The sequence below is a fragment of the Oncorhynchus clarkii genome, chromosome 17, assembly GCF_045791955.1.
Source record: "Oncorhynchus clarkii lewisi isolate Uvic-CL-2024 chromosome 17, UVic_Ocla_1.0, whole genome shotgun sequence".
Lineage (NCBI taxonomy): Eukaryota > Metazoa > Chordata > Actinopteri > Salmoniformes > Salmonidae > Oncorhynchus > Oncorhynchus clarkii.
The window spans coordinates 18008072-18079626 of record NC_092163.1 but is presented as its reverse complement, the minus strand read 5'-3'; the positions used below and the strand labels follow the sequence as shown (position 1 = coordinate 18079626).

General features: G+C 43.1%; 4 protein-coding genes across 5 annotated transcripts; all 4 read right to left on the bottom strand.

The window, feature by feature from the left end:
* Nucleotides 1-3944: 3944 nt before the first annotated feature.
* LOC139370419 (keratin, type I cytoskeletal 13-like) lies at nucleotides 3945-7701 on the bottom strand. The gene is made up of 7 exons (XM_071109885.1): nucleotides 7078-7701; nucleotides 6465-6547; nucleotides 5993-6149; nucleotides 5605-5766; nucleotides 5340-5465; nucleotides 4809-5029; nucleotides 3945-4626 (listed from the first exon to the last, which is right to left on the bottom strand). The coding sequence occupies exons 1-7, from the start codon at nucleotides 7651-7653 to the stop codon at nucleotides 4413-4415; spliced, it is 1539 nt and encodes a 512-aa protein (XP_070965986.1). The 5' UTR covers nucleotides 7654-7701; the 3' UTR covers nucleotides 3945-4412.
* A 4828-nt stretch (nucleotides 7702-12529) lies between these two features.
* Nucleotides 12530-18343, bottom strand: LOC139370418 (keratin, type I cytoskeletal 13-like). The gene is made up of 7 exons (XM_071109884.1): nucleotides 17696-18343; nucleotides 17051-17133; nucleotides 16572-16728; nucleotides 16178-16339; nucleotides 15916-16041; nucleotides 13420-13640; nucleotides 12530-13189 (listed from the first exon to the last, which is right to left on the bottom strand). The coding sequence occupies exons 1-7, from the start codon at nucleotides 18299-18301 to the stop codon at nucleotides 12979-12981; spliced, it is 1566 nt and encodes a 521-aa protein (XP_070965985.1). The 5' UTR covers nucleotides 18302-18343; the 3' UTR covers nucleotides 12530-12978.
* Nucleotides 18344-21533: 3190 nt separating this feature from the next.
* On the bottom strand, nucleotides 21534-25385 carry LOC139370416 (keratin, type I cytoskeletal 13-like). Its single transcript, XM_071109882.1, has 7 exons — nucleotides 24769-25385; nucleotides 24160-24242; nucleotides 23679-23835; nucleotides 23282-23443; nucleotides 23017-23142; nucleotides 22472-22692; nucleotides 21534-22176 (listed from the first exon to the last, which is right to left on the bottom strand). The coding sequence occupies exons 1-7, from the start codon at nucleotides 25327-25329 to the stop codon at nucleotides 21978-21980; spliced, it is 1509 nt and encodes a 502-aa protein (XP_070965983.1). The 5' UTR covers nucleotides 25330-25385; the 3' UTR covers nucleotides 21534-21977.
* Nucleotides 25386-58708: 33323 nt separating this feature from the next.
* LOC139370412 (keratin, type I cytoskeletal 19-like) lies at nucleotides 58709-70602 on the bottom strand. Of its 2 annotated transcripts, none has more exons than XM_071109877.1 (9): nucleotides 69662-70602; nucleotides 65739-65867; nucleotides 65250-65332; nucleotides 64864-65020; nucleotides 64348-64509; nucleotides 64076-64201; nucleotides 63548-63768; nucleotides 62792-62880; nucleotides 58709-62745 (listed from the first exon to the last, which is right to left on the bottom strand). In XM_071109877.1, exons 1-9 carry the CDS (start codon nucleotides 69881-69883, stop codon nucleotides 62684-62686), a joined length of 1251 nt encoding a protein of 416 aa, XP_070965978.1. In that variant the 5' UTR covers nucleotides 69884-70602; the 3' UTR covers nucleotides 58709-62683. The 2 variants fall into 2 exon arrangements, with proteins under 2 accessions (XP_070965978.1, XP_070965977.1); XM_071109876.1 differs by having other exon boundaries at nucleotides 58709-62713; nucleotides 69662-70596.
* Between the last annotated feature and the right edge of the window lie 953 nt (nucleotides 70603-71555).

Here is a 71555-nt window from a genome sequence, read left to right as displayed (position 1 = left end):
CAACAAAAGCAACACCGAGCTGTGCATGAGCACACCCGCCATTTCAGAGCCCTGGGTGATCTCGCTAATCAGGTAAACACTCAGTATTCCAGGGCATGTTCTCAGTGCTTGCGCAGAACAGCCATTTACAACCGCTCCTTCTCTCAGTCTCTAATCCCCACGTCTCAAGCTGACCCCCATCATTCCTGTAGGACTCACATCTGTTCATGAATTGTTTTGAAAGGCTGGTTATGGCACACATCAACTCCATCATTCCAAACACCAGACCCACTCCAATTTGCATACCGCCCCAACAGATCGACACGTACTCAATTTCACTCCACACTGCTCTCACCCACCCAGAGAAGAGGAATACCCATGTGAGAATGCTGTTCATTGACACCTCCCTCTCCAACTGGATCCTGAATTTCCCGATAGGCCGACCCAAGGTGGTGAGGGTAGGCAACACAACCACCGCCACACTGACCATCAACATGGAGGCCCCAAAAGGGTGTGTGCTTAGTCCCTTCTTGTTCTCCCTGTTCACCCACGACTGCTGGGCCAAGCACGACCCCAACACCATCAAGTTTGCTGACGACACGACGGTGGTAGGGCTGATCACCGGTGACTATGAGACCGCTTACAGGGAGGAGGTCAGTGATCTGACAGTGTGGTGCCAGTACAAAAACCTATCCCTCAACATCAGTAAGACCAATGAGCTGATCGTGGACAACATTAAAGAGGGGGGATGAGCACTCCCCCATCCACATCGAAGGGGATGTAGTGGAGTGGGTCAAGAGTTTCAAGTTCCTCGGTTTCCAAATCACTAAGGACTTAAAATAGCCCACACACACAGTCGTGAAGAAGGCGTGACAGAGCGTATTCCTCCTCAGGAGGTTGAAAAGATTTGGCATTGGCCCTCAAGTCCTCAAAAAGTTATACAGCTGCACCATTGAGAGCGTCATGACTGGCTGCATCACTGCTTGGTATGGCAACTGCACCAGCCTCGATCGCATGTTGCTACAGAGGGTGGGGTGGACAGCCCAGTACATCCCTGGGGCCAAGCTCCCTACAATCCATGACTTCTATATCAGGCGGTGTGAAAGGAAGGCCCAGCCACCCAAGCCATAAACTGTTCTCACGGCAAGTGGTACCAGTACGTGACACCAATGGGCTCCTGAACATCTTCTTTCCCCAGCCATAAAATGGCTAAATAGCTCATCTCAGTTACCCAGAAACTTATCGTAAAGTTTGCCATTTCCTGTTTTACTTTTGGAGGGAATGCCGTTAACAATTATGATTACCTTTGTGCAATGGAAGGAAGCAAAGTTTCCTCATTCGCCACATGGAAACTCTCGGCTAAAGTCCTCCCTTTAACTAATTTCACCAGTATTTATCATGACTTTGTGGCTGTGGAATCTAGTGGAAACCGCTTATCATCTTAGGCTTAAAAAGCACTGTACCAGTTTACGCACTGCCTTCGCCCCAATTCTGATTCATCCAAATAATCAATGATGAAAACGGAAAACCAGGAACCACTGCCGCTCGTAATCACATTATTCTATGTGAGCCTTGACAGATTCTCGCCGTTTCATCTGTCCACGAACATCTGTCGACGAGATATTACTAAATAGCTAACCAAATCACGACACGGTCTATCTGTACTGACCCTTTTTATGGATTTCTTTATTTTTGCACTTACTTTATGCACACTCACAGGACTCTACACACTTACATTGATACTCCAACAAACACACACACACACACACACACACAGTCTTGCACAGCTAACCGTGTGGGGACATACAATTCAGTGCCCACAATCTGCTAACCATGTGTGTGTGACAAATAAAATGTGATTTGATTTGACACACACACACACACACACACACACACACACATTCATGCTGACTCTACACACATGCACACATACTCACACACAATCATCATATACGCTGCTGCTACTCTGTTGATCAGACACAAGTGAAGAATGTTCATGTTTGACAGGAATGAACATGCAGAAACCCCCCTAGGAGAAAATATATGAAGCATGAACTATGTAAAGTGACCTCTGCATGTCCTCTCCCCTTCAAAAAGATGACAGACCGCACAATCTAGTGGGCCATGATTATGTCCTAGCTAAATTCCCAAATCTGTCCCTCCAACCGTGATGACCATCTAATCATCCCAAGCTTTCTAATCAACTTTTTCACCCCCTCACCTCTCCCCTGCAGCTATTCCCAGGTTGTTGGTATAAATAAGAATGAGTTCTCTTCTCAGTCACCTGGTAGAATAAGGGTTAAATAAAGCAATGGTGTACACCCACCTCTAAATTTGGATTGCAGCTTGTTCCTACTGTGTAATCACCCATAAAGGGTGGCAGGTAGGCTAGCTGTTAGAGAGGGGAGCCAGCAACCGGGTTGCAAGATTGAATCCCGGGTCTGATGGGAAAAATCAGTCGGGAAGTGAGCTGGCAACCGGAGGGTTACTGGTATCAAGTCTTAGACGTCATTGCCTGCTGTTGTGCCCTTGAGCAAGGCACTTAACCCCCCACAACAAAAGCTCCCCGTGCATCTAGTGTGGCAGCACCCCACACCTCTCCAGAAAATCTGTATGTATGTGTGGGTCGGGTAAAAAGAGGAAGTCATTTCGGATTGGACCTTGTGTGCAATTGACCAATATAAAGTTCTTAATCTTAATCTTAAAAACAATATAAACTGAAAGCAGATGAACAAGATTTTGCAAAGTAAAGGAATACTTTTATCATTATTCCCCCTACTAAAATGTACTTTACACTGACATTCAGCCAGTGGCATGAAGTGTTCAGTTTTAGTATGATTTTGGTTTGATTCTTTATATAAATAGAGCATGCAATAGCTTGTTTGTGTGTAAACACTACCGCTTCATTTTAGCCTCAACCTTTTATAATTCATGACTTATTATCTGGTTGTTTGTGGATGTCACACGGAGCAGAGCACAGCAGTGCAACATAGAGCCGCTGTCACTCACCAGATTCACCTGTAACTCAACCCCTGTCCATTGGCATTACGTAACTGGTTCTTCCAGACATACAATGTAGAAACAAACAGACCCCCTTTGCCTGAACAAATATGTAATGAAGAAGACATTCTATAGCAATATTCTCTAGAACACAATCAAGTGATATTATGGCTTTTATAAGCAATGCTAAATCAGAAATGTGCAGTCAGTCTGTCAGTCCGCATTGACATGTTTACACATAGAAGGAGCCAGGGCAAAGCAATCAGTTTAGATAAAAGCAATTCATCTGAATGCATGAATTACTATATTGGATAAAGGCAGAATGCATTTAGTTGTGCAACTGACTAGGTTTCTCCCTTTCCCTTACATGTGGTTTGCATCTTGACTGATGGCTGTGCACCACCGTGAGTAGAGCACTACTTTTCAAGCCTTGTACGAGTTTCTCAAGTCTCCCACAGTCATATCTGTCAACACTAACCCACTCCTCTGTGTGGTTTCACTTGTTTCAGAGATATGAATGCTTTATAATAGACTGACTATATGAATCTGTGAGTATGGATGTCATAGCAGATACATTTTGTGCTCTCACTTCATATGACTTGATTTCAATTTTTACATCTTTCCACAAACACTCTTCATACAGTATATAACTCTGAATCTAATGCTTGAATAACTGAGAGTTTGATTGATAGAGATAGAATGATATAATTTTGCATTCAAACTTGCATTCAAATTTCTACTATCAGCATTTCTAAAAAACTATTGGCAAGTATTAAATTCGGTACGAGTAAATGTCATAAATATATTATAAGTATAATAAGTATAAGATCATACTGACACATATACTTTCTCAAGACCATAGAATTGGCCTCACGTGCACAAGATGACATCCTATATGATAGTCAGATGTACAGGAGCATGCCAGATCTGATACATCAAGTTGAAAGACACAGAAGACAGAATGATGGTGTCAGCAAGTCAGAGCATCTTTATTGTATTCACAATGGGGTCTGTTGTTGGTGTCCCATCCAGATGTAGTAGAATATGTTGTTCTGGAGGTGTTAACCATAGAAATAGAATGACCAGAATTTTTTTTATTTTTTATTAAATCCCCATTCAAGTCATTGTTCCATGATGGGTGTCTGAGGGGCTTTAGCCATTCTAGAAAGTATAGGAGGACGTTATGCACTTCTTAAACTAGAGTAAACCAGAGCTGGCCTAAACAAATAACACTGATAACAAGGATAGGGATTTTTTATCTGACAAATACTTTTTATAAGTTGTAACGCTGTATTTTAGGTTGCATGAATAAAGGACTGGGGAAACGCAATATTCCACGTTCTGGCCTCACATTTCCTACAACCATTCTAGTAATTATATTTCTATGTGGTTAACTCATTGCTTGCTGCAGTGCTCGCTGTGTGTGTGGGACCTTAAGAGGTGTGTTTGGTTTCACTTGAGGAGACAACCTTGCCATCCACCATTTCCTCTGTGACAATCACCACCTTGCGTGTGGTGGAGGTGGATGAGCTGGGGCCGGAGCTGGAGGAGCTGAGGCCGGAGCTGGAGGAGTTGAGGCCGGAGCTAGACGAGCTGATGTGGGAGCCGGAGGAGCTGAGGCCAGATTTCGAGGAGCTGTGAACAAGGCTGTTAGGAAGGGAAACCAATGGTTAGCATAGTTAGCATCTATGATCATAATATATAATAAAGGTCACACAGCTGTAGATTCATGTCAAAAGTAACCATGGCTCAAACTAAGGTCAACTTCAAATGAACATTGTTTTTAAAATCAAATGTTGAGGGACACATCCAATCCCATTCTGCCTTACCCGCTAGCCTCTCCGTCCAGCAGCCTCCTGTACTCAGCGATCTCCATCTCCAGGCGTGTCTTGATGTCCAGCAGCATCTTGTACTCCTGGCCCTGGCGTTCCATGTCGCTGCGGAGAGACACTAGCTGCTCCTCCAGGCTGGTCACTTGGTTCTGGAGGCGTCCCAGCTGCATGGAGTAACGGCCCTCCGTCTCCGCCAGCGTGTTCTCCAGGGAGCCTTTCTATTGGCCGGGAGAGATAGAGATGATGGGTCAAAAACTGTGGGAGTAGGTTTGGAATTTGGAATGTTTACTGTCATACTGAAAAAGTTAGCTCTAGTAATTGAATGTGTAGTCAGGTAGATGTTAGCTATAGTAATGGAGTGGTGCCTGGCTACAACAACTTGAGGGATAGTGTTAGAGTGAAAGTGAGATACTTGAGGGATGGTAAAGAATGATGAAAGAGTTAAATGTTGATTATTCATAAAAGTTGCAGAAAGTTGTGTACGTAATGTCCCCTAAACTGTGGTCTGTGTAAATAATTACAGCTCACCATGCTGAGCTGTGACTGCAGTTCAATCTCCAGGCCCTGCAGTGTGCGACGGATCTCCGAAATCTCTGACTTGGAGGTCTGGAGAACCTCTGTGCTGGACGCCACCTCCTTGTTCAACGTCTCTGTCTGTAAAACACAATAAGTGGTCAATCATCACAGAAACAAACAAACATTTCAGCTCATGATAGAATGTCACAATGTTACCAACTAGAAGTAAAGGAACATCTACACCATGAACATAGTTTAGGGGTTCTAAAGGTTCTACCTTGGTCTGGAACCAGGCCTCCAGGTCACGCTGGTTCTTGGCACTACCGGCCTCGTATTGCTCACGAATCTCAGCCATAACTCTGGACAGGTCCTCCTGTGGTGCTGCGTCCACCTCCACGTTGATCTGTCCAGTCATCTGTGTCCTCATGGCCAGCAGCTCCTGTGGAGAAACACATAGTGGTGAGTATAAAGGATTAAGAAGTGCCTAACCTCTGCCTGATGGTAACAACTTGACCTGCCCTGTCTTCATTATATATTTGAACACCATTGCTTGATACAGATGTGCTTGAAAATCAGCTAGTGAAGACACCATAGCAGGTTGACATGGTCAATAGATGTAATACATTAAGGGACTGTATGGATATGTCCCATTAGCCCACACCCACCTCCTCATGGTTCTTCTTGAGATAGATGAGCTCCTCCTTCAGTCCCTCGATCTGCATCTCCAGGTCAGATCTGGCCATGGTCATCTCGTCCAGCATCCTCTTCAGCCCGGCGATGTCCGCCTCCACTGACTGACGCATGGCCAGCTCGTTCTCATACCTGAGAGATGGAGAGAGCTTAGGTCAAAGAACTGCCTGAATGTGTTGCTCTGTGAGAATAGCAGGGGAGTTATAGATTCTAGTATTCCATTAAGTTTGGGGAAAATAACAGAAAGTAACACCAGGCTTCTGATATGTCTGTTGGGAGGGTGTGGTTATGGTGGAGGTGAATGTCATTTGGTTTCTATTTTTGTAGATTCAATACAAAATGTAATAAAAAACAGTGAGTGTTTTTACAGATTTGGGATTATTCCATGTGGTTAATGTAATGCACCAGCAGTGTACAGTATCTGTGGATGGTGTTGGATGTACTTACTTCGTTCTGAAGTCGTCTGCAGCGAGCTTTGCGTTGTCGATGTTCAGATAGATGCTTCCGTTCAAGCAGGTGGCATCCTGGATCTGAGAGGTGGAGGATTTCAAAACATTTCAATATGGGGCATGCATGGAATTTCACACTAATACAGTACACACAAACTGTTAAATCACACTGTAATCACTCAGTTCTGAGTTTCAGCTGCACTGTCAATTATAGCTCACAGAAGCATTACAGGGAACCTGTTATCTTTGTGAACATTGTAAAGCATGACACAAAGAAACTAATTGCACCTTTTGCAATCGCCTTGAGGCTCTTAAGAGAGAGGAAGGATTGGCTTCAATTATCCGCTTTATCTTCAATGCTTCAGCTGCAAATATGCATACTGTCTTGTCATTTATCTTCGGTGCAATATCTTCGTTTAATCAATTATTATATCATTTTGCATTTTCCAATGTTCATGTATCACTCTCAGTAACTTGTTGGAAAAACAAGCCGATGTCGCCTGTACTCTCTAGCAAAGTATAACATTGTCACTATGCAGACATTATCATGTTCTGACATGCCGTGATGTCATTATTGAGTGCTCTTGCCATCTAGGAAACACGTCACGTACCTTGTCCTGCAGGTCGGCGATAGTAGCGTAGAAGCCAGAGTAGTCGCGAGCACTGGGGGATGTCTTGCTCTCCATGAACTGACGGATCTTCAGCTCCAGCTCGGCGTTGGCCGCCTCTAGCATGCGCACCTTCTCCAAGTAGGTGGACAGGCGGTCGTTCAGGTTCTGCATTGTGGCCTTCTCGTTGGCCGACACATTAATGTCGGCTCCACCGCCACCACCACCACCCCCTCCCATGCCGAAACCAAAGCCGCCGCCGCCGCCGCCGCCGCCGCCGCCACCACCCCCTCCCATTCTGAAACCATAACCGCCACCGCCACCACCACCACCTCCACCGCCGGAACCGAACGAGGAGCTAGAGATGCGCACCCCAGAGCCTCCTGCACCTCCATACACACTGCCGGCCCTCATGGCAGTGACTCGGCCTCCTCCACCTCCACCACCACCACCCATCGAGGAGAAGCGGGAGGAGCCCATACCCATTCCACCTCCACCTCCAGACCTCATGGACATGGTGCCACCTCCGCCTCCACCGCCGCTGCTGCTGTAGGACATGCTAGATCTGGAGAAGGACATGGCTGCTGAGAGTGAGTCTGCCTGCCTGGGATGAGGAGAGAGAATGTGGTGCACGGCCCAGCCACAGTTCCCTTTTTATGCTGCACAGGGCAGAAGGAGGGAGGGTGGGAGGAGGACATGGGCGGGAGAGGCAGAAGGGAGGAATAGAGAAAGGAGGAGTACAGGGAGGATTTACCACATATAGGGCAGGGGATCCTCCCCCACACTTTGACATGCTAGGATGCAGAAGGAGATGGAAGAGGATAGTTATGCACTGTGTGGATATGCAAATATTGAAAATATACTATTGTTGTACAACTCCACTCTCCCCATCTCACTCTATATATGGCGTCTGCCTGCACAAACAAATAAAAGTGCACACGTATAAATAGCTGGAGTTCCTCTCCCGTTTATAGCGTCTGGTTGAAAGCATAAACAAGCCTGCTTCGATTAGGTCAATCAATCAGTCAACACACACAGTATAACTTTGACATGTTGTGACAGGTGAACTTTGCCACGTTTTCTGAGCATATTTTTTAAAACACTGAATGGCTATTTACCTCTACCTGTTATGTACCAAGACAGGGACTGGGGAATTTGTCAGGACCAAAATAGACATGAAAGGAGCAAAGCCCAGGTTGAACTTTTTATTTCACAACGGGAGAATTACACATATTTTAATGCCAAGGACACGCCAGGATGGCTTTCCAAGAGGTGTTGAGTTATCCTGAGTGGTCCAGCCTCAGTTCAAAAACAATGGATAAATGTTGCCCTAAGACTTGTCTAAAGATTGTAAAAACAAAAATATACCTCCTCACCTTACTTTGCCTTTTAATTATTCATAACTCATTTCCTGGTTGTATGTGGCTGTATTTACAACCCAGGCACAGAGAGCTGAGCCGAGCACATAGAGCCCCTGACAGTCACTAGATTCACCCAGAACTCAACCGCTGTCCATTGGAATTCTGTAACTGGTTCTTCCGGACACACAATGTCCCCAACGTAGGAACAAACAGACCTCCTTCGCATGAACAAATACAGTTGAAGTCGGAGGTTTACATACACTTAGGTTGGAGTCATTAAAACTTGTTTTTCAACCACTGCACAAATTTCTTGTTAAGAAACTATAGTTTCTATAAAAACTATCGTTTTTTGTTAAGAAACTCTACTTTTTGCATGACACAAGTAATTTTTACAACAATTGTTTACAGACAGATTATTTCACCTATAATTCACTGTATCACAATTCCAGTGGGTCAGAAGATTACATACACTAAATTGACTGTGCCTTTAAACAGCTTGAAAAAGTCCAGAAAATGAGTTTGGTTTTAGAAGCTTCTGACAGGCTAATTGACATAATTTGAGTCAACTGGAGCCATACCTGTGGATGTATATCAAGGCCTACCTTGAAACTCAGTGCCTCTTTGCTTGACATCATGGAAAAATCTAAAGAAATCAGCCAAGACTTCAGAAAATAGACCTCCACAAGTCTGGTTCATCCTTGGGAGCAATTTCCAAATGCCGGAAGGTACCACTTTCATCTGTACAAACAATAGTACGCAAGTATAAACACCATGGGACTAGGCAGCCGTCATACCGCTCAGGAAGGAGATGCATTCTGTCTCCTAGAGATGAACGTACCTTGGTGCGAAAAGTGCAAATCAATCCCAGAACAACATCAAAGGACCTTGTGAAGATGCTGGAGGAAACATGTACAAAGTATCTATTTCCACAGTGAAACGAATCCTATATCGACATAACCTGAAAGGCCGCTCAGCAAGGAAGAAGCCACTGCTCCAAAACCACCATAAAAAAGCCAGACTACGGTTTGCAACTGCACATGGGGACAAAGATCATACATTTTGGAGAAATGTCTTCTGGTTTGATGAAACAAAAATGTAACTGTTTGGCCATAAGGACCATCTTTATGTTTGGAGGAAAAAGGGAGAGGCTTGCAAGCCAAAGAACACCATCCCAACCATGACGCACGGGGGTGGCAGCATCATGTTGTGGGGGTGCTTTGCTGCAGGAGGGACTGCTGCACTTCACAAAATAGATGGCATCATGAGGCATGAATATGATGTGAATATATTGAAGCAACATTTCAAGACATCAGTCAGGAAGTTAAAGCTTGGTCGCAAATGGGTCTTCCAAACTGACAATGACCCCAAGCATACTTCCAAAGTTGTGGCAAGGACAACAAAGTCAAGGTATTGGAGTGGCCATCACAACGCCCTGAACCCAAATCCTATAGAAAATGTGTGGGCAGAACTGAAAAAGCGTGTGCGAGCAAGGAGGCCTACAAACCTGACTCAGTTCTGTCAGGAGGAATGGGCCAAAATTCACCCAACTTATTGTGGGAAGCTTGTGGAAGGCTACCCGAAATGTTTGACCCAAGTAAAACAATTTAAAGGCAATGCTACCAAATACTAATTGAGTGTATGTAAACTTCTGACCCACTGGGAACGTGATGAAAGAAATAAAGGCTGAAATATATAATTCTCTCTACTATTATTCTGACATTTCACATTCTTAAAATAAAGTGGTGATCCTAACTGACCTAAGACAGGGAATGTTTACTAGGATTAAATGTCAGGATTTGTGGAAAACTGAGTTTAAATGTATTTGGCTAAGGTGTATGCAAACTTCCGACTTCAACTGTATATCTAGAAGAAGACATCCTGAAGCAGTAATTTCTAGACCACAATCTAGTTGAAATGGATTCAAATCCAAAGTGTATCATTTGTGTCTTATTACAATTGTGAAATTATGGTATTTTCTGAGCAATGGTAAGAAGGGTGCTGTCAGTCAGTTTACATTGGCGTGTTCACACAAACAAGGGGCTAGGCGAATGCATTCCATTTTTGATTAAATAAATTGATCTGAATTAATAAATCACTATATCATCTATCATACACTACATGGAAAAAAGTATGTGGCTATTTCAGCCACACCCATTGCTGACAGGTGCATAAAATTGAGCACACAGCTATGCAATCTCCATAAACAAACATTGGAAGTAGAACGGCCTTAATGAAGAGCTCAGTGACTTGCAACGTGGCACCGTCATAGGATGCCTCCTTTCCCTGCTATTGCTGCCCCAGTCAACTGTAAGTGTTGTTATTGTGAAGTCGAAACCTCTAGGAGCAACAACGGCTCAGCCGTGAAGTGGTAGGCCACTCAAGTTCACAGAACCGGACCGCCGAGTGCTGAAGCACGTAAAAATAGTCTGTCCTCTGTTGCAACATTCACTACTAAGTTCCAAACTACCTCTGGAAGCAAGGCCAGCACAAAAACAGTTTGTCGGAAGCATTATGAAATAGGTTTCCACGGCCGAGCAGCAGCGCAATAGCCTAACCACCATGCGCAATGCCAAGCATCTGATAGAGTGGTGTAAAGCTCATCGCCATTGGACTACGGAGCAGTGGAAAAGTGTTCTCTGGAGTGATGAATCACGCTTCACCAACAGGCAGTCCGAGGGACGAATCTGGGTTTGGAAGATGCCAGGAAAACGCTACCGGCATGTTGGTGGTCTGAGGCTGGTTTTCATGGTTTGGGATATGCCCCTTAGTTCCAGCGAAGGGATATCTTAATGCCTCATCATACAATGACATTCTATTGAACATCTTTGGGACGATTTGGAACGCCAGCTGCGGGCCTAATCACCCAATATCAGTGCCCAACCTCACTAATGCTCTTGTGGCTGAATGGAACAAAGGACCTGTAGCAATGTTCCAACATCTAGTGAAAAGCCTTCCCAGAATAGTGTAGGCTATTATAGTTGCATAGGGGGACCAGCTCCATATTAATACCCATGATTTTGAAATGATGTGTTCGACGAGCAGGTGTCCACGTACTTTTGGCCATGTAGTGTTTATGTGGTCTGCATCTTGACTTACACCACTTTGAGTAGAGCACTCAACTTTTCAAGAGTTTCCCAATTCTCCCACAGTCATATCTGTCAATGCGAACTGTACCATCATCTAACTCCAATGACTACTGATGTTGTGTAACTGTGGAGGCTCCTCAGAGGAATAGGAGGACCACCCTACTCAGTGATTTTCAGAAAAATACAAAAAAATAAAAACATTCAAAAGAGATACTTAAAAAATAACTATGCTACATATACTCACATCACCAAATACCTGATTACCTAAACACACTTTTGCAATGAAGGTCTACCGAAGTCTAAACAGGACCCTCTATGGTAGCACCCTGGTGTAGCCGGAGGACAGCTATTTTCCATCCTCCTCTGGCTACATTGACTTCAATATAAAAAATAAGGGAGGCTTGTGCACCAGACCTACTTCCATAAACCTACGTGGTAGTTCTGATGGAGACCACCTAGAACCTCGATGTGAATGTGGATGAGATCAAGTAATAATTTGTCAACAGAACCATCAATAAAGATTATGTGGTTGAATGAGAATGGGCTGTGTGGTTTCACATGTTATAGAGATATTCATTCTTTATCATAGACTGACAATATTAATCTTTGAGAATGGATGTAATAGATGATACATTCTGTCATCTAATTTCAAATGAATTGTTTTCAAATCTAAATCTTTCCACCAAAACATGGTGTCCAGCACTAGAGTTGACTCCACAAACACTCTCTACACATTGTATATCTCTGAATCTAAGAACTCGTCATTTATCTTAAAGAGATAGAATTATATAATGTTGCTGACAACTTTCAACATTTCTAAGATCACCATCAGATCAATGTACAAGTGAATGTCATAAAAATATTCGAGATCATACTGAAACATTTGCTTTCTCAAGACCATAGAATTGGCCTTGTGCAAAAGATGACAACTTATATGATAGTCAGATGTATAGGAGAATGCCAGATCAGATACATCAAGTTGAAAGACACAGAAAACAGAATGATGGTGTCAGCAAGTCAGAGCATCTTTATTGTCTTCACAATGGGGTCTGTTGTTGGTGTCCCATCCAGATGTAGTAGAATATGTTGTTCTGGAGGTGTTAACCATAGAAATAGAATTACCAGAAAATAATTCCCCATTCAAGTCAATGTTCCATGATGGGTGTCTGAGGGGCTTTAGCCATTCTAGAAAGTATTGGAGGATGTTATGCACATCTTAAACTAGAGTTAATCAGAACTGGCCTAAAGAAATTACACAGATAACGAAAATAGAGATTTTTCATCTGACGAAGACTTTGTATAAATTGAAACGTTGTATTTTAGGTTGCATGAACAAAGCAATGTGGAGCAGTAATATTCCACGTACTGGCCTCTCATTTCCTATACCCATTCTAGTAATTATATTTCTATGAGGTTAACCCATTGCTTGCTGCAGTGCTTGCTGTGTGTGTGGGACCTTAAGAAGCGTGTTTGGTTTCACTTGAGGAGACAACCTTGCCGTCCACTATTTCCGCTTCGGTGATCACCACATTGCCTTTGGTGGAGGAGCTGAGGACGGAGCCAGAGGAGCTGAGGCCGGAGTTGAGGCCGGAGTTGAGGCCGGAGCTAGAAGAGCTGATGTGGGAGCTGGAAGAGCTGTGGCCAGATTTCGAGGAGCTGAGGCCGAGGCTGTGAGGAAGGGAAACCCATGGTTAGCATAGTTAGCATCTATGATCATAATAAGTATCTATTAAAGGTCACATAGCAGTAAATTCACATCAAAAGTAACAATGGCTCACATTAAGGTGAACTTCAAATTAACATTGCTTCTAAAGTGAAATGTTGAAGGAGACATTCAATCATTTTCACTTGTTTCAAGGACCCTTGTTTCAAGGACCCGTCTTCCCATTCTGCCTTACCCGCTAGCCTCTCCGTCCAGCAGCCTCCTGTACTCAGCAATCTCCATCTCCAGGCGTGTCTTGATGTCCAGCAGCATCTTGTACTCCTGGCCCTGGCGTTCCATGTCGCTGTGGAGAGACACTAGCTGCTCCTCCAGACTGGTCACTTGGTTCTGGAGGCGACCCAGCTGCATGGAGTAACGGCCCTCCGTCTCCGCCAGCGTGTTCTCCAGGGAGCCTTTCTATTGGCCGGGAGAGACAGAGATCAAAAACTGTGGGAGTAAGTTTGGAATTTGGAATGTTTACTGTCATACTGAAAAGGTTAGCTTGAGTAATTGAATGTGAAGGCAGGTAGAGGTTAGCTATAGTAACGGACAAAACAAATATGCTTGTTCTAGGTCCCAAGAAACAAAGAGATGTTCTGTTAAATCTGACAATTAATCTTGATGGTTGTATAGTCGCCTCAAATAAAACTGTGAAGGACTTCGGCGTTACTCTGGACCCTGATCTCTCTTTTGACGAACATATCAAGACTGTTTTAAGGACAGCTTGTTCCATCTACGTAACATTGCAAAAATCTGAAACTTTCTGTCCAAAAATTATGCAGAAAAATTAATCCACGCTTTTGTCACTTCTAGGTTAGACTACTGCAATGCTCTACTTTCCGGGCTACCTGGATAAAGCACCAAATAAACTTCAGTTAGTGCTAAACACGGCTGCTAGAATCTTGACTAAAACCAAAAAATGTGATCATATTACTCCAGTGCTAGCCTCTCTACACTGGCTTCCTGTTAAGGCAAGGGCTGATTTCAAGGTTTCACTGCTAACCTACAAAGCATTACATGGGCTTGCTCCTACCCATCTTTCCGATTTGGTCCTGCCGTACATACCTACACATACACTATTGTCACAAGACGCAGGCCTCCTCATTGTCCCTAGAATTTCTAAGCAAACAGCTGGAGGCAGGGCTTTCTCCTATAGAGCTCCATTTTTATGGAATGGTCTGCCTACCCATGTGAGAGACGCAGACTCGGTCTCAACCTTTAAGTCTTTATTGAGAATCATCTCTTCAGTAGGTCCTATGATTGAGTGTATTCTGGCCCAGAAGGTGAACGGAAAGTCACTGGAGCAACGAACCGCCCTTGCTGTCTCTGCCTTGCCGGTACCCCTCTCTTCACTGGGATTCTCCACCTCTAACCCTGTTACGGGGGCTGAGTCACAAGCTTACTGATGCTCTTCCATGCCGTCCCTAGGAGGAGTGCGTCACTTGAGTGGGTTGAGTCACTGATGTGAGCTTCCTGTCTGGGTTGGCGCTCCCCCTTGGGTTGTGCCGTGGCGGAGATCTTTGTGGGCTATACTCGGGCCTTGTCTCAGGATGGTAAGTTGGTGGTTGAAGATATCCCTCTAGTTATGTGAGGGACTGTGCTTTGGCAAAGTGGGTGGGGTTATATCCTGCCTGTTTGGCCCTCGACCCCTCCTGTATCAGCCTCCAGTATTTATGCTGCAGTAGTTTATGTGTCGAGGGGCTAGGGTCAGTCTGTTATATCTGGAGTATTCATCCTGTCTTATCCGGTGTCCTGTGTGAATTTAAGAATGCTATCTCTAATTCTCTCTCTCTTTCTTTCTTTCTTTCTTTCTTTCTTTCTTTCTTTCTTTCTTTTTTTCTTTCTTTCTTTCTTTCTTTCTTTCTTTCTTTCTTTCTGTCTTTCTTTCTTTCATTCTTTCACTCTCTCTCTCTCTCTCTCTCTCTCTCTCTCTTGGGACCTGAGCCCTAGTACCATGCCTCAGGACTACCTGGCCTGATGACTCCTCGCTGTCCCCAGTCCACCTGGCTGTGCTGCTGCTCCAGTTTCAACTGTTCTGCCTGCGGCTATGGGACCCTGACCTGTTCACCGGAAGTGCTACCTGTCCCAGACCTGCTGTTTTCAACTTTCTAGAGACAGCAGGAGTGGTAGCGATACTCTGAATGTGATCGGCTATGAAAAGCCAACTGACATTTACTCCTGAGGTGTTGACCTGTTGCGCCCTCGACAACCACCGTGATTATTATTATTTGACCCTGTTGGTCATCTATGAACATTTGAACATCTTGGCCATGTTCTGTTATAATCTCCACCCGGCACAGCCAGAAAAGGACTGGCCACCGCTCACAGCCTGGTTCCTCTCTAGGTTTCTTCCTAGGTTCTGGCCTTTCTAGGGAGTTTTTCCTAGCCACCGTGCTTCTACACCTGCATTGCTTGCTGTTTGGAGTTTTAGGCTGGATTTCTGTACGGCACTTTGAGATATCAGCTCATGTAAGAAGAGCTTTATAAATAAAAATGATTTGATTTGATTTGGTGCCTGGCTATTACAACTTGAGGGATAGTGTTAGAGTCCAGGTGAAAGTGAGATACTTGAGGGATGGTAGAGAATGATGGAAGAGTCAAATGTTGATTATTGCAGAAAGTTGCAGAAAGTTGTGTACGTAATGTGCCCTAAACTGTGGTCCTTGGTCAGATGTTTGTAATTACGGCTCACCATGGTGTGCTGTGACTGCAGTTCGGCTTCCAGGCCCTGCAGTGTACGACGGATGTCCGAAATCTCTGACTTGGAGGTCTGGAGAACCTCTGTGCTGGACGCCACCTCCTGGTTCAACGTCTCTGTCTGTAAAACACAATAAGTGGTCAATCATCACAGAAACAAACCAACATTTCAGCTCATGATAGAATGTGACAACGTTACCAACTAGAAAAGGAACATCTACACCATGAACATAGTTTAAGGGTTCTAGAGGTTCTACCTTGGTCTGGAACCAGGCCTCCAGGTCACGCTGGTTCTTGGCACTACCGGCCTCGTACTGCTCACGGATCTCAGCCATAACTCTGGACAGGTCCTCCTGTGGTGCTGCGTCCACCTCCACGTTGATCTGTCCAGTCATCTGAGTCCTCATGGCCAGCAGCTCCTTTGGAGAAAAACATAGAGTTTAAAGGACTAAGAAGTGACTAACCTCTGCCTGATGGTAACAACTTGACCTGCCCTCTGTCTTCATTATACATTTGAACACCATTGCTTGATACAGATGTGCTTGAAAGCCAGCAATGGTGTTCTAGTGAAGACCCATAGCAGGTTGACATGGTCAATAGATATAATACATTAAGGGACCCTATGGATATGCCCCATCAGCCCACACCCACCTCATCGTGGTTCTTCTTGAGATAGATGAGCTCCTCCTTCAGTCCCTCGATCTGCATCTCCAGGTCAGATCTGGCCATGGCCATCTCATCCAGCATCCTCTTCATCCCGGCGATGTCCGCCTCCACTGACTGACGCATGGCCAGCTCGTTCTCATACCTGAGAGATGGAGAGAGCTTAGGTCAAAGAACTGCCTGAATGTGTTCCTCTGTGAGAATAGCAGGGGGGTTATAGATTCTATTATTCCATTAAGTTTGGGGAAAATAACAGAAAGTAACACCAGGCTTCCTATATGTCTGTTGGGAGGGTGTGGTTATGGTGGAGGTGAAGGGTAATGTCATTTGGTTTCCTTTTTATAGATTCAACACAAAATGTAATAAAAAACAGTATGCGAGTTTTTACAGATTTGGGGTTATTCCAAGTGGTTAATGTAATGTACCAGCAGTGTACTGTATCTGTGGATGGTGTTGGATGTACTTACTTGTTTCTGAAGTCGTCTGCAGCGAGCTTTGCGTTGTCGATGTTCAGATAGATGCTTCCGTTCAAGCAGGTGGCAGCCTGGATCTGAGAGGTGGAGGACGGCAAAAACATTTCAGGATGGGGTATGCATGGAATTTGACACGAATGCAGTACACACAAACAGTGATCCCACACTGTAAGCATTGGGTTCTGAGTTTCAGCTGCACTGTAAATGATAGACCATAGAAGCATTTACAGGGAACCTGTTGTCGTTATGATCATTGTATAGCATGACATGACACAAAGAAACATTTTGCAACGTTTGCAATCGCCTCGGGGCTATTAAGAGAGAGGAAGGATTGGCTTCAATGATCTGCTTTATTTTCAATTCTTCAGCTGCAAATATGCATACTGTCTTTGCATCTATCTTTGGTGCAAATTCTTGGTTGAATCACTTATAACAAATGTATATAATTTAGCATTTTCTAAAAGTCATATTAATTTCACTATTAGTAAGTTGTTGGAAAAACAATCTGATGAAGTGTACACCATGTACCTGTACTCTCTAACAAAGAATAACATTGTCACAATGCAGAAATTATCATGTTTTGACATGCTGTGATGTCATCATTGAGTGCTCTTGCCGTCTAGGAGACATGTCACATACCTTGTCCTGAAGGTCGGCGATAGTAGCGTAGAAGCCAGAGTAGTCGCGAGCACTGGGGGACGTCTTGATCTCAAGGAACTGACGGATCTTAAGCTCCAGCTCTCCGTTGGCCGCCTCCAACAAGCGCACCTTCTCCAAGTAGGTGGACAGGCGGTCGTTCAGGTTCTGCATTGTGGCCTTCTCATTGGCCGACACATTAATGTCGGCTCCACCGCCGCCACCACCACCCCCACCCATGCCGAAACCATAACTTCCACCGCCGCCGCCAACCCCTCCCATGCCGCCACCACCCCCTCCCATGCCGAAACCATAACCGCAACTGCCGCCGCCACCCCCTCCCATTCCGAAACCATAACCACCACCTCCGCCACCGGAACCGAACGAGGAGCTAGAGATGCGCACCCCAGAGCCTCCTGCACCTCCATACACACTGCCGGCCCTCATGGCAGTGACTCGGCCTCCTCCACCTCCACCACCACCCATCGAGGAGAAGCGGGAGGAGCCCATACCCATTCCACCTCCACCTCCAGACCTCATGTACATGGTGCCACCTCCGCCTCCACCGCCGCTGCTGCTGTAGGACATGCTAGATCTGGAGAAGGACATGGCTGCTGAGAGTGAGTCTGCCTGCCTGGGATGAGGAGAGAGAATGTGGTGCACGGCCCAGCCACGGTTCCCTTTTTATGCTGCACAGGGCGGAATGAGGGAGGGAGGTTGGGAGTAGGACATCGGTGGGAGATGAAGAAGGGAGGAATAGAGAAGGGAGGAATACAGGGAGATATTACCTCATGTAGAGCCGGGCAGGGCAGGGCAGGGCTCTTCCACCCACTTTGACAACCTGTTGGCAAACGTCAGGATGCAGAAGGAGATGGTGTGCCAAAGACACACCAGAATGGCTTTCCAAGAGGTGTTGAGTATTCCATGGTGGTCCAGTCTCAGTCCAAAAACAATGGTTAAATGTTGCCATAAATCAGAAGGGTGCAGTCAGTCAGTCAGTTTATATTGGCGTGTTCACACAAACAAGGTGCCAGGCCAGTGCAATTAATTTAGATAAAAGCAATTAATCTGAACGCATTAATCACTATATCATCTATCAGACAGTACATGGCCAAAAGTATGTGGACACCTCTTCAAATTTGTAGATTTGGCCATTTTAGCCAAACCTGTTGCTGACAAGTGTATAAAATCGAGCACACAGCTATATAATCTCCATACACAAACATTGGCAGTAGAATGGCTTTAATGAAGAGCTCAGTGACTTTCAATGTTACCGTCATAGGATGCCACCATTCCAACAGGTCAGTTTGTCAAATTTCTGCCCTGCTAGTGCTGCCCCAGTCAACTGTAAGTGATGTTATTGTGAAGTTGAAACCTCTAGGACCAACAATGGCTCAGCTGCGAAGTGGTAGGCCACACAAGTGGGGACCGCTGAGTGCTGAAGCACGTAAAAATAGTCTGTCCTCGGTGACAACCCTCACTACCGAGTTCCAAACTGCCTCTGGAGGCAAGGTCAGCACAAAAACAGTTAGTCTGGAGCATTAAGAAATAGGTTTCCATGGCCGAGCTGCCGCACAAAAGCCTAAGATCACCATGTGCAATGTCAAGCTTCAGCTGGAGTGGTGTAAAGCTCACCTCCATTGGACTCTGGAAAATGTGGAAACGTGTTCTCTGGAGTGATGAATCACGCTTCACCATTTGGCAGTCCGACGGACGAATCTGGTTTTGAAAGATGCCAGGAGAAACACTACTGGCCCTAATGCATAGTGCCAACTCTAATGTTTGGTGGAGGAGGAATAATGTTCTGGGGCTGGTGTTCATTGTTCGGGATAGGCCCCTTAGTTCCAGTGAAGGGAAATCTTAACGCTACAGCATACAATGACATTCTATCGAAGGACTTTGGGATCCCATCGAACACCTTTGGGATGAATTGGAAAGCTGACTGCGAACCAGGCCCATCACCCAACATCAGTGCCCGACCACACTAATGCTCTTGTGGCTGAATGGAAGCAAGTACCCCCAGCAATTTTCCAACATCTAGTGGGAAGCCTTCTAAGAAGAGTGGATGCTGTTATAGAAGCAAAGGGAGGACCAACTCCATATTAATGCCCATGATTTTGGAAATAGGTTTTTGAAGAGCAGGTGTCTACATACTTTTGGCCATGTATTTTGGGGTGGCAGGTATGGTTAGAGCGTTGAGCCAGAAACCGTAAAGGTTGCTGGATTGAATCCCCGAGCTGACAAGGTATAAAATCTGTCGTTCTTCCCCTGAACAAGGCAGTTAACCCACTGTTCCCCAGAAGGCCATCAATGTAAACAAGAATTCGTTCTTAACTGACTTGCCTAGTTAAATAAAGGTTACATTTCAAAATAAAAAATGTAGTGTTTATTTGTTCTGCATCTTGATTTATGGCTGTGCACCACTGTGAGTAGAGCCCTCTACTTTTCAAGCCTTTTATGAGTTTCCCAATTCTCCCACAGTCATATCTGGCAAAACTAACTGTACCATCCTCTAACTCCAATGCCTACTGTGTTGTGTAACAGGGGAGGCTCTTCAGAGGAGGAATATGAGGACCACCCTACTCAGTGATATCTGAAAAATAATATTTTCAAATTATAAAGTTATGCTTTTTAGATAAAACCATACGAAATATACTCACATCACCAAATACCTGATTACCTAAAATACACTTTCACAATGAAGGTCTACAGAAGTCTCTGCATGACCCTCTATTGTAGCACCCTGGTGTAGCCGGAGGACAGCTATTTTCCATCCTCCTCTGGCTACATTGACTTCAATATAAAAAATAGGAGGCTTGTGCACCAGACCTACTTCCATAAACCTACATGGTAGTTCTGATCACAGCCTCCAGTATTTATGCTGCAGTAGTTTATGTGTCGGGGGGCTGGGGTCAGTTTGTTATATCTGGAGTACTTCTCCTGTCCTATTCGGTGTCCTGTGTGAATCTAAGTGTGCGTTCTCTAATTCTCTCCTTCTCTCTTTCTTTCACTCTCTCGGAGGACCTGAGCCCTAGGACCATGCCCCAGGACTACCTGACATGATGACTCCTTGCTGTCCCCAGTCCACCTGGCCGTGCTGCTGCTCCAGTTTCAACTGACCTGAGCCCTAGGACCATGCCCCAGGACTACCTGACATGATGACTCCTTGCTGTCCCCAGTCCTTGCTGCTCCAGTTTCAACTGTTCTGCCCTATTATTATTCGACCATGCTGGTCATTTATGATTTGATTTGATTTGATTCTGATGGAGACCACCCAGAACCTCGATGTGAATGTGGATGAGATCAAGTAATAATTTGTCAACAGAACCATCAATAAAATTATGTGGTTGAATGAGAATGGGCTGTGTGGTTTCACTTGTTATAGAGATATTCATTCTTTATCATAGACTAATAATATGAATTTTTGAGAATGGATGTACTAGATGATACATTCTGTCATCTAATATCAAATGAATTGTTTTCAAATCTAAATCTTTCCACCAAAACATGGTTTCCAGCTCTACAGTTGACTCCACAAACACTCTCTATACAGTATATATAACTCTGAATCTAAGAACTCCGAATTTCTCTTAATAGAGATAGAATGATATAATTTTGCTGACAACTTTCAACATTTCTACAATCAATATTTAAATGTGTTTTCCTAGAATAAAACTCAGACCCATTGAATGTCATAAATATATTCAAGATCATACTGACACTTTCTCAAGACCATAGAATTGGCCTCATGTGCAAAAGATGACAACCTATATGATAGTCAGATGTATAGGAGAATGCCAGATCAGATACATCAAGTTGAAAGACACAGAAAACAGATTGATGGTGTCAGCAAGTCAGAGCATCTTTATTGTATTCACAATGGGGTCTGTTGTTGGTGTCCCATCCAGATGTAGTAGAATATGTTGTTCTGGAGGTGTTAACCATAGAAATAGAATTACCAGAAAATAAATCCCCATTCAAGTCAATGTTCCATGATGGGTATTTGATGGGCTTTTGCCATTCTAGAAATAATAGGAGGATGGAATTCACATCTTAAACTAGAGTTAACCAGAGCTTCCCTTAACAAATAAGACAGATAACGAAAATAGGGATTTTCATCTGACAAAGACTTTGTATAAGTTGTATTTTAGGTTACATGAACAAAACACTGTGGAGCAGTAATATTCCATGTGCTGGCCTCTCATTTCCTATACCCATTCTAGTAATTATATTTCTATGGGGTTAACCTGTTGCTTGCTGCAGTGCTCGCTGTGTATGTGGGACCTTAAGAGGTATGTTTGGTTTCACTTGTGGAGACAACCTTGCCGTCCACCAATTCCTCTGTGACGATCACCACTTTGCGTGTGGTGGAGGTGGATGAGCTGGGGACGGAGCTGGAGGAACTGACAGCAGAGCTGACGCCGGAGCTAGAGGAGCTGACGTGAGAGCTGGAGGAGCCGTGGCCGGATTTCGAGGAGCTGAGGCTGTGAGGAAGGGAAACTCATGATTAGCATAATTAGCATCTATGATCATAATGAGTATATAATAAAAGGTCACATAGCAGTAGATTCATGTCAAAAGTAACCATGGCTCATAGTAAGGTCAACTTCAAATTAACATTGATTTTAAAATCAAATGTTAAAGGAGACATAAATTCATTTTCAAGTGTTTCAAGGTCCCCTGTCACCCCTCTTCCCATCCCACAAAGATGTAGCACTCTCCTCCCCCATCCCTATCTGTCTCCTTGGCCCCCCTCTGTCCAATCGCTTCCTGCCTTACCCGCTAGCCTCTCCATCCAGCAGCCTCCTGTACTCAGCGATCTCCATCTCCAGGCGTGTCTTGATGTCCAGCAGCATCTTGTACTCCTGGCCCTGGCGTTCCATGTCGCTGCGGAGAGACATTAGCTGCTCCTCCAGGCTGGTCACTTGGCTCTGGAGGCGTCCCAGCTGCATGGAGTAACGGCCCTCCGTCTCCGCCAGCGTGTTCTCCAGGGAGCCTTTCTATTGGCCGGGAGAGATAGAGATGATGGGTCAAAAACTGTGGGAGTAGGTTTGGAATTTGGAATGTTTACTGTCATACTGAAAAAGTTAGCTCTAGTAATTGAATGTGAAGGCAGGTAGATGTTAGCTATAGTAATGGAGTGGTGCCTGGCTACAACAACTTGAGGGATAGTGTTAGAGTCCAGGTGAAAGTGAGATACTTGAGGGATGGTAGAGAATGATGGAAGAGTCAAATGTTGATTATTGCGGAAAGTTGCAGAAAGTTGTGTAAGTAATGTGCCCTAAACTGTGGTCCTTGGTCAGATGTTTGTAATTACGGCTCACCATGCTGAGCTGTGACTGCAGTTCAATCTCCAGGCCCTGCAGTGTGCGACGGATCTCCGAAATCTCTGACTTGGAGGTCTGGAGAACCTCTGTGCTGGACGCCACCTCCTTGTTCAACGTCTCTGTCTATAAAACACAATAAGTGGTCAATCATCACAGAAACAAACCAACATTTCAGCTCATGATAGAATGTGACAACGTTACCAACTAGAAGTAAAGGAACATCTACACCATGAACATAGTTTAGGGGTTCTAGAGGTTCTACCTTGGTCTGGAACCAGGCCTCCAGGTCGCGCTGGTTCTTGGCACTAACGGCCTCGTACTGCTCACGAATCTCAGCCATGACTCTGGACAGGTCCTCCTGTGGTGCTGCGTCCACCTCCACGTTGATCTGTCCAGTCATCTGAGTCCTCATGGCCAGCAGCTCCTTTGTAGAAAAACATAGGAGTGAGTTTAAAAAATTAAAAAGTGCCTAACCTCTGCCTGATGGTAACAACTTGACCTGCCCTGTCTTCATTATACATTTGAACACCATTGCTTGATACAGATGTGCTTGAAAGCCAGCAATGGTGTTCTAGTGAAGACCCATAGGATGGTGACATGGTCAATAGATGTAATACATTAAGGGACTGTATGGATATGTCCCATCAGCCCACACCCACCTCCTCATGGTTCTTCTTGAGATAGATGAGCTCCTCCTTCAGTCCCTCGATCTGCATCTCCAGGTCAGATCTGGCCATGGTCATCTCATCCAGCATCCTCTTCAGCCCGGCGATGTCTGCCTCCACTGACTGACGCATGGCCAGCTCGTTCTCATACCTGAGAGATGGAGAGAACCTAGGTCAAAGAACTGCCTGAATGTGTTCCTCTGTGAGAATAGCAGGGGGGATATAGATTCTATTATTCCATTAAGTTTGGGGAAAATAACAGAAAGTAACACCAGGCTTCTGATATGTCTGTTGGGAGGTTGTGTTTATGGTGGAAGTGAAGGGTAATGTCATTTGGTTTCTATTTTTTATAGATTCAACACAAAATGTAATAAAAAACAGTATGAGTGTTTTTACAGATTTCGGGTTATTCCATGTGGTTAATGTAATGTACCAGCAGTGTACTGTATCTGTGGATGGTGTTGGATGTACTTACTTGTTTCTGAAGTCATCTGCAGCGAGCTTTGCATTGTCGATGCTGAGATAGATGCCTCCGTTTACGCGAGTGGCAGCCTGGATCTGAGAGGTGGAGGATGGCAAAAAAAATCAGGATGGGGTATGCATGGAATTTGACACGAATGCAGTACACACAAACAGTGATCCCACATTGTAATCATTGAATTCTGAGTTTCAGTTGCACTGTAAATAATAGCTCATAATTGCATTACAGGGAAGCAGTCGTCTTTATGATCATTGTAAACCATGGAAACAAATTGTGCCTTCTGCAATCGCCTAGGGGCTCTTAAGAGAGAGGAAGGAAGAGCTTCAATGATCGGCTTCATTTTCAATGCTTCAGCTGCAAGTATGGATACTGTCTTTGCATCTATCTTTGGTGCCTTGGTTGAATCAATTATAACAAATGTATATAATTGAGCATTTTCCAATGTTCATATATCACTCTCAGTAACTTGTTGGAAAAACAAGCCGATGTCGCCTGTACTCTCTAGCAAAGTATAACATTGTCACTATGCAGACATTATCATGTTCTGACATGCCGTGATGTCATTATTGAGTGCTCTTGCCATCTAGGAAACACGTCACGTACCTTGTCCTGCAGGTCGGCGATAGTAGCGTAGAAGCCAGAGTAGTCGCGAGCACTGGGGGATGTCTTGCTCTCCATGAACTGACGGATCTTCAACTCCAGCTCGGCGTTGGCCGCCTCTAGCATGCGCACCTTCTCCAAGTAGGTGGACAGGCGGTCGTTCAGGTTCTGCATTGTGGCCTTCTCGTTGGCCGACACATTAATGTCGGCTCCTCCGCCACCACCACCACCCCCTCCCATGCCGAAACCAAAGCCGCCACCACCGCCGCCGCCACCACCCCCTCCCATTCCGAAACCATAACCGCCACCACCACCTCCGCCGCCGGAACCGAACGAGGAGCTAGAGATGCGCACCCCAGAGCCTCCTGCTCCTCCATACACACTGCCAGCCCTCATGGCAGTGACGCGGCCTCCTCCTCCTCCTCCACCACCACCACCCATCGAGGAGAAGCGGGAGGAGCCCATACCCATTCCACCTCCACCTCCAGACCTCATGGACATGGTGCCACCTCCGCCTCCACCACCGCTGCTGCTGTAGGACATGCTAGATCTGGAGAAGGACATGGCTGCTGAGAGCGAGTCTGCCTGCCTGGGATGAGGAGAGGGAATGTGGTGCACGGCCCAGCCACTGTTCCCTTTTTATGCTGCACAGGGCGGAAGGGTGGAGGGAGAGTGGGAGGTGGACATGGGTGGGAGAGGCAGAAGGGAGGAATACAGGTAGTCATTACCTCATGTGGGACACAGCAGGGCTCCTCCCCCCACTATTAACACGCTAGGACGCAGAAGGAGATGGAAGAGGATCGATAGATATGTACTGTATGTGTGGATACGCAAAAATGGAAAATATAATATTGTGGCGTAACTCCACTCTCCCCATCTCACTCTATATATGGCCACTCTATATATGGCTTCACAGTGCTTGCAGGAACTCACACAGACATGTAAATGTGCACACACCCATCAAGAGTTGGAATTCCTCTCCCGTAAAAGTGTCTGGTTGAAAGCATGGACACGCCAGCTTCCATTAGCCCCAGGTAGGTCAATCAGTCAGTCAACACACACAGTATAACTTTGACATGCTGTGACAGGTGAGATTTGCCATATTTCCTGAGCATATTGATTGACACACCTAATGCATATTTACCTGCACATGTTATCTTACCAAGAAACAAGTTGCAGAGATGCATGCAGTTAATTGAAACTTTACGGTACAATTGGATCTTTCGCGTGACACCCACACAACATTCTCCCCAAACAGACCTGTCTTTTACTCACACACTGATATCTCGCAAGAAAATCTCATTTTATTTTCCTTCAACGCAACAGTCCATTGTTCCCTAATAGGTTTTGGTGATATTATGCACATACTCAGTTTACCATTGTATTAAGTTTCACTCAACTTCATGCATTTTCCATCAACAGTAGGAGTCTGCAGGACCGACAAAAGTACCACTATATAGCACCCATGGGATGAGTCATTACTCCAGGCATCTTACCCCAGGAAAAGAAACCTCAGATGGGATTAAAGTACTGGGTCCAGATTCACAAAACACTAGAAGCTTCTTAAGAAAAAAAAAGTTTATAAGATAGTTCGTAAGTACAATTCCTCAACAATATCTTAATAATGAATTGTTTTCTTACAAACTTTTGTTTCTAGTTGACAATTTCAACTAGCTATCTAGCTAGCAATGGCAATGGCAATCCTGTTAGCATATTTCTTACTGAGATTACTGTTCTAAAACATGTTCATTGTGCACTAGCGACTCCTGTGGTGGGCTGGGCACAGTGTATGTCGACCAGGTCGCCAGGTGTACAGTGTTTTCTCCGATACATTGGTGCGGCTGGCTTCCGGGTTGGATGGGCGTTGTGTCAAGAAGCAGTGTGGCTTGGTTGGGTTGTGTTTCGGAGGACACGTGGCTCTCGACCTTCGCCTCTCCCGACTCCGTAGGGAGTTGCAGCGATGAGACAAGACTGTAACTACTACTAATTGGGATACCATGAAATTGGGGAGAAAAGGGGGTAAAAATACATTTAAAAAACACGTTCAATTGTGTTTTCCGCTCACTGCCCTGAGTTTCTTGGAATTAACAACATTTACAATAACTTTATGTTCAAGAATCTTGCTTAAGGAGAAACATAAGAAATAGCGCAGGAACATTTCCAATAACATTTGAGGAATAGCAACTTTGCTTAACTTTCTTCTGAAGTCAGTTAAGAAGACATTTCTTTGTAAAAAAAGGTTTTGTGAATGTGGGCCCTGTTCTTTTCCCTTAACACCTTGGCAGGGTACTTGACATCTGCAGCGTGCAAGAACAAGCTATTGCTTGTTTGCATATTTCCATACAACCAGAAAATTCCATCCCGGTAACAATTTGAGTCTCACATGTTGTACCTGGAAAAGTTGATTTACATTTGTTCAAGCCAATGCAAGTTATGTTAATGATTTGCAGTAGAATGCAATATTGTGACATTGGTGAAGATGCTTAAAAGCACTATAGCTAGCTAGCTCTCAGTCAACATGGTCTTATTAGAAGATGTCAAAATCAAAAAGTGACATTTAAACACTGTAGTTACAGTGCCTATTGAAAGTCTACACACCCCTTGCACAGTCTTCACATGTTGCTGCTTTAAAATGTACTCTAAATATGTGTTCAATTATATATTATATACACAACCTAATCGTCATTTTAAAAGTGAAGGAAAAATTGCAATTGTCCAGCTGAAAAATAAAACTATCCCAGAGTTAGGTTTTCAGAAGACTGAGGCAGGTTTTTTTTTTTTAAAGCCTGGGCTTTGCTCTTTTCATATTTATTTTGATCCTGACGTCACAACGCAGGTTGAAACCCTGTGTGTTTTCAAGCTTTGTGACGGCAAAATCATCTTATGGGTATGCCTGTCACCGGCAGGGACTGGGGAGTTTGTCAATATCAACTTTAATATGAACGGTGCAATGCACTGCTAAAAAGGTGTATTTTTCAGCCAAAGATCCTTAAGAATGGCTTTCCAAGAGGTGTTGAGTGTTCCTGAGTGCTCCAGTCTCAAGTCCAAAAACAATGGATAAACGTTGGCCTAAGAGCCGTCTCGAGTTTTTAGAATTGTATTATTCACAGCTGTAATGGCTGCCAAATGTGCTTCGACCCAGTATTAACTCTGGGGTGTGAAGACGCAAAATATTCTATACATTTTCTTTCACTTGTGGAGTAGGTTACAGTATGTAGATTGGTAGGAATTAAATCCAATTGGATCACTTTTGGATGTGATTTTAAGACAGCAAAATGTGCAGATTGCGCACGGGGTGTGTAGACTTTCTCTAGGCTCTGTATGTCATGTACTAGTTACGTGGCAGTTGCGGCGAGATGTATCAGTCCAAGTTTCTGATATGTAAGTTATAAGTGAATGAATGAGTGAGAAACGAATTAGCTGAGGTCATCTGCCTGGTTCTCCTGCTCACACTCTCACTCATATGAGTGATTTCCTCTCATCTTCACAAAACTTCAGCCTTTTCTCAACGTACTCCACGGATTACCAGTGTGTCTGTAACGCAACTCAGGGTTTAGACATAGAAAGTCATTGAGCCTAATTCTGCTACTGACCAATGAGAAAGGGGGACGGCTAAATAGCATAGCCATGTCCCACTGTCATCCCTCTAGTCCCCACTTTCTTTGTACACACATGTTTCTAAGAGTGTGCGAGAGAGTGAGAGAGAGAGTGAGAGCGAGTGTGCAAGAGAGTGAGAGAGAGTGAGAAACGTTTTGTTCCTGTGTGCCCTGCAGCTTTCCTCTTCAAAGGAGAGAGCCACACCCAGATAAAACCACAGGAGTGTCTTTCTCATGCCCTGACAATGACGGTAATGTATGATTTTCAGCATTTATCAATTTGATTTATGTCTGTCCCTCCTCTGCAATTATCAAAGAATGTGCAGGTTTCACAGGAATGAACATGCAGTAACCCCATGGAGAAAACGTATGACCTATGTAAAGTGACCTCTGCCTGTCTTCTCCCCTCCAAAAACCACAGATTCTAGTGTACTAAGATTGTGTCCTAGCTAAATTCCCAATCTGGACCTCCTACGGTCATAATGGCCATCTAATCATCCCAGCTTTCCAGTCTACTCTTTCACCCCCTCACCTCTCCACTGCAGCCATTTCCAGGTTGTTGCTATAAATAACAATGTGTTCTCTTCTCAGTCAATTCGCCTGGTAGAATATGTGTTAAATAGAACAGTGGTGTACACCCAACTCGCAGGATGAGCCTACTGTGCAATCACCCGTAAAACAATATAAACTTAAACTGACAGAGAAGACAAACATCATTTCACAAGCCTTTTGAAAGTAAAACAATAGCTTTATCATTCTTCTTCCCACTAGAACGTACTTTACACTGAGTTTGAGCTAGTGACATGCAGTCTATGGTTTTAGTAACATTTTTGTTGTATTCTTTATATAAATATAGCACACAATATTTTGTTTGCGTGTTAACTAAAATATACCTCCTCACCTTAGCCTCGCCCTTTTACCGTTCATAATATTTCCTGATTGTTTGTAGCTGTATGCAACCTAGTCACACGGAACTGATCCAAACAAACAACAAACAACATAGAGCCGCTGTCCGTCACTAGATTCACCTGAAACTCCACCCATGTCCATCGGCATTCCGTAACTGATTCTTTAGATACACAAAGTCCTCATTGTAGAGACAAACATCCCCTTTGCATGAACACATACAGTACCAGTCAAAAGTTTGGACACCTACTCATTCAAGGGGTTTTCTTTATTTGTACTATTTTCTACATTGTAGAATAATAGTGATGACATTAAAACTATGAAATAACACATATGGAATCATATAGTAAACAAAAAAGTATTAAACAAATCAAAATATTTGTTATATTTCAGATTCTTTAAAGTAGCCACCAAAGTAACCAAGCTGCTGACAGTTTTGCACTTTATTGGCATTCTCTCAACCAGCTTCATGAGGTAGTCACCTGGAATGCATTTCAATTTGCAGGTGTGCCTTGTTAAAAGTTCATTTGTGGAATTTTTTTCCTTCTTAACACATTTGGGCCAATCAGTTGTGTTGTGACAAGGTATGGGTTGGTATACAGAAGATAGCGCTATTTGGTAAAAGACCAAGTCCATATTATGGCAAGAACAGCTCAACTAAGCAAAGAGAAACGACAGTCCATCATTACTTTAAGAAATGAAGGTCAGTCAATGTGGAAAATTTCAAGAACTTTGAAAGTCACAAAAACAATCAAGCGCTATGATAAAACTGGCTCTCATGAGGACTTCCACGGGAAAGGAAGACCCAGAGTTACCTCTGGGGCATATGATAAGAACATTAGAGTTACCAGCCTCAGGTTGCAGCCCAAATAAATGCTACAGAGTTCAAATAACAGACATATCTCAACATCAACAGTTCAGAGGAATCAGGCCTTCATGGTCAAATTGCTGCAAAGAAACCACTTCTAAAGTACACCAATAATAAGAAGAGACTTGCTTGGGACAAGAAACACGAGCAATGGACATTAGCCCGGTGGAAATCTGTCCTTTGGTCTGATGAGTCCAAATGTGATTTTAGGGGATCAAAAAAACTGATAAATAATGTGTTGTGTCATTTTGGAGTCATTGTATTGTAAATAAGAATAGAACATGCTTCTAAACACTACTACATTTTAATGTGGATGCTACCATGATTACAGATAAACCTGAATGAATCGTGAATAATGAAGTGTTAATGAGGTGCTAACATTTATGACAGCAAATTGAATTTCACAAAAACAAAAAAATTTTGTCTTTTGAGCTTCTAGTCAGGAAATCTATGCAGCCAACTCAATCACTTTTTATAGCTTCTGGCCAGTATACAGCGTTCCTCACTGAGTTCCGGAACCTTGTAGTCATGGCAGATAATATTCAAATTTTGGGGGATTTCAATATTCACATGGAAAAGTCCACAGACCCACTCCAAAAAGCATTCGGAGCCATCATCGACTGGGTTTTGTCCAACGTGTCTCCTGACCTACGTATTGCCACAGTCATACCCTGGATCTAGTTTTGTCCCGTGGAATAAATATTGTGTGTGTTTTTCCTCATAATCCTGGACTATCGGACCACCATTGCAATCGCATCAAATAATCTGCTCAGACCTCAACCAAGGATTATCAGAAGGCGAGCAATAAATCCTCGGACAACCCAAAGATTCCTAGATGCCCTTCCAGACTCCCTCCACCTACCCAAGGATGCTGGACTACAAAAAACAATTAACCACCTAACTGAGGATCTTAATTTAACCTTGCGTAATACCCTAAAACTAAAATTCCTTTGTCACAAGAAATGCACATTACAGACAACTCTTTGAATCTGCATATTTCTCCAAAACGCAGTTGTCCTGAGTCTGCACAAAACTGCCAGGACCTAGGATCAATGGAGACACTCAAGTGTTTTAATCCTGTATCTCTCAACACGTTCACGAAAATAGTCATGGCCTCTAAAACATCCAGCTGCCTACTGGACCCTATTCCAACTAAACTACTGAAATTCCCTACGCTGGAAGCCATTGTTTCAGACATAAGGAAGTGGATTGCGGCAAATGTTTTACTTTTGCAGAAAAGCTAATCCATGCTTTTGTCACTTCTAGATTAAACTGCTACAATGATCTACTCTCCGGCTACCCGGATAAAGCACTAAATAAACTTCAGTAAGTGCTAAATATAGCTGCTGGAATCTTGACTAGAACCAAAGAATGGGATCATATTATTCCAGTGTTAGCGTCTTTACACTGTCTTCCTTTTAAGGCTAGGGCTGATTTCAAGGTTTTACTGCTAACCTACAAAGTGTTACATGGACTTGCGCCTACCTATCTCTCCAATTTGGTCCTGCCGTACATACCTATACGTACGCTACGGTCACAATACGCAGGCCTCCTTATTGTCTCTAGAATTTCTAACCAAACAGCAGGAGGCAGGGCATTCTTCTATAGAGCTACATTTTGATGGAATGGTCTGCCTACCCATGTGAGAGATGCAGACCATGTCTTGACATTTAAGTCTTTACTGAAGACTCATCTCTTTAGTAGGTCCTATGATTGAGTGTAGTTGAACGGCAAGGCACTGAACGGCAAGGCACTGAAATGACGAACCACCCTTGCTGTTTCTGCCTGGCCGGCTCCCCTGTCTCCACTCGGATTCTCTGCCTCTGACCCTATTACAGGGGCTGAGTCACTGGCTTACAAGTACTCTTCCATGCCGTCGCTAGGACGGGTGCGTCACGTCGTGACAGGCTTCTTTGCGCTACAGTATATTCGACTTGAATGGGTTGAGTCACTGACTTGATCTTCCTGCCCAGTCTTGCCCTCCTTCGGGCTTGTGCAGTGGAGGAGCTCTTCGAGGGCTATACTCAGACTTGTATTAGGCTAGTAAGTTGGTGGTATGTTGATATCCCTTTAGTGGTGTTGGGGCTGTGCTTCGGCAAAGTGGGTGGGGTAATATCTTGCCTGGTTGGCCCTATCTGGGGGTATCGTCGGATGGGGCCACAGTGTTCTCTGACCCCCCTTTCTCAGCCTCCAAAATCAATGCTGCAATAGTCTAAGTACTGGGGGGGCTACAGTCAGTCTGTCCTATTTGGTGAAATTATCCTGTCTTATCTGGTGTCCTTTGTGAACTTCAATATGTTCCCTCTAATTCTCTCTCTCCCTCCCCTCCTGGAGGACCTGAGCCTTAGGACCATGCCTCAGGACTACCTGGCCTGATGACTCTTGGCTGTCCCCAGTCCAGCTGGTTGTGCTGCTGCTTCTACCTGTGGCAGAACAGTTGGAACCCTGAACTGTTCACCAGATGTACTGCCTTGTCCCGGACCTGCTGCCTTCGAGTCTCCCTCCCTTGCTCTCCCCCTCCCTCCCTCTATACCGCACCTGCTGTCTCGACCTATGCTCGGTTATGAAAAGCTTGTGTCATTTTGGAGTCATTGTATTGTAAATAAGAAATGAACATGCTTCTAAACACTACTACATTTTAATGTGGATGCTACCATGATTACAGATAAACCTGAATGAATCGTGAATAATGAAGTATTAATGAGGTGCTAACATTTATGACAGCAAATTGAATTTCACAAAAACACATTTTTTTTGTCTTTTGAGCTTCTAGTCAGGAAATCTATGCAGCCAACTCAATCACTTTTTATAGCTTCTGGCCAGTATACAGCGTTCCTCACTGAGTTCCGGAACCTTGTAGTCATGGCAGATAATATTCACATTTTGGGGGATTTCAATATTCACATGGAAAAGTCCACAGACCCACTCCAAAAAGCATTCGGAGCCATCATCGACTGGGTTTTGTCCAACGTGTCTCCTGACCTACGTATTGCCACAGTCATACCCTGGATCTAGTTTTGTCCCGTGGAATAAATATTGTGTGTGTTTTTCCTCATAATCCTGGACTATCGGACCACCATTGCAATCGCATCAAATAATCTGCTCAGACCTCAACCAAGGATTATCAGAAGGCGAGCAATAAATCCTCGGACAACCCAAAGATTCCTAGATGCCCTTCCAGACTCCCTCCACCTACCCAAGGATGCTGGACTACAAAAAACAATTAACCACCTAACTGAGGATCTTAATTTAACCTTGCGTAATACCCTAAAACTAAAATTCCTTTGTCACAAGAAATGCACATTACAGACAACTCTTTGAATCTGCATATTTCTCCAAAACGCAGTTGTCCTGAGTCTGCACAAAACTGCCAGGACCTAGGATCAATGGAGACACTCAAGTGTTTTAATCCTGTATCTCTCAACACGTTCACGAAAATAGTCATGGCCTCTAAAACATCCAGCTGCCTACTGGACCCTATTCCAACTAAACTACTGAAATTCCCTACGCCGGAAGCCATTGTTTCAGACATAAGGAAGTGGATTGCGGCAAATGTTTTACTTTTAAACTCGGACAAAACAGAGATACTAGTTCTAGGTCCCAAGAAACAAAGGGATCTGCTGTTTGATCTGACAATTAATATTGATGGTTGTACAGTCGTCTCAAATAAAACTAAACAACCTCGGCATTATTCTGGACACTGACCTCTCTTTGGACAAACAATAATATTTCTAAGGCAGCGTTGTTCCGTCTTCGTAACATTGCTAAAATCGGAACGGTTTTGTCCCAAAATTATGCAGAAAAGCTAATCCATGCTTTTGTCACTTCTAGATTAAACTGCTACAATGATCTACTCTCCGGCTACCCGGATAAAGCACTAAATAAACTTCAGTAAGTGCTAAATATAGCTGCTGGAATCTTGACTAGAACCAAAGAATGGGATCATATTATTCCAGTGTTAGCGTCTTTACGCTGTCTTCCTTTTAAGGCTAGGGCTGATTTCAAGGTTTTACTGCTAACCTACAAAGTGTTACATGGACTTGCGCCTACCTATCTCTCCAATTTGGTCCTGCCGTACATACCTATACGTACGCTACGGTCACAATACGCAGGCCTCCTTATTGTCTCTAGAATTTCTAACCAAACAGCAGGAGGCAGGGCATTCTTCTATAGAGCTCCATTTTGATGGAATGGTCTGCCTACCCATGTAAGAGATGCAGACCATGTCTTGACATTTAAGTCTTTACTGAAGACTCATCTCTTTAGTAGGTCCTATGATTGAGTGTAGTTGAACGGCAAGGCACTGAACGGCAAGGCACTGAAATGACGAACCACCCTTGCTGTTTCTGCCTGTCCGGCTCCCCTGTCTCCACTCGGATTCTCTGCCTCTGACCCTATTACAGGGGCTGAGTCACTGGCTTACAAGTACTCTTCCATGCCGTCGCTAGGACGGGTGCGTCACGTCGTGACAGGCTTCTTTGCGCTACAGTATATTCGACTTGAATGGGTTGAGTCACTGACTTGATCTTCCTGCCCAGTCTTGCCCTCCTTCGGGCTTGTGCAGTGGAGGAGCTCTTCGAGGGCTATACTCAGACTTGTATTAGGCTAGTAAGTTGGTGGTCTGTTGATATCCCTTTAGTGGTGTTGGGGCTGTGCTTCGGCAAAGTGGGTGGGGTAATATCTTGCCTGGTTGGCCCTATCTGAGGGTATCGTCGGATGGGGCCACAGTGTCCTCTGACCCCCCTTTCTCAGCCTCCAAAATCAATGCTGCAATAGTCTAAGTACTGGGGGGGCTACAGTCAGTCTGTCCTATTTGGTGAAATTCTCCTGTCTTATCTGGTGTCCTTTGTGAACTTCAATATGTTCCCTCTAATTCTCTCTCTCCCTCCACTCCTGGAGGACCTGAGCCCTAGGACCATGCCTCAGGACTACCTGGCCTGATGACTCTTGGCTGTCCCCAGTCCAGCTGGTCGTGCTGCTGCTTCTTTCTACCTATGGCAGAACAGTTGGAACCCTGACCTGTTCACCGGATGTACTACCTTGTCCCGGACCTGCTGCCTTCGAGTCTCCCTCCCTTGCTCTCCCCCTCCCTCCCTCTATACCGCACCTGCTGTCTCGACCTATGCTCGGCTATGAAAAGCCAACTGACATTTACTCCTGAGGTGCTGACCTGTCGAACCCTCTACAACCCCTGTGATTGTTATCTGACCCTTTGAACGTCATCTATGAACATTTGAACATCTTTAAGAACGATCTGGCCTAAATGGCCATGTACTCTTTATAATCTGCACCCGGCACAGCCAGACGAGGACTGGTAACCCCTCAGAGCCTGGCTCCTCTCTAGGTTTAATTCCTGGGTTCCAGCCTTTCTAGGGAGTTTTTCCTTTTTTATTGTATTTAACGTTTATTTAACTAGGCAAGTCAAATTTTTATTTACCATGGCTGCCTACAAATTTCCTAGCCACCTTGCTTCTACATCTCCATTGATTGCTGTTTAGGGTTTTAGGCTGGGTTTCTGTATAAGCACTTTGTGACATCTGCTGATGTAAAACGGGCTATATGAATACATTTGCTTGCTTGCTTGATTGATTGATGAGTGAGAGAGTTACAGACAAACAAATATCATATCCCCAAGACATGCTAACCTCTCACCATTACAAAAAACAGGAAAGATTAGCATTTATTTTTGGTGGGGGGGATATGATATTTGTGTGTCTAACTTTCTCACTCATCATTATACGATTCATTTACATGCATAATCATGGTGGCATCCACATTAATGTAGAAACATATTATACTCTTATTTACAATAAAAGTGACTCCAAAATGACACAATACATTATTTACCAATAATTTATATTGGACACAAAATAATCTGAAACATAAAACAAAACGTAAATGCATCCAACACATTTGTAGAGTCACAAGCTCTAAATGGTTCATCCGATATGGATGAAAATACCATCAAATTAAAGCTGACCGTCTGTACTTTAACTTCCTAGTCATTGTTTGATTTCAAATCCAAACCTTTGGAGTATATAGCCAAAAAAAGAAAAAATGCTTCACTGTCCCAACAATTATGGAGGACACCCTATGTGGTGTGTATCTTGATTTATGGTTGTGCACCACCGTGAGTAAAGCACTCTACTTTTCAAATCTTGTATGAGTTTCTCAATTCTCCCACAGTTATATCTGGCAAAACTAACTGTACCACCCTCTAACTCCAATGCCTACTGATGATGTGTATTGTCTAACTAAACTAAACTACCCTGGTCCTACCTGTTGAATAGCCCTGGTAGGACCACACCTTTTATTCAGTCTGTCAGAGGGACATCAGGGCTGTATTGTATAGTTAAACCCTGTTTCTCTCCCACATTCTGTAACTCACACTCTAACCCCTCTGGCACTATAGAGTTTAAAGATCCCATGACTCACTGCCAGCATCGATTCCACAGCCATGGCTCTGTTCCATTGTACTATGTGTACATGGTCAGGACTGGTTTCTGCGGTTTCTGTTTATGCCCCACAGCTATTGGCTTGCCTGGCCACACCCTACCTGACCCAGAAAGGACCCGACTATAAGCCTAAAGAGGCACCTTTGTTCTGCAACTGTATGTAGGTAAAATAGAATACATGTTTTTAAAGAGTATCAATGTTTGTTCTGAGTCTAAGTTATAGTTCAGCTGTAATAGTTCTCAATCTAGGTTCTGTTTTTAGGCTTTATTTCAATTCATTCAAATACTGTCAAAGGGATTACTACTAATTACTGTATTCAGGGTTATGTTATAGCTTTTAAAAGACGTATAGAGTCACATTCATTCAATGAGTCACATTCTGAAGTAATAGATGGGCAGTTGATTACACACAATGGTACTATTGACAGTTATTAGTATTTCAATCATTTTAATTATGGTGTTGCTTACAGTACCTCATCATTTTATACATGGTATCACACACATGCAGTTGATGAAAGCCACATTTAAAAAATATATATATTTCACTTTTATTTAACCAGGTAAGCTAGTTGAGAACTGCGACCTGGCCAAGATAAAGCAAAGCAGTGCGACACAAATAACATCACAGAGTTACACATGGAATAAGCAAACATACAGTCAATAATACAATAGAAAAAAGTATATATACAATGTGTGCAAATGAGGAATGACAAGGGAGGAAAATAAATAACAATACGGGGATGAGGTAGTTGGATGGGCTATTTACAAATGAGCTATGTACATGTGCAGTGTAAGTAAGCTGCTCTGACAGCTCGTGCTTAAAGCTAGTTAGGGAGATATGAGTCTCCAGCTTCAGTGATTTTTGCAGTTCGTTCCAGTCATTGGCAGCAGAGAACTGGAAGGAAAGGTGGCCAAAGGAGGAATTGGCTTTGGGGATGCCCAGTGAAATATACCTGCTGGAGCGCGTGCTACGGCTGGGTGCTGCTATGGTGACCAGTGAGCTGAGATAAGGTGGGGCTTTACCTAGCAAAGACGTATAGATGACCTGGAGCCAGTGGGTGACGAGTATGAAGCGAGGCATATTTACAGCATATTTGTCGCAGCGGTGGGTAGCGGTGGGTAGTATATGGGGCTTTGGTGACAAAACGGATTGCACTGTGATAGACTGCATCCAATTAGCTGTAACGCTTCAGCAATACAGATTGAATAGAACCCTTTCAGTTAAACATACAATAAAGCTTAGCATAAGGGTTTCAGATAAACTTGCTACAGAGTACAAAATATTGACTCAAACAAATATGGAACACACAGATCTTCCCACAAGCATTGTTTGCTTTGGTGCCACATTAGGTAATACACTCTATCCTTCATTAGAATGTACCACTGTTGGAACACCGACAGGAGTTTTTATATGGTTGAACATTGACTTCCATATGTCTTTCTGTTTGTATAATGACACTTGAGATGGGATGTCTTTTATGATAAAGACATTCACGATAAAGACAGTCATGACAGAGACAGTAAAGATAAAGACAGTAAAGATAAAGACAGTCATGACAGAGACAGTCATGATAAAGACAGCCGTGATAAAGACAGCCGTGACAAAGACAGCCATGATAAAGACAGTCGTGATAAAGACAGCCGTGACAAAGACAGCCGTGATAAAGACAGCCGTGATAAAGACAGCCGTGATAAAGACAGCCGTGACAAAGACAGCCGTGACAAAGACAGCCATGATAAAGACAGTCGTGATAAAGACAGCCGTGATAAAGACAGCCGTGACAAAGACAGCCGTGACAAAGACAGCCGTGACAAAGACAGCCATGATAAAGACAGTCGTGATAAAGACAGCCGTGATAAAGACTATCATGATAAACACAGTGAAGATAAAGACTGTCATGATAATGATAGTCATGATAAAGACAGTCATGCTTGAACTGCTATAAGCCAGGGGAGAAAGTGAATGCAAGTTATTCATTAACATTGGTATAGATTATCAGGTTATGGACATACTGTAGTTGTATGTAGGGCTGTGGCGGTCCTGACATTTTGTCAGTCGGTTAATGTCGGTCAAAAGACTGCCAGTCTCATGGTAATTGACCATTCATTAACATAAACACATATAGAATCTCCAGGCCTCCATGGATACAAGCTGTTGAACATCTACGTTTCAACATATATATACATAAATCAATTGAATATAAACCACACAATAAATCCATTATTTATTTTAGGCAGATCCAAAGAAACATTATGATATGAAGAATCTTTTTTTTCAGAAGAACAGAATATGAGTTGGCCTACTGTATGTTATCTGGCTATGCGCCTTAGCCTAGGCTGTAGGCTTGCTCATTTAGCAGACAAGATATCCTTATAAGTCCCATGCAATTATTTTATATTATATGATTTTAGTAAGAAGAATATAATTTAACTTAGTTGAATAAAATAGAAAGGATATTTTTCCCATTCCGGAGTCAGAGTGCACATATGAAGTGACTAAGTTGAGCTTGATGAGTGATCATTTGAAACAGGTCTTATATGCTAGATTTAGAGTTATTTGGCAACTTCAATTGTGAATGATACAAACCATAGAACGCCTTAGAAATCAAAAGATGTGGGCTAGGCTCTGTTCCTTGCCTCAGGCTGCACACGCTGTTCTCTCATCAAATGATCATATTTTCACCCATCAGACTGTTGCCTTTCCTAATATTTACAATTTGTTTTGATTTAGAACGGCCTATTATCAAATGGGCAGGAACAGGTGCAATACAAAAAAGACATGTAATCCATATACAATCAAATAGAGAATGGAGGCAACTTTCCCACAAGTTCCTTTCACTCATTTTGAGTAGGCTACTCCAGTTTTTGTTGCCATGCAACAGGTGATATTCTGCCCAAACTCTGTATGCCATAGGCTCTCCTACCCTGTTGCTTAATTTGGGAAGCTAAGTGAAATCTGTTTGGGAACATCGATAGTAACATGTTTTCACAGCGAAACATATTTAATTCAACTGTTGAGAGCCCGTCTCCCTGGGCGCTGGAGAAAGGAATGAAGAAGAGCAGAGGGGAGATGGAAATGCACGGTGGTGAGATAGATAAAAGTAATCTCAGCCTATTAAATATGAAAATATAATAACATGCCCTATTACTAGGCTACTCAAAATCAAATACAAATGCACTATAATTTTAGGCTAACTCTGAATCTGTTTAATTTAGGCAAGACCAATTATGCACCAAAGATATCTTCAATTTGTATTTTTTTAAGTGTTTTTCTGCCTCGTGTAATATGTTTTTTTATATTATTTTAATTCAGGTATTTCTTCAGGCTTGAGCTCTAATATAGGCCTATGCATAAACTCTAATATGCATAAGGGATTTCGTATTAATCATCACCTTAGAAAGCATTATCCATTTTGTTGTGTTAAACTTTGAAACAACATCCACAACGACCATGTTTTCCACTCAGTTTCAACCTGTTGTTGAACTTTTTTCTTCATATTGATCAATCAAAGCACATACTGTTTTGATTGTGTTTGATGTGATTTTCGATTGCATTTGCATTGATGTCAGAGTGGTTAGAGGGACAATGGAGCTTTGAGTGCCAGGCCATTAGGACCTGATGGAGGGACAATTGAGCTCTGAGTACCAGGCCATTAGGACCTGGTGGAGGGACAATAGATCTCTGAGTACCAGGCCATTAGTGACCTGATGATCATTAGCAAGTTGGGTACTATTAATGCATGTCCAGAGTGCAGAGGAGTTAACTGTGACTCAGCAAGCACATATATTTTTACTGCGGTCATGACTCACGAGCTAATACAGCCCTAGGTGTATGCATGTCACATAAAAAAGCAATTTTTATGCAAGTTATCACCTTACTTGTGTACCGATCATCAGTCAGTCCGTCAGTCAGTCACAAGGACACACCCTGCTCTTCAGTGCGCCCACATGATGTTGAACACGTGAACAGCAAAGCCACACCCAGATCTACTGTTGTTTTTACTTGCAGAGATACAATAGAAAGTGAAGTGGGGAGGGTTTGTACTGTGTATTAATGAAATCAAGTCTGTATAAAGATACAAATGTTCACTTAAAAGCTGAAGACGAGGATCTGATTATACTGTATTTTGGTTTTCAACTGGGCATGTTTAATATTCTCCTATAACTCAAACTAGTATTGAGCCAAAGTCGCCATCACCCTAGAAATACAACGAGAACACACCAGTGGAGACTCGTCAGAGGAGGAAGAGAAGGACCATCCTACTCAGCGAATTTCATAAAAATAAAAATACTGAAACATTTTTAAAAGTTTTGAAAAACTATACTAAATATATTCACATCACCAAATAACTGATTAAAACACAATGTTTTGCAACGAAGGTCTGCAGTAGCCTCAACAACACTCTCTGGGGTAGCACTATGGTGAACAGCTTTTTCCACCCTCCTCTGGGTACATTGACTTCAGTACAGAACCTAGGAGGCACATGGTTCTCACCACCTTCCATAGATTTACACAGTAATTATGACTAATTCTGGAGGATGTCCTCCAATCTACCAGAGCACTTGTTGCATGAACTGACATGTTGTCCACCCAATCAAAGGATCAGAGAATGAATCTAGTACTGAAAGCATAAGCTACAGATAGCTAGCACTGCAGTGCATAAAATGTGGTGAGTAGTTGACTAAAAAGAAGACAATAGTTTAACCGTTTTGAACAAAGTAATTTCTTCAAAAATTAAGGGGAAGCAGCAGGAGAGAGAGAGATATACTTAGTTGTATTGTTTAACTTACTTAGCTACTTAATGCAGCTAGCTAATTTTGCCTACTCAAACACCCCGCTCAAACGGAGAGAAATGCTATTTATGATAGTCAGCTGGCTAAGGCTACACTGGAACTCTTCCAAGTCAAGATAAGCTTTAAGTTTGATTATTTATTGCCACTGGAGGCCACCAGTGTAACTGGTAAACTGCTTGATATGCACTGTACTGTGTGATTGTAGTGGATTAACTACCGCGTTAGTTCTAATAACTATGTTAGCTATGACGTTAGCTAATATGGTGACACTGACATCACAGGAGGTTGGTTGCACCTTCATTGGGGAGAACAAGCTTGAGGTAATGGCTGGTTTCCATGTGTTTGATGTCATTTCATTTTGCTCTGTTCCGGCAATTATTATGAGCTGTTCTCCCCTCAGCAGCATCCTGTGATTGACAACGATGTAGAGGGAAGGGGGGGGTGCTGAAGCATCCCCTGATAAATCACAATTTAAAAAAAAGAATATATATATATATAAATGCACTAGGCCTTTATTACTCCTGTATGAGTGGAGCAGAGCAAAATACTAGTCAGTATAGCGGGAAGAAATTCAGCACCCCCACCCCAAAAATGTTTTCCACGGCCATGGTTAGTGGCTGTGGTAGGATTGGCTTGGTCACAAGCACTGAAGTCCAACATTGAAGAGAAAAGATGAGAGGAGGAGAGCACGTAGGTGCGAGAAGAAATAATACAACAAGCAAAGTGATAATGTTGTTTGTATGTGGTGGCTACACAGAAAACTGTGTGTGCGGGTGATCAGGGTTGTATTCATTCCGCCGATTCTGTTAAAACGTTTCTTAAACAGAAGCAAACGGAACGAAACGGGGATAAACCTACCAGAATTTGTCCAATAGAAACTCTCATTTGCAACTGTTTGGAGTAATTATTACACCCTAGGTCAGCTAGGGAAAATGTTTGAATCAAGTAGTAGCCTAAACCTATAGATGTACATTGAGCTGGGTGAAGAATGACAGTCATCCAATAAGCTGTAATAGAAAAAGGCCATGCTCATAAAAAAAATTAACGGCCTTCCCAAACGGCAATGACTGTCACTGGAACAATTAAGTAAAGGTCTGTTTTTTTATGGTCAAAGCAACCTGTTCAAATTTGACGAGTCGATGCATCTCCTTTTGGCAGGTCTATTTGACTATCCTACATATTGTTTGTATAAAAGGAGCCTCACGTCTCTACTTGATATAGCCCAACACTTTTGGAGCTGCTTACCATTATAATGATGACTCACCCATGAACTCTAGAATCAACAGAGGCAACTCTTTGCACAGCAAAGTACATCTAATTCCTCAGTGAATTCTTAACACAAAGAATTTCACTCACATTGGCTGATACAATAGACTTGTTATGTTACTTATTCAAACATGTTCTCAGAGCAGGCAAACATTGAAAATGGAGAGGAGGCGGGAATACCAAACTGAGCGCAGGCTGGGAAATAGACATGTCACATGGCGGGATTCAAAAACATTTGTGGGAAAAGGGGAGGGAAGAAGAGGAAGAACACAATTCTGCAGGAGCGAGCAGCAAGAAAGCAAAACAAGTTAAGTTGAATATAGCTAGCAAATTATTCATTTTGCACATTAATGTCCTGTATCCAGCTAGTCTAAATAATTAATGAAATACTAAATGTGATGCAAGCTAAAGTTGGTTAGCTAAAATTTTATTTTCTAAGTAATGTTAGCTAGCTCAACAGTTTTTGCCCCAGGTTACCAAGCTAGCTTGCTAGTAAACAATTTAAGCCTACAACCAGCTAACTATCCAGCGAAATACAGTGCATTCTGAAAGTATTCAGACCCCTTGACTTTGTCCACATTTTGTTACATTTAAGCCTTATTCTAAAATTGATTAAATTGTTGTTTTTTTCTCATCAATCTACACACGATATACCATAATGACAAAGCAAAAATAGGTTTTTAGACATTTTTGGAAATGTATTAAAAATAAAACACTGAAATATCACATTTGCATAAGTATTCATACCCTTTACTCAGTACATTGTTGAAGCAGCTTTGGCAGCAATTACAGCCTCGAGTCTTCTTGGGTATGATGCTACAAGCTTGGCAATCCTGTATTTGGGGGGTTTCTCCCATTCTTCTCTGCAGATCCTCTCAAGCTCTGTCAGGTTGGATGAGGAGCGTTGCTGCACAGCTATTTTCAGGTCTCTCCAGAGATGTTAGATTGGGGTTCAAGTCCGGGCTCTTGCTAGGCCACTCAAGGACATTCAGAGACTTGTCCCAAAGGCACTTCTGCGTTGTCTTGGCTGTGTGCTTAGGGTCGTTGTCCTGTTGGAAGGTGAACCTTCGCCCCAGTCAGGTCCTGAACGCTCTGGAGCAGGTTTTCATCTTTCCCTCGATGCTGACAAGTCTCCCAGCCTCTGTCGCTGAAAAACATTCCTCCTTCACTGTAAGGATGGTGCCAGGTTTCCTCCAGATGTGACGCTTGGCATTCAGGCCAAACAGTTCAATCTTGATTTTATCAGACTTTTATCAGCCTTTTATCAGCCTTTTACTGAGGAGTGGCTTCTGTCTGGCCACTCTACCATAAAGGCCTGATTGGTGGAGTGCTGCATAGATGGCTGTCCTTCTTGTACAGTAGCTTCTCCCATCTCCACAGATGAACTCTGAAGCTCTGTCAGAGTGACCATCGGGTTCTTGGCCACCACCGTGACCAAGGCCCTTCTCCCCCGATTTGCTCAGTTTGGCCGGCCGGTCAGCTCTAGGAAAAGTCTTGGTGGTTCCAAACTTCTTCCATTTAAGAATAATGGAGGCCACTGTGTTCTTGGGGACCTTCAATGCTGCAGACATGTTTTGGTACTCTTCCCCAAATTCTTGCCTCGACACAATCCTGTCTTGGAGATCTACGGACAATTGCTTCGACCTCATGGCTTGATTTTTGCTCTGACAAATCATGTCTAATCAGTTGAATTTACCACAGGTGGACTCCAATAAAGTTATACGAACATCTCAAGGATAATCAATGGAAACAGGATGCAACTGAGCTTAATGTCTCATAGCAAAGGGTCTGAATACTTATTTAAATAGATATGTTTTTTTTATTTTATACATTTGCACACAATTTTTTTTAAACTGTTTTCGCTTCATCAATTTTAGAACAAGGCTGTAACATAACAAAATGTGGAGCAAGTCAAGGGGTCTGAATACTTTCCATTTGCACTGTATGTGGCTGTTCTAGTAGCAGCATAAATGAATAGGGAGTGCTGCTGCTTTTGGAACAGAACTCTGTTAACCACAGTAGATAGTGCTGCTATTAAATCAGTCAACTGGGACTTCTGCTGCTCCAAGAGTATAACTCTACTGTGTTATCTTGATGTTGCTGCTCTGGGAGCAGCTCAGGTAAACTATCAGCGGTGCTACTCAACTAGGCCTAGATTTTGCTGTTCCAAGAACAGTTTGAGTCAACTGGGTTGTCGGCTGTTCTAAAAGCAGAACTGTACTGTCATTTATGTTGCTGTTCTATGAGCAGTATCCTGGGAGCACTGCTGCTTGTAGAACATCTGTACTGCGTCATCATATGTTGTTGCTCTAGGAGCAGCTCAGGTAAACTATCAGCGCTGCTGCTCTTAGAACTTAACTAGATATTGCTGCTTTAAAAGTAGTTTGAGTCAACTGGGTCTTCTGCTGCACTAACAGCAGAACTGTCAGTTGTGGCCATCAACACAGTCAGTACTACACAATATGCATTTTATGTTATGTCATTTACATGACTGAAATACAATATGCATTTATATCTATTCCTGTACTGCATGGAGACTTGGCACTGATTATATAATTGACACAGCAACAGTACCTGAGCTCAGTATTCTCTATCAATACAGCTCTGAGTCATTGTATTAAGTCAGCATGCATCCAATAGTTGTATTTATCTTCTTTATTTAACGAGGCAAGTCAGTTAAGAACAAATTCTAATTTACAATGACAGCCTACACCGGCCAAACCCAGGCAACGCTGGACCAATTGTGCACCGCCCTGTGGGACTCCCAATCACGGCTGGTTGTTATACAGCCTGGATTCAAACCAGGGTGTCTGTAGTGACAGCTCAAGCACTGAGATGCAGTGGCTTAGACCACTGCGCCACTTTGGAGCCCAAGATGAATTGATCACCAAATAATTATGGAAGCATATACAGTGACAAAGTATTGGGACAGTGACACATATTTTTGTTTTGGCTCTGTACTCCAGCACTAATGACTATGAGATTAAAGTGCTGATTGGCAGCTTTAATTTGAGGGTATTTTCATCCGTATCAGGTGAACCATTTTAGAAATTAGAACACTTTTTGTACATAGTCCCCCCCCTTTTAGGGGACCAAAAGTATTGGGACAAATTCACACTTGTGTATTAAAGAAGTCAAACGTTTAGTATTTGGTCCCATATTCCTAGTACCCGATGATTACATCAAGCTTGGTTGTGTTTCAGATTATTTTGTGCCCAATAGAAATTCATGGAAAATTATTTATTGTGTCATTTTTGATAAGAATAGAATATGATTCTAAACACTTCTACATTAGTGTGGATGGTACCATGATTACGGATAGTATATATTTCTGCGTCTAACTTTCTCACTCATCATGATTCACAATTTTATTCAGGATTATTCGTAAACATGGTAACCAAATACTAAACTTGACTACTTTAATAAACATATAATTGAATTTGTCCCAATTGCTGGGGTACAGAGCCCCCCCCCCCAAAAACAAAGTGTCAATGTCCCAATACTTTGAGCTCACTGTAGGTGTCAAATCTATTTGAAAAGCAAATTACATTGACATTTTGGTAATTTAGCAGACACGCAGCCAGAGGACTTGCAGTCGATGGTGATATTGATTTCTCATTATACAATTGAAATGTAATTTTGACAGACGACAGAGCAGAGCAATTTGGAAACGTTTGAATATGCAATAAAAAACCTTCATAACCTGGTGTTGACGTAATTTAATGTGTAATGAACACAATGGGAGAGAGAGAGCTGGTTTCAAGCACAGGGCGCAGCAGGTATTTATTGTAAAGGACCACAGGAGGAGGCAGGTAGCTGAGTCCAGGGTCAGGCAGGTCAAACACAGGGGGTCCAAAAAGGCAACAGTACAGGCAGGGAAAAAGCTTTTAACATCATCCAGAAGATCAGGCAATAGGTTGATAACAGGAAAGTACTGGGGAGGAGTATATTACAGGAAACCCAGCGCTCCGGCTAGAAGTGTGTCACAAAACAAACAATACCTACAATGATTGGGTGCAAAGAACTGAACTAAATAGTGTGTGATAATGACATACAGGTGTGTGAACAGGTGATCAGAATTCCGGTGATTGGGATCTGGAGAGTGAGCTGCATTCAGGGTATCTATGTGTTTGAGAGTGTGAGCTGGAAGCAGACGTTACATCATGATTACATTTATAATATATATTTATTTTTTGAACACTTAACAATATAGTCATTGAACAGACATTAAAATATAATTTATTTTATAAGTTAGCTACAGTACTCTTGACAGGCGACACCACTACACTGTTCCATCTCAAAGCAGCATAACAAACTATTCAGAGTGTGATGGACGTTGTTCTTCTCAGGAAAGCAGATTGCGAACCATGGATGGCCTTCAAATGTACTTCATTGATTCTTCATGTCCTCTATCCTTTCCACCTCCTGAAAATGCATTTGAGGAGAAGATGCAAGGTCCCTTTGACCTTCTCCACCAATGCATTTCTAGAAGGAGACGAGGATATTGACACACAGGATCATTGAAAGGCAAAATGAGATCCACCACTTGTGTTCTTGGAAGGGGCGGAATCTCCTCCCTCCACAAACCAGAGACTGCTCCGCCTCTTTGATCTCCATGGATTGTTGAGCTCTGCTGCTTTCCTCCACATAGCTGGGGGAAAGAGAGGGAGGAGGGAGGGAGGAGAGGAAGATGAATAGAGAAAATAAGGCTCAGAAAGAGATATGGGGTTGATGACAATGATGATAAAACTAGTCGTTCAGCTTATAGTACTGTATGTATATTAACAATAAGATGGTGTGTGTACTCACCTGAGTACAGCTAGGTTCTTTAGTGTCTCTCTGACCTGTGGGTGTGAGCATCCCAGACTGTCCTCATGCACTCTTCTAGCCTGTTTATACAGGGGCAGCGCCTCACTGTGCTTTTTCTGTCAGACACACAATAACACACAGTCAGACCAATGTCCAGACAGAATCCAGGAGAAACAGTCTGATTTGAAGTCCAATTAAGCTGGGAAATCAAATCAAACCATACACATGCTGTATGCTTTCCAGCAGTTCCCATCTTTCCCTAATATGCATGCAGCAGACCTGGGTTTAATGTGAAAAATCATTTCAAACACTTTATCTGTGCCTGTTTGAGCTTGCCTGGCTTAATTAACCAAAACAAGACCCAAAACTGCAAACCCCAGTACATCTGGCACTCCTGGAAAACTCAGTACATCTGGCACTCCTGGAAAACTCAGTACATCTGGCACTCCTAGAAAACTCAGTACATCTGGCACTCCTGGAAAACTCAAGCAAACTCAAGTATTTGAAAAGGACTTTTCAAGTATTTGAACCCGTGTCTGGTATGCAGTGAACTGTTAGCATTGTTGGTCCTCTCAGCACTTTGCAGCAGAGTATAGCCAGGTGGAACAATGCTGTGGCCATACTGGGGTGTTTGGGTCCAAAACTCTTCTTCTCCCTGATGTCCAGAGCCAGCTCTATGCATAGGAATAAACTTCTTCAGCTTTCCCTGGACAACACACACATCTTCTCTGTCAGCTTCACAGATCAGGATTGCACACAAGCTACAAGCTAATAGAATTCAAGGTCTCTAGGCTAACTGCCAAACAGTAATGGACATAACGCTACCAGACATGGGACGGTTGCGCAGACTCAGATCAAGCCTACATCTGGAGTGGACTAAATGCAATTTTAACGTATACTCTCTTTAGACGAGGACTTGACCAAATATTTATTCCATTGTCTTTATATTTTTTTGTGTTTATTTGATTGTGGCATGGAGCATTATGTGGTGTTCAGTTTGTTTATTGGGTCCGTAAAATCAATAACAATGTTAAAAGGAGTGGTTCACATATTCTGAACCAAATCTCTATTTTTGATGTAAATGGCATGTTATAGAAGGGTCCAGACACTGTTTTAGTGATTTCACTTGGTTTTGAGAAACTTTCTCATTGCTTGTTCTGCAGTATGGGAGCTGTGTATAAACATGAACAAAGGCTCCAAAATCCCCCAAATACTTCCTTTTATAAACAGCAAAGTAATTATTTATTTTTTTACCACTTTTTCTCGCCAATTTCATGGTATCGAATTGGTAGTTACAGTCTTGTCTCATCGCTGTAACTCCCATACGGACTCGGGAGATGCAAAGGTCGAGAGCCGTGCATCTTGACACAATGCCCACTTAACCAGCGTTGGAGGAAACACCGTACAGCTAGCGACTGTGTCAGCGTGCACTGCGCCCGGCCTGCCACAGGAGTTACTAGTGCGAGATGTGACAAGGACATCCCTGCCAGCAAAACCCTCCCCTTACAACGCTGGGCCAATTGTACGCCAACCCATGGTTCTCCTGGTCACGGCCGGCTGTGACAGAGCTTGGACTCGAACCCAGAATCTCTAGTGGCACAGCTAGCACTGCAAAACTTCTCCTTTAAAATGTAAAAATAAAATGTGTCTAGGACTTGGCTTAATTGGATTATATGCAACAGCACCATGGCATCTTGAGTTGAAACCATACCATCTTCTCAACCTTCCCTGCATTTTTAGAGCAGGCCCAGGTGTTTGAGGGTGTACTGTAGGCCAGAGAGGGGGATCCAGGCTCTCATCCTGATGTGCAGGGCTATCTCATACTCTGCAGTCTCGTACTCCCTCCTCTAAATGTGAATGGCAGCTAGGTTTTTGAGGGGCACAGTCGGGAACACTTTGGCTGCCCTGAAAAACACAGTAGGGAGAGACAGTTTAACATAACGACATGATCGAAATCATTGGATGTAGCGAGTAAGGCTCCGGAGGGGATGGCTGCAGTTTTACGCAAAGGATATACTGCTTTCTCGGGAATGAGCCCAAATCTCTGTCATTTGCGTGAAGAAAAGACAGAGAAAAAGTGGGTGGAGGTCGGGCTGCCTTCAGAAAATTCATAGGCGAGTGAGTAAACCTCTGCTACCATCTGTTCTTTTGGCCAACGTGCAAGATTATCCTACCAACGGGACATTAAAAATGTTTCACAGAGTCGTGGCTGAACGACAACATGGATAGAAAAGAGCTGGCGGGATATTCCATGCATCGGCAAGACAATGAAGCTATGTCTGGTAAGACGAGTGGCGGAGAAGTGTGTCTATTTGTCAATGACAATGTCTAATATTAAAGAAGTCTCGCCTGAGGTATCATAACCACCAACGATAAAAGACAGTACTGTGCAGCCGTCTTCATTGACCTGGCCAAGGCTTTCGACTCTGTCAATCATTGCATTCTTATCGGCGACTCAATAGCCTTGGTTTCTCAAATGACTGCCTCGCCTGGTTCACCAACTCCCTCTCAGATAGAGTTCGGTGTGTCAAGTCAGAGGGCCTGTTGTCCGGACCTCTGGCAGTCTCTATGGGGGTGCCACAGGGTTCAACTCTTGGGCCGACTCTTTTCTCTGTATATATATCAATGATGTCGCTCTTGCTGATGGTGATTCTCTGATCCACCCCTACGCAGACAACACCATTCTGTATACATCTGGCCCTTCTTTGGACACTGTGTTAACAAACCTCCAAACGAGCTTCAATGCCATACAACACTCCTTCCGTGGCCTTTAACTGCTTTTAAATGCTAGTAAAACTAAATGCATGCTCTTCAACTGATTGCTGCCCACACCCGCCCACCCGACTTGCATCATTACTCTGGATGGTTCTGACTTAGAATATGTGGACAACTCCAAATACCTAGGTGTCTGGTTAGACTGTAAACTCTCCTTCCAGACTCACATTAAGCATATCCAATCCCAAATTAAATCTAGAGTCGGCTTCCTATTTCGCAACAAAGCCTCCTTCAGTCATGCTGCCAAACATACCCTCGTAAAACTGACTATCCTACCGATCCTTGATTTCGGCGATGTCATTTACAAAACAGCCCCCAACACTCTACTCAACAAACTGGATGTAGCCTATCACAGTATACAGAGCCCCATATACTACCCACCACTGCAACCTGTATGCTCTCGTTGGCTGGTCCTGACTACATTTTCGTCACCAAACCCACTGGCTCCAGGTCATCTATAAGTCTTTGCTAGGTAAAGCCCCGCTTTATCTCAGGTCACTGGTCAAATCAAATCAAATCCATTTTTATTTGTAACATACACATGGTTAGCAGATGTTAATGCAAGTCTAGCGAAATGCTTGTGCTTCTAGTTCCGACAATGCAGTAATAACCAACGAGTAATCTAACCTAACAATTCCAAAACTACTACTGTCACACCCTGACCATAGTTTACTTTGTATGTTTCTATGTTTTGGTTGGTCAGGGTGTGATCTGAGTGGGCATTCTATGTTACATGTCTAGTTTGTCCAGTTCTATGTTCGGCCTGATATGGTTCTCAATCAGAGGCAGGTGTTCGTCATTGCCTCTGATTGGGAACCATATTTAGGTAGCCTGGGTTTCACTGTGTGTTTGTGGGTGATTGTTCCTGTCTATGTGTTTTCACCAGATAGGCTGTTTAGCTTTTCGTTACGTTCATCACGTTCTTTATTTTGGAGTGTTTGTATTGATTCGTGTTTTACGTTTGTTCATTAAAACATGGATCGCAATCTACACGCTGCATTTTGGTCCGACTCTCCTTCTCATCAAGAAAACCGTTACAGAATCACCCACCACCAACGGACCAAGCCGCGTGTCAACAGGCAGCAACAGCAGCGTAAAGAGGAATGGACATGGGAGGACGTTTTGGATGGCAAGGGCTGTTACACTTGGGAGGAGATACTGGCTGGAAGAGATCGCCTCCCATGGGAACAGGTGGAGGCACTTAGGAGAGCAGAGGCAGCCGGAGAGAGGAGCCGGCGATATGAGGGAACACGGCTGGCAAGGAAGCCCGAGAGGCAGCCCCAACAATTTCTTGGGGGGGGGGCTAACAGGGAGTATGGCTACGCCAGGTAGGAGACCTGGGCAGACTCCCTGTGCTTACCGGGGGGCTAGAGAGACCGGACAGGCACCGTGTTATGCAGTGGTGCGCACGGTGTCTCCAGTGCGGGTGCATAGCCCGGTGCGGTATATTCCAGCTCCGCGTGTCGGCCGGGCTAGATTGAGCGTCGAGCCTAATGCCATGAAGCCGGCTCTATGCAGCTGGTCCCCAGTGCGTCTCCTTGGGCCGGCTTACATGGCACCAGCCTTGCGCTCCGTGTCTCCGGTTCGCCTGCATAGCCCAGTGCGGGCTATTCCACCTCGCCGCACTGGCAGGGCGACCGTGAGCATTCAACCAGGTAAGGTTGGGCAGGCTCGGTGCTCAAGAGCTCCAGTGCGCCTGCACAGTCCGGTTTTTCCAGTACCACCTCCACACCCCAGCCCTCCGGTAGCAGCTCCCCGCACCAGGCTTCCTGTGCGTGTCCTCGGCCCAGTACCACCAGTGCCAGCACCACGCATCAGGCCTACAGCGCGCCTCGCCTGTCCAGCGCTGCCAGAGCCTTCCTCCTCTTCAGCGCTGTCGGAGTCTCCCGCCTGTTTAGCGCTGTCAGAGCTGTCCGCCTCTACAGCGCTGCCGGAGTCTCCCGCCTGTTCAGAACTGCCAGTTTGCAAGGAGCTGCCAGTTTGCAAGGAGCTGCCAGTTTGCAAGGAGCTGCCAGTTTGCAAGGAGCTGCCAGTTTGCATAGAGCTGCCAGTTTGCATAGAGCTGCCAGTCTGCAAGGAGCTGCCAGTCTGCAAGGAGCTGCCAGTCTGCAAGGAGCTGCCAGTCTGCAAGGAGCTGCCAGTCTGCAAGGAGCCGCCAGAGCTGCCTGTCTGCAGGATGCCGCCAAAGCTGCCAGTTTGCAAGGAGCCGCCAGAGCTGCCAGTCTGCAAGGAGCCGCCAGAGCTGCCAGTTAGCATGGAGCAGCCAGGGCCGCCAGTCAGCATGGAGCAGCCAGGGCCGCCAGTCAGCATGGAGCAGCCAGGGCCGCCAGTCAGCATGGAGCAGTCAGGGCCGCCAGTCAGCATGGAGCAGCCAGTCAGCATGGAGCAGCCAGAGCAGCCAGTCAGCATGGAGCAGCCAGAGCAGCCAGTCAGCATGGAGCAGCCAGAGCTGCCAGTCAGCATGGAGCAGCCAGTCAGCATGGAGCAGCCAGAGCTGCCAGTCAGCATGGAGCAGCCAGTCAGCATGGAGCAGCCAGAGCTGCCAGTCGACCAGACTCTTCCAGATCTGCCAGTCGACCAGACTCTTCCAGATCTGCCAGTCGACCAGACTCTTCCAGATCTGCCAGTCGACCAGACTCTTCCAGATCTGCCAGTCGACCAGACTCTTCCAGATCTGCCAGTCGACCAGACTCTTCCAGATCTGCCAGTCGACCAGACTCTTCCAGATCTGCCAGTCGACCTGACTCTTCCAGATCTGCCAGTCGACCAGACTTTTCCAGATCTGCCAGTCGACCAGACTCTTCCAGATCTGCCAGTCGACCAGACTCTTCCAGATCTGTCAGTCAGCCAGACTCTGCCAGATCTGCCAGTCAGCCAGGATCTGCCAGAACCGCCAGCCAGCCAGGATCTGCCGGATCCAACTACCTGCCTGAGCTTCCTCTCAGTGCTGAGCTTCCTCTCAGTGCTGAGCTTCCTCTCAGTGCTGAGCTACCCATCAGTCCCGAGCTACCTCTGTCCCGAGCTGTCCTTCTGTTCCGAGCTGCCCCTCTGTCCCGAGCTGTCATTTAGGAGGGTAACCTATCTAGGGACGCTAAGGAGGTGGACTAAGACTATTATGGGGTGGGGTCCACGTCCAGCGCCAGAGCCGCCACCGCGGACAGATGCCCACCCAGACCCTCCCCTATAGGTTCAGGTTTTGCGGCCGGAGTCCGCACCTTGGGGGGGGGGGGGGTACTGTCACACCCTGACCATAGTTTACTTTGTATGTTTCTATGTTTTGGTTGGTCAGGGTGTGATCTGAGTGGGCATTCTATGTTACATGTCTAGTTTGTCCAGTTCTATGTTTGGCCTGATATGGTTCTCAATCAGAGGCAGGTGTTCGTCATTGTCTCTGATTGGGAACCATATTTAGGTAGCCTGGGTTTCACTGTGTGTTTGTGGGTGATTGTTCCTGTCTATGTGTTTTCACCAGATAGGCTGTTTAGGTTTTCGTTACGTTCATCACGTTCTTTATTTTGGAGTGTTTGTATTGATTCGTGTTTTACGTTTGTTCATTAAAACATGGATCGCAATCTACACGCTGCATTTTGGTCCGACTCTCCTTCTCATCAAGAAAACCGTTACAACTACCTTATACACTCAAGTGTAAAGGGAAAAAGAATATGTACATAAAGATATATGAATAAGTGTGCAGCCGTCTTCATTGACCTGGCCAAGGCTTTCACCATAGCTTTCACCATAGCAACACTCACCCATAGCACGTGCTCCAGCAGTTATATTTCACTGGTCATCCTCAAAGCCAACACTTCCTTTGGCCGCCTTTCCTTCCAGTTCTCTGCTGCCAATGATTGGAACAAATTGCAAAAATCACTGAAGCTGGAGTCTTATATCTCCCTCTCTAACTTTAAGCATCAGCTGTCAGAGCAGCTTACTGATCACTGTACCTGTACACAGCCAATCTGTAAATAGCACACCCAACTACCTCATCCCCATATTGTTATTTATCCTCTTGCTCTTTTGCATCCCAGTATCTCTACTTCCACATCATCATCTGCACATCTATCACTCCAGTGTTAATGCTAAATTGTAATTATTTCGCCTCTATGGCCAATTTATTGCCTTACCTCCCTACTCTTCTACATTTGCACACACTGTATATATATTTTTCTATTGTATTATAAACGTTTGTTTATGTGTAACTCTGTTGTTGTTGTCGCACTGCTTTGCTTTATCTTGGCCAGGTCGCAGTTGTAAATGAGAACTTGTTCTCAACTGGCCTACCTGGTTAAATAAAGGGGAAATAAAAAATAAATAAAAGGTAGAGTGCATTATGATAAGCTGTAGGCCACACTATTTACCGAGAGAGTTCTCTTCTATATTATTCGTACCTGTCTATTTACCACCACAAACTGATGCTGGCACTAAGACCGCACTCAATGAGCTGTATAAGGCCAAAAGCAAACAAAAAAAGGCTCATCCAGAAGCGACGCTCCTAGTGGCAGGGGACTTTAATGCAGGCAAACTTAAATCCATTTTAATACATTTCTACCAGCATGTCACATGCGCAACCAGAGGAAGAAAAAACAAAAAACAACTCTGGACCACCTTTACTCCACACACAGAGACGCATACTAAGCTCTCTCTCTCCCTCTATTTGGAAAATCTGACCATAATTCTATCCTCCTGATTCCTGCTTACAAGCAAAAACTAAAGCATGAAGTATCAGTGACTAGCTCAATACCAAAGTGGTCAGATGACGCTGATGCTACGCTACAAAACTGTATTGCTAGCACAGACTGGAATATGTTCCGGGATTCATCCAATTCATCCAAATACCACCTCAGTCATCGGCTTCATCAATAAGTGCATTGACGACGTCATCCCCACAGTGACCGCACGTACACATCCTAACCAGAAGCCATGGATTACAGGCAACATCCACATCGAGCTAAAGGCTAGAGCTGCCACTTTCAATGAGCGGGACACTAATCCGGGAAGCTTATAAGAAATCGTGCTACGCCCGCAGACGAACCATCAAAAAGGCAAAGCGTCAATACAGGATTAAGATTGAATCCTACTCCCATTGTTCTCTGCAGATCCTCTCAGGCTTTGTCAGATTTAGAAAACAATTACTTATAGAGTTAGTGTGTGTTGTGACATACAGTCGAAGCAGACGGTCTCCCTCATGAAAAAGTACTGCTGAATTACTACTACACAAGATCTGCACAAAACCTCTCTATGATGAGCCGGACGTGTTCAAACATGGCGTGCTCACTCACACCTGACTACATCCAGATCTGACCCAGCTCGTTACATGGCTAGGAGAAAAAAAGACGACCCAACATATATCATCTGATCCTCACCAACTCAATAATGAACGTTTTACAGTCACGATATAATGACATGTTAGTAACTCGAGTTTTATTTTAAGTGCATTTAACATGGGTCACAAGTTCACAACATCATTAATAGGGAATAAAATCATGTAAGGCAAATGTGGAAAGAGGAATGTGGAACTGACTGTGTTGATGGCTAGTACTGACAGTTCTGCTCTTAGAGACCCAGTTGACTCAAACTTCACTTAGAGCAGCAAAAGTATTTACTAGCAAGCTAGCTTGTTAACCTACAATGAACCTTATGTCCTTAATAGAAAGTATTATGATTGAGGCAAAGCAAACACAACACATCACTGAGTACCACTCTTCATATTTTCAAGCATTGTGGTGGCTGCATAAACTTTATGGGTATGCTTGTCATCGACAAGGACTGGGAGTTTTGTGTGATCAAAATGAATGGAAACGAGCTAAGCATGGGCAAAATCCTAAAGGAAAACCTGGTTAAGTCTGCTTTTCAACAGACACTGGGAGACAAATTCACCTTTCAGCAGGAAAACAACCTAAAACACAAGGCCAAATATACACTGGAGTTGATCAATAACCAATTTGACAGAGCTTGAAGAATTCTGAAAAAATAATGAGCAAATATTGCACAATCGAGGAGTAGAAAGATCTTAGAGACTCACAGCTGTAATCACTGCCAAAGGTGCTTCTACAAACTATTGACTCTGTCATGTATCAGTATGCAGCGGTGAGTACAGAGTCAGGCGCAGGACACAGAACTGAGTAAAATAACGTACTTTACTCGGAAAGTAATCAACCATAAATTCCACGCAGGGAAAACACACCATAACACAGAGGACTGAAAACACTAGACAAGGAACAATTACACACAAAACATCATGCGAAGAGGGTTAAATAGGGAAATAATTATAACGTAATGGGAACCAGGTGTGTACAATCAAGACAAAACAAATGGAAAAAGAAACGTAGATTGGTGGCAGCTAGAAAGCCAGTGACGACAACCGCCGAACGCCACGTGAACAAGGAGGCACCAACTTCGGCGGAAGTCGTGACAGACTCAGGGGTGTGAATACTTACAGTACCTGTCAAAAGTTTGGACACACCAACTCATTCAGGGGTTTTTCTATAATTTGACTATTTTCTACATTGTAGAATAATAGTGAAGACATCCAGACTATGAAATAACACATATGGAATCATGTACTGTAGTATCCAAAAAATTGTTAAACAAATTAAATATATTTTAGATTCTTCAAAGTAGCCACCCTTTGCCTTGACAGCTTTGCACAATCTTGGCATTCTCTGAACCAGCTTCACCTGGGATGTTCTTCCAAAATGTACCCATATATGCTGAGCACTTGTTGGCTGCTTTTCCTTCACTCTGCAGTCCAACTCATCCCAAACCATCTCAACTGGGTTGAGATAAGTTCATTGTGGAGGCCAGGTCATCTGATACAGCACTCCATCCCTCTCCTTCTTGGTCAAATAGCCCTTATAGAGCCTGGAGGTGTGTTGGGTCATTGTGCTGTTAAAAAACAAACAATAGTCCCACTAAGCGCAAACCAGATGGGATGGCGTATCGCCGCAGAATGCTGTGGTAGCCATGCTGGTTAAGTGTGACTTGACTTCTAAATAAATCACTGACAGTGTCACCAGCAAAGAACCCCCACACCATCAGACCTCCTCCTCCATGCTTCATGGTGGGAACCACACATGCGGATATCATCCGTTCACCTACTCTGCGTCTCACAAAGACACACAATTTTGCAGGAGCGATCAGCAAATAAGTAAAACAAGTTCATTTGAATATAGCAAGTTCTTCATTTTGTGCATTAATGTCCTGTTTCCAGTTAGTCGAAAGTATTGATTAAATACTACATGTAAAAAATTAGTTCTAAAATGAGTTTTTCTAGTTAATATTATCTTACTACACATACACCTAGTATTACCTTCTTAGCTACGGGATACATATCTCTCTGGCATCCTACGTAATTTATGAAGCAGCATAAGACATTTTTGGGCTCACGTTGTTGTGATGTGCTTGAACAGGAAAGTGGCGCGGCGGTCCTTCGTGGGCAAATTTTGTCATCAAAGAGAAAGATGCTGGATTTACAATTCCGAGTTGTATGACCGTTCAAAACGTATTTTCCCAGGTTGGGCTGTTTATTCCCGACTTCCCAGTTGCAATGCTTGCAGTTAGCCACTGTCACCGATTCCTTACAAAACACTCATTGTTGAATTTGCGATCTACCAAAATTGTTGTGTAATGTTTACGTCCAGTGGCCAATGAGCACCAATACGTTTTATCTATATTTTCTCTTCATTATTTCTCTTCATACGACAAGGAATAAAAAGGATTTGCCAGTAGACTTGATTCATGATAATGACTGCTAGCTAAGATTGTGAAAGTAAGATGTTGACATGATGAGTCCAATCAAAGCTACTGTACATATAACGTGATTTGATGTAATTTCTGTGGCCAATGACCTTGAGCCTTCTTGGAAGGGCACTTCTAATATAACTCTATGGCAGAACCCAAAGGGCTATATACCCTTTCTAAGGACTTAAGCTTGGCGATTACGTAAGGTCCCCATGAGTGACAGAACACTGAGCCAATCACAGCGCAATGCTCCTATTGTCTGCTTAGCATGCCCCACCACCACAGAAAGCACTGAGCTAGGCCTGGAACACCTGCATTTTGGAGCTGCCTTACTCAAGAAAATAAAAAAGAGACCATGTTTGTATGCGGCTTGATTAATTAAATTATATATATTTTTTTACATTGTTCGCAAACTGATATGTGACACGTATTTATGGCAAAATAACATGCAAAAAAGGCAAATTTTCTTCTTGCTCTGCCCGACCTACCGTGAATGGCAAGTCGCCACTGTGCCTCCTCCCACCTCCTCTCCATTTTCATTGGGTGCCTGATGCGACCAATCATAATCCGTTCTGCTCTGAGAACATGTTTGAGTAAGAGAAACTCCCATGAGTGTTATGCTCATATAATGTATGGTACAGTATGTGTGTTGGCCTCATACAATCTGCAAAGGTGTTTCTTTTAAACTTTTTAGAGGACAGCAATGGACCCATAATTATGATAGTGTCCTGAAATGCATTGACATCTAGATTTAATCCACAGCCAAATGTATCATGTAGCGTCAGTGTCATAGGTCTACAGAACATGAACTTTAAACCTGTCATAGAGTACAGAGAACATTCATGGCTTGTGGTCCTGGGAGTATACAATGGAGCTAAAATACCTTTATAATAGCTGATGAAGCAAATTGTATTTTCCCTGATGTCACTTATGTAACTGTACCAATCTGTTTTCAATTTACTCAAATGAGATCATTTTCACTTTTAATTGGGCTACCCAAAGATATTTAAGTGAGATAATGCCACCTGGTGGCATTGAATGGAACAATGGGAAAAACACATTCTAGAAATAATATTAAATTGGCCACATGATAGAGCCATATAGGAGTTATAAGGTAACATGAGTAAATTACATTGAGTTGATGCAATCCTGTCAAAAGGGACATATTACAGTATGCGACCATGAAATATATTTGCATACATATACAGTTGAAGTCAGAAATTTGCATACACTTAGGTTGGAGTCATTAAAACTCGTTTTTCAACCACTCCACACATTTCTTGTTAACAAACTATAGTTTTGGCAAGTCGGTTAAGACATCTACTTTCTATATGAACTAATTTTTCCAACAATTGTTTAAAGACACATTATTTAACTTATAATTCACTGTATCACAATTCCAGTGGGTCAGAAGTTTACATACACTAAGTTGACTGTGCCTTTAAATAGCCTGGAAAGTTCCAAAGATGCATGTCATGGTTTTAGAAGCTTCTGATAGGCTAATTGACATCATTTGAGTCAATTGGAAGTGTACCTGTAGATGTATTTCAAGGCCTACTTTCAAACCCAGTGCCTCTTTGCTTGACATCATGGGAAAATCTAAATAAATCAGCCAAGACCTCGAAAACCAGAATTCTGGTTCATCCTTGGGAACAATCTCCAAACGCCTGAAGGTACCACGTTCATCTGTACAAACAGTAGTATGCAAGTACAGTGCCCTGCGAAAGTATTTGCGACCTTTTGCCACATTTCAGGCTTCAAACATAAAGATAAAACTGTATTTTTTTGTGAAGAATCAACAACAAGTGGGACACAATCATGAAGTGGAACGACATTTATTGGTTATTTCAAACTTTTTTAACAAATCAAAAACTGAAAAATTGGGCGTGCAAAATTATTCAGCCCCCTTAAGTTAATACTTTGTAGCGCCACCTTTTGCTGCGATTACAGCTGTAAGTCGCTTGGGGTATGTCTCTATCAGTTTTGCACATCGAGAGACTGACATTTTTTCCCATTCCTCCTTGCAAAACATCTCGAGCTCAGTGAGGTTGGATGGAGAGCATTTGTGAACAGCAGTTTTCAGTTCTTTCCACAGATTCTCGATTGGATTCAGGTCTGGACTTTGACTTGGCCATTCTAACACCTGGATATGTTTATTTTTGAATCATTCCATTGTAGATTTTGCTTTATGTTTTGGATCATTGTCTTGTTGGAAGACAAATCTCCATCCCAGTCTCAGGTCTTTTGCAGACTCCATCAGGTTTTCTTCCAGAATGGTCCTGTATTTGGCTCCATCCATCTTCCCATCAATTTTAACCATCTTCCCTGTCCCTGCTGAAGAAAAGCAGGCCCAAACCATGATGCTGCCACCACCATGTTTGACGGTGGGGATGGTGTGTTCAGCTGTGTTGCTTTTATGCCAAACATAACGTTTTGCATTGTTGCCAAAAAGTTCAATTTTGGTTTCATCTGACCAGAGCACCTTCTTCCACATGTTTGGTGTGTCTCCCAGGTGGCCTGTGGCAAACTTTAAACAACACTTTTTATGGATATCTTTAAGAAATGGCTTTCTTCTTGCCACTCTTCCATAAAGGCCAGATTTGTGCAATATACGACTGATTGTTGTCCTATGGACAGAGTCTCCCACCTCAGCTGTAGATCTCTGCAGTTCATCCAGAGTGATCACGGGCCTCTTGGCTGCATCTCTGATCAGTCTTCTCCTTGTATGAGCTGAAAGTTTAGAGGGACGGCCAGGTCTTGGTAGATTTGCAGTGGTCTGATACTCCTTCCATTTCAATATTATTGCTTGCACAGTGCTCCTTGGGATGTTTAAAGCTTGGGAAATATTTTTGTATCCAAATCCGGCTTTAAACTTCTTCACAACAGTATCTCGGACATGCCTGGTGTGTTCCTTGTTCTTCATGATGCTCTCTGCGCTTTTAACGGACCTCTGAGACTATCACAGTGCAGATGCATTTATACGGAGACTTGATTACACACAGGTGGATTGTATTTATCATCATTAGTCATTTAGGTCAACATTGGATCATTCAGAGATCCTCACTGAACTTCTGGAGAGAGTTTGCTGCACTGAAAGTAAAGGGGCTGAATCATTTTGCACGCCCAATTTTTCAGTTTTTGATTTGTTAAAAAAGTTTGAAATATCCAATAAATGTCGTTCCACTTCATGATTGTGTCCCACTTGTTGTTTATTCTTCACAAAAAAAATACAGTTTTATATCTTTATGTTTGAAGCCTGAAATGTGGCAAAAGGTCGCAAAGTTCAAGGGGGCCGAATACTTTCGCAAGGCACTGTATAAACACCATGGGACCACACAGCCGCCATACCGCTCAGGAAGGAGTCTCCTAGAGACGAACGTACTTTGGTGGAAACAGGTACAAAAGTATCTATATCCACAAACGAGTCCTATATCGACATAAATTGAAAGGCCTCTCAGTAAGGAAGAAGCCACTGCTCCAAAACCGCCATAAATAAGCCAGACTACGATTTGCAACTGCATATGGGGACAAAGATTGTACTTTTTGGAGAAATGTCTGATAAAAACAAAAATAGAACTGTTTGGCCATAATGACCATAGTTATGTTTGGAGGAAAAGGGGGAGGCTTGCCAGCACAAAGAACACCATCCCAACCGTGAAGCACGGGGGTGGCAGCATCATGTTGTGGGGTGCTTTGCTGCAGCAGGGACTGGTGCACTTCACAAAATAGATGGCATCATGAGGGAGGAAAATTATGTGGATATATTGAAGCAACATCTCAAGACATCAGTCAGGAAGTTAAAGCTTGGTTGCAAATGGGTCTTCCAAATAGACAATTTTATTTTACCAGGCAAGTCAGTTAAGAACAAATTCTTATTTTCAATGACGGCCTAGGAACAGTGGGTTAACTGCCTGTTCAGGGGCAGAACGAAAGATTTGTACCTTGTCAGCTCGGGGATTTGACCTTTCAACCTTCTGGGTACTAGTCCAACGCTCTAACCACTAGGGTACCCTGCCACCCCAATGACTCTAAGCATACTTCCAAAGTTGTGGCAAGGACAACAAAGTCAAGGTATTGGAGTGGCCATCACAAAGTCCTGACCTCAATCCCATAGAAAATGTGTGGGCAGAACTGAAAAAGCGTGTGCGAGCAAGGAGGCCTACAAACCTGACTCAGTTACATCAGCTCTGTCAGGAGGAATGGGCCAAAATTCACCCAACTTATTGTGGGAAGCTTGTGGAAGGCTACCCGAAATGTTTGACCCAAGTTAAACAATTTAAAGGCAATGCTACCAAATACTAATTGAGTGCATGTACATTTCTGACCCACTGGGAATGTGATGAAAGAAATAAAAGCTGAAATAAATAATTCTCTCTACTATTATTCTGACATTTCACTTTCTTAAAATAAGGTGGTGATCTTAACTGACCTAAGAAAGTGAATGTTTACTAGGATTAAATGTCAGGAATTGTGAAAAACGGAGTTTAAATGTATTTCGCTAAGGTATACTTCTGACTTCAACTGTATATATAGACGAGGCTTGAACCCCCAACATCAGTTGTATGTGTTGTCCAGGGGTTTGGGTGGTCCGTTACCGCTTCACCAGATTCCGGAACTATCTGGCCTTCTCAGTTAGTTCATATCCTGGACCCTCTCTTCTACTGAGGTGGACACCACCTTCCCATCCACTATCTCCTCCACGATCACCCTCACTCGCTTCTGCATGTGTGGATGATACTCTGTGGAAAGAGCCACCAAAAAGGAATGCATTCTTTCATTGATTCATTCATTTGATTAATTATTCTCTGCTTGCTCACCTTCCACCACTTCCTGGACTTGTTGTATTTCCTGGATCTTCTCGACCACGATCACTTTCCTGACCTCCTGTCTGGTCTCCACATGCCTACTGGTAGACATACAGGGGAAGAAGACTTACGGTCAGCTAAACTCACCAACACACATCTTGATCTACTAGTTTGCAATCAGTGGTGTAAAATACTTATGTAAAAATACTTTAAAGTAATACTGAAGTATATTTTGGGGGTGTCTGTACTTTCCTTTACTTTACTATCTATATTTCTGACTACTTTTGCTTCACTACATTCCTTAAGAAAATATTGTACTTTTCCTTGACACCCAAAAGTACTCGTTACATTTTGAATGCTTAGCAGGACAGGAAAATAGTCCAATTTGCGCACTTATCAACCGAACATTCCTGGTAATCCCTACTGCCTCTGATCTGGCGGACTCACTAAACCAACATGTTTGTAAATGATGTCTGAGTGCCCCTAGCGTTCTGTAAATAAAAATAAACAAGAAAATTGTGCCATCTGGTTAATACAAGGAATTTGAAATTATTGACATTTTTACCATTGATACTTAAGTATATTTTAAACCAAATGCTTTTAGACTTTTATTTGAGTCATGTTCTATTAAGGTATCTTTACTTTTTATCAAGTGTGACAGTTGAGTACGTTTTCCACCTCTGTTTGCAATGAGGTGCCAATAAACAGCTGTCATCCCCCCATCCCTTCTCCCTCCTTCTTTCCAGCCCCTCCATTATCCCCTCTCACCTGAGTCCCTCTCCATCCAGCAGCCTCCTGTACTCAGCGATCTCCATCTCCAACCTCATCTTGATGTCCAGGAGGATCTGGTACTCAGAGGCCTGCTGCTGGATGCTGACGTTGAGCTGCTGCAGCTCCTCCTCCATGTTGTTGATACAAACCTGCAGCTGGCTCAGCTGGGAGCCGTGGCGGCCGTTTATATCAACGACGCTCTGCTCCAGGTACCCCTTCTAGGAATGTGTTTATGTTTGTAAGGGATGAAGAAAATGGAGAAGGAAAGAAGGAGAGGGTAGTATAAATGTATAAAGAGGGAGATGAAGAAGGGTAGAGATAGTTAGATTGGTGTGCATAAAGGTGTTAGAACCCTTTGACATTAAACCACTGTGGAGGTCTGAAAACATCTAACAAACTTTGATTTTGGAGTGTACTGTTCTTTTAAGACCTAAAGGAATTCCATATTTTGAGAACAGAGGTAGGGTAAAGAGAAATGCTATATGTTTAGGGATGCTGATTCACTAAGATGGTTTGACATCATACCTGAGTGAGCAGGCCATGTAGTTCCATCTCCAGGCTCTGGAAGGTCCTCTTCAGGTCGGTCACCTGAGACTGAGAGGTCTTCACCTCTGTGGTGCTGGTGGTGATCTGGTTCTGAAGCACCTCCACCTGACACACACACACACACACACACACACACACACACACCGTATTAGTCAAAAGTATAGTACCACTTCACAAAATACATGTACATTTTAGGGACCCAGGCCCACATCTTTCGAGTCCCCCTGTCCTATTTTCAGAGGTTGTCTCACCTTGCTCTCAAACCACTTGGCAGCATCTCTCTGGTTCTTCGTTATCATGCCCTCATACTGGGTCCTCATCTCCTCCAGCACCTTGCTCATGTCCACAGAGGAAGCACAGTCCATCTCCACATTCACAGCACCACAATGCAGCGTCCGCATCAAATGCATCTCCTAACAACAGGAAAAGGGGGACAAATTGTGCCATAATAACTGGGATTTTGTAGTTTACGTATACACAGTGAAGGGCAAAAGCACCTGAAAGCAATGAGTTACTGTATATTTGAGTACTAATAACAGTGAAGTTGCCCTAGATTTGTTGTGGGTGAGTTTTGCCCCCTTGTGGCCAAACATGGAAAGATCTCAAACCCACTGAGAATTGATAAATGCATTCAATGCGAAAACATTGCAAAAACTACTGGGGAAGCCATTGTGTCCAAATGAAAAACCCCATGTGGCTGTCCTGGCACATTGAGACTTCAGCCAACAGCACAAGCGTTACGACTTGAGTGTGTGAGGAGAAATGACCTCCTCGTGGTTCTTCCTGAGGTAGACCAGCTCCTCCTTCAGCCCCTCAATCTGTATCTCCAGTTCTGCTCTGGTGAGTGTAAAGCTGTCTAGGACTCCTCTCAGACGAGCCACATCCCCTTCTATCTTCATACGCATGTTAGCCTCCGTCTCTAACCTACAGGGTTTGAGGAAAGAAGAGGGCTTGATTAGTTCCTCCTCACAACAAACCAAGATACAACTTGCCCAACCATAAACTGATCCATAGCCCTGCCTACCCCCATGAGCATTTCTGTAGATCTGGGAGAATTGCATCTACTCAATCTCAAACCTATAGGCCAAGAGTTACAAACAGAATCAGTACACTCACAGAGGCTGTGTACAGTACAAACAGGAAGTGCACCTACTTAATCTTGAAGACATCAGCTGCATGTCTGGCATTATCCACCTGCAGGATCATCTGAAAGTTCTCCACAGACCTGGCTTGGATCTAGGAACAGGAGGACAGCCACAGTCAATGGGATGTAATAACAGAGTCAACTATGTATAGGATATCATGTGTTTAGATCAACAGATCTGGTTCATGTCTACTGTTCATTCACTTACAACAGAACATGTTTTTCAACAATCAACAAGATAAATACTGAAAGACAATAGGAATTATACCTAAAATCTATCACTTATCTAATTAATTCTAGTGACGCTCTTCATTCACAAAGCTGTTGGCGTCTTCTCAATCCTATCCTCACCACCCTTCCCACTGTGACAGACATCAATTTAACATCTATTCCACGTTGTTTCAACATAATTACATTGCAATTACATGGAAACAATGTTGATTCAACCAGTGTGTGCCCAGTGGGTCGCTACATTAAGACTACATTACCCAGAAGTACCTGGTTGAGGATGTCTGAGATGGTGGTATGGAACCCACTGAGGTCCTTCTTGTGAGTCGGTGATCTCATCTCGTAGAACTCCTTGATCTGCAGCTCCAACTTACTATTAGCTGCCTCTAGAGAGCGTACCTGTGTACACAGGGAGTGGAGGGAATCATTTGGGCTCCCGAGTGGCACAGTGGTCTAAGGCACTGCATTGCAGGTCATCACTACAGAACCTGGTTTGATCCCAGGTTGTATCACAACCGGTCGTGATTTGGAGTACCATAGGGCGCTGCACATTTGGCCCAGCGTCATCTGTGTTAAGGGAGAGTTTGGCCGGGATAGGCCGTCATTGTAAATAAGAATTTGTTTTTACCTCTTACTTCTACCCCCTCCTTTTTCGAACATTCTGTTAAAAATCGCGCAACTTTTCAGCGTCCTGCTACTCATGCCAGGAATATAGTATATGCATATGATTAGTATGTGTGGATAGAAAACACTCTGAAGTTTCTAAAACTGGTTAAATCACGGCTGTGACTATAACAGATCGTGTGTTTCATTGAAAAACGCAAGAAAAACTGCTCTCTGAAAGCTAAAAATAATTTCCATAAGTCACTTTCATGGGTTGTTAAAAGGGGACAAAATTTAATATCGACCTGCATGCAATTCATACAAATTCCACACGATGTCGCCATTGTCGTCATTTTCAATTGAATTTTTTGTTGGAAAATCCAACTATCCGGATTCCGTTTCTTCCGGTCTCCACCAGGATCCTTTGAATGTGGACATTGGCAGCCATTGATTTGCAGACGAGGAGCTATTGAATATACATCGCCCTGTAATCATTTTGATAGATTATAAACGTTTACTAATACCTAAAGTTGGATTACAAAAGGATTTCGAAGTGTTTTGTGAAAGTTTATCGTCGACTTTTTTAATTAAAAAAAATGGCGCAGCGTTTAAAAACAATTTTTTTTCTGAATGACACAGCTTCCATAGAAAGCTATTTTGGGTATATATGGACCGATTTAAACGAAAAAAAGACCCAATAGTGATGTTTATGGGGCATATAGGAGTGCCAAGAAAGAAGCTTGTCAAAGGTAATGAATGTTTTATATTTTATTTCTGCGTTTTGTGCAGCGCCGGATAAGCAAAGTCTTTGTTTACGTCGCATTCAGGCATTTTGAGGTGTTGCATGCTATCAGATAATAGCTTCTCATGCTTTCGCCGAAAAGCATTTTAAAAATCTGACTTGTTGGCTAGGTTCACAACGAGTGTAGCTTTAATTCAATACCCTGCTTGTGAATTTTGATCAAGGTTTGAGTTTTAACGAGTACATTTAGCATTTAGCGTAGCGCATTTGCATTTCCAGGTGCCTACTTGAGACATATGCGTCTCAAGTAGAATCAAGATTATCTGACTTGCTTGGTGAAATAAATCAAAATAAAAAGTTCAGTTCATGGGTCTATCTGAAATGGCACCCTATTCCCTATATAGAGCACTACATTTGACCCTGTAGGCCCTGTTGTGCACTACATAGGGAATAGGGTGCCATTTGGAGCGTAACACATCACGTTATGAGAATCGGCACTCTCCCATTAGATAATCCCCAACATAATGGAATTTAAAATAAATGATCAAATCCTGCTATGTCATTGTCCTCACTATGTATGTTGTGTTGCTACCATGTTGTTGTTATGTTGTGTTGCTACCATGCTGTGTTGTCATGTGTTGCTGCCTTGCAATGTTGTTGTCTTAGGTCTCTCTTTGGTTCTATTACCACAGGTAGAGATGTTCTGCCTCGTTTAGCAAAAGACCCCAACAAAAGCGAAAGAGTGAGTCATTGTCTTTGGCCTACATGCAAAAGACAATGACATGCAATTCCTCCCAAATGTCAGGTGGAATGATCAGTGGTGGAAAAAGTACACAAATGTCATACTTGAGCAAAAGTAAAGATACCTTAATAGAAAGTTACTCAAGTAAAAGTAACACAGTAAAATACTACTTGCGTAAAAGTCTAAAAGTATTTGGTTCTAAATATAAAAAAGAGGGACATAGCACAGACTGGGTCAGCACAATTTAGAGGGCTGGAGGTGGAAGGACCCTAACAAAATGGTTGTATTTCTAATCTAGGACATCAACAATCTTACATGCTTTTTTTGCTTTAATTATCCTTTTATTTCCCTTAAAAGATGAGTTTCTACTACACACCCTCTTCCACACACCCCAGTTATCACACACAAACACACCTCCAGTCTTCATAGGAAAGAGCACCCCAATCTATTCTCATCATCCTTGGAGTGCCAGAAACTGACAGACTGGCTTCCAGTTTTTCTATTTACATTAGTTGATACTTGACATTCTTGTGAAGTGCACAATGTAAAGAGACATCAGGTCCATGTTAAACCATTATCACTTGTTTCCTATTTCCATAACAGCATATCACTTTGGCCGTGGTATCCTGACAACAATTTCAGTGTTAAAAAAAGTATAATATTGACAAGCTTCATTGACAACATTCTAAACGGATATCATATCTGTATGACTTGAATTACAATTTTTTGAAGCTTTTAAAGACTATAATATATACAGAAGATAGTTCCTTAACTATTTAGAAAATCTATAAGTAAACATCTCTAATGTTGGCCACTGTCAATGATTCTCTCTTTAGTCCAGATAAGAGTGGAGGATGTACGTCATCACACACTGTCCTCTTAACCTTTTCTCATCGGTTGTTTAGGTTTCGCTTTAACGATATCAGTGGTATAATCATTTTACAACTACACTCTAAAAAGAAAAGGTTCCTGGAGTATCCTTTAGGGGTTCTTCAAATTGAAACTGTGGGGGAACCCCTATAATTTCTTCAAAGAACCCTTTAAAAAGGTTGGTTTTAGTGGCAAAGTAGAATAAACAAATCAAAATATCAGGTAAACTCCCAGCAGAGCCTCAAGTCCAATGGGTATATTCTCTGGCATGTTGACGTTCTCCGTATCCACAGCCAGAAGGATTTTGCAGCACATGGTGATTGAACAGGTATCCTATTATATTCAGATGTGTAGGGAGGGTGAAGTCTGAATCCAAAATTGTTTAACAAAACATGCACGACAGTATTCATACCTTGGTTTTTGTGGTAAATGTGAATGAAAAAGCTGTTTTGATATAGTTTTTCAAACACATACCTTGTCCATAATGTAGAGGCCTATGGGATTTTCATTGAAGAGGTAAGGAGGAGAGGTAGGTAGGGAGGAGGATGGTACATGTGATCTGCATAACATACCAATACTAATTGACATACCTTTGTATACCTAGAGACACAGACACAAGTGAGCAGTTCAGTCATCTGCACCCAATACAGCTAGCCTTCAACATATTCTTATAGCCTACTTATTCTTAGCTCTTTGTTGATCGATATCCATTTAATTGTGTCCATTTTCTGTTTTACACTCTAAAATGAAAAGTCTCCTGTAGTATCCTTTAGGGGTTCTTCAAATACAAACTGTGGGGGAACCAATACAAGTTCTTCAAATAACTCATTTTAATGGATCCTCAAAGAAACCTTTGAAGAACTTTGTGAACTACCCCCTCCCCTAATATTTTTATTAATAATAAAACAATATTTTTGTTGTCAGCGTTTATTATGATTTTAATGGCAAAGCAGAATAAAAAAAATCTAAATATGAAGTAAACCATTGGTTGTAGCCTACTGTATTATCCCATTTAATTGAACATTCTGGATAGTATTGATGAAAGGGTTTACTGAAAACAAAAAAAGCTCTATAAAAAAGATTAAAGATCACTCTCTCGTAACATTTTTCTGTATCATCGAATATGTTGATCACTCTGCCTTGTCTTTCGATCTCCGCTCATAATCTAGGCCGTGCGTAATATTGCTCAGCGCGCGTAATCTCCATCTACTGTACATTCCCGTCACTCTTCCTTACCTTTTCCAGGTAGGTGGCCAAACGGTCATTCAGATTCTGCATGGTATTCTTCTCGTTGGCGCCGATAGTGATCTGGCCTGGCCCGTCCATAGAGAAATAGGACTGAGAGATACGGGTGCCGTATCCCCCGGCACCTCCATATACACTCGGCGCGCGACTGCTCCCAACAGAGGACACACTCATGCGGGGCCTACCGCCTCCCAAACCTTTGGAAAACTGCATCCCGTTTCGGACAAACTGAGGCCACTCGAACCGACACCGCTACGTGAGCTGTATCTACGACTACTACTGCGACTGGCTACAATGGACATGGCGAGAGATAGTCTGGCGATGCGCCCTGGGAGGTTAAAGTGCGTTCTTCCGAGTTGGAGGCGACAAGTAAAATAACCCCTTTTGTGTCCTCGAGCTTTTTATACAGTTGGATTAAGAATGATTGACTGCGTCGCCACTTTTCCTTGGAATTAAGGTATATCTAATTGTTTTGTTCAGTGGGTGGGTACAGGGCTTAAAACAACTATGTAACAAGAGACATCAAGTCACTAAGGACTTCTAGGGAAATTAATGGTTCAGTAAAGGTTGGGGTTTATGAAGGACGGCGGGTTTGACAGGTATCGACTGGCAAGTCAGACAGCTTGAGAACGTTACTGGATGTGTTTTGTAAAGCTGACATTCCATGGTTTCAGATATCCATTTTCAATTACATTTCGGTTTGTTTACTGAAATGTACAATGTTTATATATATCAGGATTTGTAGGCTAAATATTGTATTTGTTATGTTATTATTTTACCAAACTAAAATGTTGCACCAAGTCACTCCTTCACTTATATTTGATGGTTTTCTGTCATTCTATCCATTTGAAAAGATGGTCAGTAACAGTCATCTTTTTCAAATGTAAATAACCATTATGAACTGTTCATAAATTCAACAAATTCAATTGTGTTACTTTGTCTACTCAGTATACTTGCTCTCGGATTAGTTGGTTTGGATAGTGTGTTTAATCATTGTCAAAGATGTGTAGCAGGCATTCTTACAATTTTGCCAAAATAGAATTTTGCCCTAAATCACTTGTGATTTTCGCATTATTTCTGAATTCAAATATGTACTGTACAGTAACTATACCCTTGTTTGAAATATGAATAAACCTCAGAATTCCTCACATACATTACAAACCAAATGTTGGTTTGGATAGTGTGTTTTATTCAAAGGAAAAGTGTATGCAAAACAGCCAGAAAACAGCCGAAATAAATGTAACAGTTTCATTCCAAAACGGACTATATCCATTTTCAGAAATGTTGGTCAATTAGCTTTTATTGTTTAAAGACATTATGAAAGAGATTGGTGTGTTTTTTTCACTATCCAATGAGGTGATTCAGTGACAGACATGTATTTGTTAATACTACTAGGTTTCACACAGTCAGATGTAACAAATAAATACATTGTTTATAACAAATGTACAAATTATATATCAATATTTAGGATTTTTACATTACATTTTTTTGCAACCCTACCATGTAAAGACAGTGATGTAATCAATGGTCAATGTTGACTTTTTTAATTGGGGGGTATGACAGTCTATTACAAATCAGTATTAAAGTACTTTTGACAGTATTTCAGTTTGAAGGAAGTATGGTTTGAAGTGACTGAAATGCATCAGAAAGGTATTGGGAAATTTAAAAGACAGTCAAATATACAGGATAAGAACATTCCATTCCAGCTAAAAAAACAACAACATTTATTACATTTTGTATTAAAAAGAAAAGTTTCTAAAATCTAGGAATAAAAAAATCTGAGAACGGTGATATTTTATAAACACATGAAGCGTTTTGGAAATAAACTTTTCAAATACATCTCAAATATCAAATCAAATTATTTCTGCTGATGTAGAGATGGACC

Coding starts and splice junctions, on each gene's coding strand:
- LOC139370416 (XM_071109882.1), bottom strand. CDS start 25,329: ATGTCCTTCTCCAGATCTAGCATGTCCTACAGCAGCAGCGGTGGTGGA. Junction 23,836..24,159: donor GCAGATGACTTCAGAAACAA/GTAAGTACATCC, acceptor TCCATCTCTCAG/GTATGAGAACGAGCTGGCCA. Junction 22,693..23,016: donor TGCAGTCACAGCTCAGCATG/GTGAGCCGTAAT, acceptor CCCGGCCAATAG/AAAGGCTCCCTGGAGAACAC.
- LOC139370419 (XM_071109885.1), bottom strand. CDS start 7,653: ATGTCCTTCTCCAGATCTAGCATGTCCTACAGCAGCAGCGGCGGTGGA. Junction 6,548..7,077: donor TCGCCGACCTGCAGGACAAG/GTACGTGACGTG, acceptor TCCACCTCTCAG/ATCCAGGATGCCACCTGCTT. Junction 5,466..5,604: donor AGGCCTGGTTCCAGACCAAG/GTAGAACCTTTA, acceptor TGTGTTTTACAG/ACAGAGACGTTGAACAAGGA.
- LOC139370412 (XM_071109876.1), bottom strand. CDS start 69,883: ATGCAGTTTTCCAAAGGTTTGGGAGGCGGTAGGCCCCGCATGAGTGTG. Junction 65,333..65,738: donor TCTCAGACATCCTCAACCAG/GTACTTCTGGGT, acceptor TCCTGTTCCTAG/ATCCAAGCCAGGTCTGTGGA. Junction 64,202..64,347: donor CCAAGTGGTTTGAGAGCAAG/GTGAGACAACCT, acceptor TGTGTGTGTCAG/GTGGAGGTGCTTCAGAACCA.
- LOC139370418 (XM_071109884.1), bottom strand. CDS start 18,301: ATGTCCTTCTCCAGATCTAGCATGTCCTACAGCAGCAGCGGCGGTGGA. Junction 16,340..16,571: donor TCAAGAAGAACCACGATGAG/GTGGGTGTGGGC, acceptor TTTTCTCCAAAG/GAGCTGCTGGCCATGAGGAC. Junction 16,042..16,177: donor AGGCCTGGTTCCAGACCAAG/GTAGAACCTCTA, acceptor TGTGTTTTACAG/ACAGAGACGTTGAACCAGGA.